At 39.2% G+C, this 72,089-nt stretch overlaps 1 protein-coding gene across 2 annotated transcripts; it reads right to left on the bottom strand.

The window, feature by feature from the left end:
• Nucleotides 1-13,741: 13,741 nt before the first annotated feature.
• Nucleotides 13,742-46,949, bottom strand: TXNRD3 (thioredoxin reductase 3). 2 transcript variants are annotated; one of them, XM_027863876.1, is made up of 16 exons: nt 46,793-46,949; nt 42,989-43,049; nt 42,075-42,184; nt 39,156-39,263; nt 38,789-38,861; nt 34,403-34,522; nt 28,695-28,837; nt 27,472-27,587; nt 27,121-27,346; nt 26,757-26,849; nt 24,683-24,759; nt 23,608-23,764; nt 22,700-22,807; nt 19,030-19,125; nt 15,098-15,232; nt 13,742-14,884 (listed from the first exon to the last, which is right to left on the bottom strand). In XM_027863876.1, exons 1-16 carry the CDS (start codon nt 46,919-46,921, stop codon nt 14,822-14,824), a joined length of 1,815 nt encoding a protein of 604 aa, XP_027719677.1. In that variant the 5' UTR covers nt 46,922-46,949; the 3' UTR covers nt 13,742-14,821. The 2 variants fall into 2 exon arrangements, with proteins under 2 accessions (XP_027719677.1, XP_027719678.1); XM_027863877.1 differs by lacking the exons at nt 42,075-42,184; nt 42,989-43,049; nt 46,793-46,949 and adding an exon at nt 41,413-41,487.
• Nucleotides 46,950-72,089: the final 25,140 nt, after the last annotated feature.

The raw sequence follows: 72,089 nt of genomic DNA on the forward strand, positions 1-72,089 counted from the left end.
AAGACTCCCTTTACAACACCCAAACTAGACCTTCAACCAAGGGGAACCCACTGCCTCCCAAGTTCATTACCGTTCTGATTAGCTCTAATTTTTAGGAAGCTTTTCCTTACATGAGCCTTAATCTGCATCTCTGCCAGATTCACCCACTGCTTCTAGTTCTGCCCTCTCAAACTGAACAGAACTCATCTAAACTCTCTTCCATGTGATAACCCTCAAAATAGTTGAGGCTTGCTGTGGAATCCCCCCATCCAAGTTTTTTCCTCTCTAGAATAAACACCTCTACCTCCCTCAGGCACTTATCATCATAAGACACGTTTAACAAAGTCAACAGACATCGGGTCAGACAAATCAACACATTGATCAGGCTTGAAAATCTGTCTCATTCTGCACCTCTAGTTAATCATCTCTCTACCAAAAGGTAGCTAGGTGGGGCAGTGGATAGAGTGTTGAGCCTTGAGTTAAGAAGACATTTCCCTGAGTTCAAATCTGGCCTTAGACGTTAGTTGTGTGACCACCTGGACAAGTCACTTAATGCTGTTTGCCTCAATTTCCTCATCTGTAAAATGAGCTGGAGAAGGAAATGGCAAACCATTCCAGTGTCTCTGCCAAGAAAACCTCAAATGGGGTCACAAAGAGTCAGAAAGGACTAAACAATAACAAAAACCAAAAGACAATCCCTTTCTGCCTATCTTTACGGGCTCCCTCTTCATGCACTCTGTACTTCAGCCAAACTAACCTAACTTGCTATTTCATGCACAGGATATTCCATCTCCTGCCTCCCTCCATACCTTTTGTACATACGGGCTTTTCCCCAGGTCTGGAATACTTTCCCACCTCACCCTCACCCTTTTGGAACCTGTAGTTCCCCTCCAAGAGCCACCTCCTTCAAAGTGCCTTTCCTGATTCCCCCAGTTATTAGCACCCTCTCTTTCCTTTATCACATTGTATTTTGCAAAATTCTGTATTTGTCTTTATGTTTGAATGCGTTATATAACCCCCTCTCTCCCCAGTGGACAGAGACTGTCGTTTTTCTTTTTGAATTCCCAATGGCTAGCACAATAGTGCCTGGCATACAGTAGATATATTATAAATGCTTATTGTTTAATAAATGCTGGCACACAGTAGGTATTTCAAAACTGCTTGTTGATCAATGGACAGAGTTAACTTTTTTTAGCTATAATATTACACTGTTGCCTTATGTAGAACTTTCAGTCCATAAAAACTCCTAGATCTTTTTTCCTTGGGACTTCGTTCTAGCTCCATTTTTCCCATTGTATGTTTGTGATGTTGATTTTTTTTGAACTCATGTATGGGACTTCATATTTAGCCCTTGTTAAATTTGGCTTGATGGGATCTTTTTGGATTCAGCTTCTGTCACCTGACATTTGCTTAGAACTCTCCCTCTTCAAATTTTCTCTCGTTCATAGATGTGATAAGCATGCTTTCTCTGCCTCCGCGGAGTCACTGAGAAAAACATCAAATAAGTTTGCTGGGGGGCATTTCATTAGAGATCTGTCTCAAGGTTGACAGTGATCTATTAATGACTGCTCTTTGAGTTTAGACATTCAACCAGGTGCAAAATCACTTAACTGTACACACCTAGCTCATTTCTCTCCATCTTCTCCTCAAGCATCGCACAAGAAACTATGTCAAATGCTTTGCTGATGTCTAAGTATACTATACCTATACTCTATCAACATTCCCCTTATCTATCAGTCTAGTTAACCCATCAAAAAGGAAATGAATTTATTCTAGCATGACCTGCTTTGGATGAAGCCACACTGAAGGCTTTCAGTGAACACTGCATCCGTAAGTGCTCATAACTGTATTGGGATATTGTAGATTTTAAGCCAGGAACAGAAGTCAACTTCACTAGTCTATAGTTTGTAGACTCCAGCCTCTTCCCTTTAGTGAAAAACAATACTTGCCCTTCTCTAATTCCGTGGAAGTAACACTCTCGTCATCTCAGATCTTTCAATACTTGCTATAATGTAGCTTCCCTGGGCCGGGTGAGTTGAATTTGTTGAAGGTAGGTACTGTGAAAACAACTTTTATTTATAAGATCAGAGATTCAAATAGAGCTGGAAGGGACCTCCAAGGCAGCTGGTCTAACTTCCTCATTTTCCAGATGAGCTCAGTGAGGCCCAGGGAAAGTGAGTAACTTTCCCAAGGCCCCGTAGGTAAATAAGCAGCAGAGACTGTATTCTTGCATCTCTGTTCCCCGCTAACTATTGTTCTAATCTTCACTCTTCTTGGAAGAAAAATTCAAGTCAAAACAAAAGATGAGTAATTTGGCTTTCTTTCTTTCTTTCTTTCTTTCTTTCTTTCTTTCTTTCTTTCTTTCTCTCTTTCTTCGATTTAATCAGGGTAGGAATCTCTAATTGGCAGCTAGATGGCACCATAGTGCACAGAGTGGGAGGGCTGCAGTCAGGAAGACTCATCTCCCTGATTTCAAATCTGGCCTCAGATACTTACTAGCTAGGTGACCCTGGGCAAATCACTTAACCCTGTTTGCCTCGTTTTCCTCATCTGTAAAATGAGCTTGGGAAGGAAATGGTAGACCACTCCAGTCTCTTTCCCAAGAAAACCCCAAATCGGGTCACAAAGAGCCAGACATGACTGAAAAAATAGCTGAACAACAGGAATTCCTTTGACCAAGGCAGATTAGCAACTCCTCTGAAATTTATAACCTTAGATACCTGACCCGGAGGGACTAAACAAGTAAGTGACTTGGCACTATGGTCCCATAGCTACAAGGTATCCTTACAAGCCTTTCCTTGACTATTCCCCAGTGGCTCGCTCTGCCTTCTGACTATTGTCTTTTATCCTCATTCCATCCACCCTTGACAGAAATCTTATTCCTTCTTTGACCATCCTGTTTACCCAAACATGGCCAAAAAAAAGCCCTCACCAAAGATCCTTATGTAAGGGCATAGGAGTAGGACCTTTCTGAACACTGAGTGCCTTAGGGATGAGCAATCTTGTTTGTCTGGAGAACAAATGAACCTGGACAATGGGAGTCAGGACCACGGGTGGGTCAAGAAGGAGGAAGGAGAGAAAGGGAGGGGAGGAAAAAAGTAGCAGAGATGGAAACAGGGAAAAAGGAGGGAAAGGGTCATGCAGTCAGATGTGGGGAAGTATCAACAAGACTCATCTTAATATTACCTGAATACCACAGAGTATCCTAGTGGCTGCTTCCAATCCAGGACACCAGGGAGGGCAAAGTCTCTTCTGAACCCTGAAAAAAATGTAACATTGGCTGTTCTCCCCTTCTTTTTCTGTGTGTTTGATGACACCCCCCCTTTTTCTGTGTCACTTCCTGGTTTGAGGCTACTACTGCCCATCCCTCTCTCTCTCTGTGTCTCTCTCTCTCTGTCTCTGTCTCTCTCACTCTCACACACACACACACACACACACACACACACTCTCAAACATCTTAATTCATGATTACCTCACTTAGGGTTTATGCATTTTAAGTATGATCTCCCATTATCAAAAGAAAGGCTAGATATCCTAAAAGGGGGGTTTCAGACTTTAAGAAGCAGGAATGGAAAGACTTTGGTTGGGGCAGAAAAGGAGGAAAGACACTTACTTCCCCACTGTCCATGAATGAAATCATATCACTGACAATGTCCCCTTTCTCTGCTGTGCATAAACCCGTGCCTATTTCTGTTACAGATCCTTCAGTTTGCAATGGTTTCTAGAGATCTTGTCCAAAACATCCTTGGAAAGTATGTACATGTATGTATGTATGAAGAATCCATAACTAATGCAAAAAATCACTTCAATTCACTTGTTTTGTAATTTCAGATTTGCATATACTATCCTGATTTTGATTCTGATAAAGTCAAGAATGCTCGAGTTAAAATCATTACCCATTAATTACAACTGTAATGAAAAAAGTGACTTTCAAATTGGAAAAGTAAGGTATCATATACATATACACACATATACGTATATACATATATTCTTTATTCTTGAATGTAATTTTCAGTTAGTTCTCAATTATATGTGATAATAGAAGGGGATGGTGTTTACTAATCATAATCATAATAGCTAATATTTATATAGCATTTTCTAAGGGCCAGGTTTTGCTAAGGGTTTTACAATTATTATCTCATTTAATCCTCACAACAACCCCAGGAGGTAAGTGCTACTATATTTTCTATTTTACAGATGAGGAAATTGAGGCAAACAGAGGTTAAGTGACTTGCCCAAGGTCAAGTATAGTAAGTAGTTTAGTAAGTGTCTGAAGCTAGATTTGAACTCTGGTCTTCCTGACTCCAGTCCCAATGCTCTATATCCCCTAGACCACCTAGCAGTCGTGATTGAGATCCATGAACTAACACCTTCTGGAGCCTTCTCATCCTTCCTCTCTCCATGTAAATCAAGTGTGTGGTCACTAATGTGGTAGGACATTGAAGTTATTAAAAGATTCTCCTTCCCAAAGAGACCTGCCAGGTGGTTTGGAGTAGTAACATAAAAGACCCTTGTTAAAAATGCAATTTTGACCAAGTCTCTCATGCTATTCTTGTGTGCATGATAGACAAGGGCTGCACAATAGTAGAATTAGGGAGACTAAAACTGATTTTGCATGGCCAGATCCAAGGTCATGAACAGTTTTTGATTACTGACTTCCAAGGAGGGGTCTCTAGTGAAAAGGTTCAGGGATCTGTGCTTGGCTTTGAGTTAATAGTTTGTTTTTTTTCTTTTAATCAATGACCTGGATAAAGGCATATATGATATGCTTATCAACTTTACAGAAGGTATATAAAGGTGAGAGGGGCTACTATATTAGATGATTCAGGATTCAAAGGCAGGAACAAGGAATGGAAACTAAGAAGACAAAATGTAATATGGATAAATATAAAGTTGTATACTAGGGTTCAAAAAACCAATTTCACAAGCACAAGATGGAAAAAGTGTGCCTGTGGACAGCAGTTCATCTAATGAGGATCTTGGGGTATTGGTGGACTTCAAGCTCCATAAGTCAACAAGGTGATGATATAGCCAAAAAAGACTAATGATTTTAAGGTAAATTGAGAGGCAGTATTCAAGCCCAGGGAGGCAATATAGTCCCTTATATGTCTCTGCACTGGCCAGACAACATCAGCAGTATTATGTTTGACTCTGAGCACCGCATTTTGGGAAAGATATTGATAAATTGGAGATCATCCAGAGGCAATCAGAATAAAGGGTCTAGGGTCATACAATATAAGAATCAGTTGAAGGAACAGGTTTAACCTGGGGAAGAAAAGACCTGGAGTGGGGAGAGGGGCAAGGGACAGGACATGATAGCTATCTTTAAGTATTTGAAGGACTGTCCTACTTTGTCTTGCTTAGTACCTGAGGAGCAATGGGTAATAGTTTACAAACAGACAGAATTTAGCCTTGATATAAAAACTTCCTAATGATTCAAATGACCCCAAAGTAGAGTGCGCTGCCTCAGGAGGAAGCAAAGGTTTGAAACCATTTGTGGGCATGTTTCAGAGCAGTCCTTTTTCCTAGGTGGGGTGCACTAGATGGCTTCTCAGGTCCCTTCCACATTAGAGGCTACAATTTTAATGCTGTGTGAAAATGCAAGTATGTTATCTCAGAGGGGGTAGCCCGTCATAACTGATGTGATGCCATAGAATGAGCACTGAGCCAAAGAATCAGGATGTCTGTATTCTAGAGCCAGTGGTACCATTTTAAGAGAGAGCTTCTCTTCTGTTTCCTCATCTAGAACACTGAGGGGGTTACTGATGCTAGTGCCCTGCCTCCCAAACTAACTTGTATTTAATTAAATATGTGTGTGTGTGTGTGTGTGTGTATAAATGCACATACATATAAATATATATACATATACCAACTTCCCTGGCTTCTTTTAAGCTCCAGCTAAAATCTCATCTATAGGCCATTCCCAACCCCTCCTAATTCTAGTGCCTTCCATCTATTTAATTATTTTTTATTTATCTTGTATATAGCTTGCTCTGTATATATTTGTTTGTATGTTGTTTTCCCCATTGGACTGTAAGCTCCTTGAGGGCAAAGACTGTCTTTTGCCACCTTTTGTATTCCCAGAACTTAGTACAGTGCCTGGCACATAGTAGGCATTTAACAAATGTTTATTGATTTACATATAGACATATGTGTGTGTATATACATAGTAACACTGTAGATTAACATATGCACATACATATGTATAGATACAATGCCTGTATTAACATATGCACATTTGCACGTATTCATAAACACATGCAGATTTAATATTCATATTTGCACTTATCCACATTCTATTTTTATACGTTCTCGTTGTGTCTATTAGAATATGCTTGCTTCATTCTGCATATTTATTTATATGCCCAGGCCCTACCTAGCACGAACCCTAGCACGTGAGAGACGCTTAATATTTGTTGATGGACTTCTAAAATCCCTCCTAGCTCTAACATTTTATGCTTTATCCCAAACCTGTTATCACAGACTTTTTCATCAGTGTAATTTAAGAGGTAAAGGGTAGAGTCCTGACAGAATAAGACACATGGAAGAGGAATGGGGGTAGGGGCTGCTTGGGGGCACAATTACCTGGGGTGTGTGACTAGTATCAAAAGAAAGACAACTATTGTCTACTTTGTCCTTTTAAAGGGGTCAGACTGGCCTAAGCTACTTGAGCATTTCATCAGTTCACTGAGGGTGCATTCATTTATCAGTACTTAGTGTTAGTACTTGCTGAGTTGGGACAATTGTTCTGGGTCCCACTCTTGGGGTGGAGGATGGGAAAGGTAGGAGTTGGGTCTCACTCACACCCGACGGGAACTTGGCCCCTGGAGGTTTGGATTGACTCAGAGAAGCAGTTAAGAGGGAGGAGATACACCAACTTATGCTAAGGAAGTACAGGGGAACCCCTCAAGTGCTTAGCACACAAAGACTACCTACCTCTGTCATCAAGGTAAAATGGGTGGGACTTGAGACTGGCTGCCTGGTAACAGCACCCCCTCCCTGCTTTTCCATAAGTACCCCTCAGTAGAGCATGGTGTACCTTTGTGACATCTCTTTTCCTCTTAAAGGCTGTTTGTCATACCCGATGTGAGTGAACGTTCCATAGCTAGATGGGGAAAGGGACCACACTTTGGATCCACACCTACATAACCTACACCCGCTTCTTAAACATTTTCTGCTGGTGACCCCTTCAGCAGGGCAGTGTTAGGTAGCATTGCGAGGCCTGAGGGAATGCACAGTGCAAAGTGCTTTGTGTTCAGAATCAAGGCTGCAGTGAATAACACCGGCAGGTGCTGCCAGAAACACCTCAGATTCATTACGTGTCTGATTTTTAATGAATTTTTGGTGGTTGCACATTCAGAAACCTTTTACTGTTGCCAAATTTTTCGAGAACCCATGCGACCCACAGTTTAAGAAGCGCTGCTCTAGAGAAAGTAACCTCCAATGGGCTAATGTTAAAACTATGTATGCTACCCTTTTATTCTCTACTATTAGTAGAGATTAGTTAAGGAGATCAGCTAGTTGAGCCCTTGGGAACTGAGAGAAAATACTTCTTTGAAGAGGTGTGTTCAAAGGCAGGGGCTGGGAAAGTTAACTTAGGAAGTGAGTCACTGAGTCTTCCATGACTATGCCTAATACATATTTCATTGAATGAACTGGAAGGAACCTCAGAAGCCGAAGCCTGCTCATTTTACAGATGAGAAAACAATGGCCCACAGAGATGAATGAGCTCCATAAGGCTACATTGCTAGTCTACGGCAGAGCAGGGACCCAGGTCTTCTGACTCTCAGCCTCACAGGATGTTCATGCTGGAAGGGGCCTTCGGAGACCATTTAGGTCAGGTTTTTCATTTTAGAGATGAAACAGATCGAGATCCAGGGAAGTGATTTGGCCTGGGTTCACACTGCTGCTAAGCAGCAGTTAGGACACAAACCCACGTCTTTTGATCCCAAGTTCTGTGCTCTGCTCACTACGGCATGGCCTCCAAAACCCAGCATCATCTAAAGAAAGGGCTTTGCTTGGCTGAGTGAGCTGGGAATATGGCTTGGTTCTTAACCCGCCTCAGAAAATGCAGGAGGGCAGGTACAAAGAGAGTATTTTCCTCCATATATTCAGGAGGGTCATTTTGCTAGTGCCTTCCCACTGAAGGAGAAAAACTGGTTTGTAGACAGGGAATGATCAAACTTAATATGTGCAGTGCCCTACATTAAATACCATGGAAGAGACAAAGAAATAGAAAAAGGTGATCCCTGTCTTCATGGAGAGAACAGTCTAGCCCCTAATCTAATTGGGGAGAAACGGGTCCATTTAAAAACGATATTTAAAAGCATATGTCAATTCTTACAATAGCTAGCAGTTATCCTATCTAATTTGATCCTAGCAAGCGTATGAGGTACTATCATTATCCTCACTCTATAGAGAGGTTATAGACTGAGAGATTAAGGCAGAATTTGAACCTCAGGTCTGACTCTTCACAACCTATCCTTCTGTGGCATATGGTCGCCATTGTAACAAACACAAAAATAAATATGAGCGTGTGCAGGGCTGCTTGATGTGGGCTGACTTAATTAGGAAACGCTCATGGAGAGGGTGGGGCTCAAGATTGAAAGGGTGGTGGGAACGGAAGAAAAAGGGTCAAAAGTCTGGAGGCAGAGAGAGCTATGAAAAGCCTGTTCAGTCCATGAGCCTGATTGAAACAGAAGCCTCAAGTAGAGTTGGTAGGAAACGAGATTGGAGAGATTACTTGGGGTCATTACCTAGGCTACAGGCTTTGAGCAGGAAGATTATTCTTACAGCCAGTCTTGTTCAGTGTATACACTGGAATGGGGAAGGGGAGAGGGAGGCCGCAGGCATGGAAAGCAGGTCATAGTAACTCTGGTTACAAGTTAATAGTAACCTGTGACTGGAGGGCAGCACTGGTACAATGGGGAGTGCTGAACTGGAGTCACAGGACCTGAGTTCAAATCCCATCTCTGACACTCCCTGCGTGGAAATAACAGAGTGACTTCTTCCCTGTGCCTGTCATCTGTAAAATGAGGGCAATGACCTAGGTGACCTCCATGGTCCCTCCCAGCTCTAAATCTATGATTCTATGAACCACTCCAGGTCTGAAGTAAGAAAGGGTTGGAGGTTGGTGATGAAAAGGAATGTGAGAACAAGCTTTCTATGGAATGGTCTTCAATCCATTTTGGCTTTTCTGCAGATCAAAATAGTCCTTTCAAAAGTAAACCTTTCTTGGGGGCAGTGTTGGACTAGCTGTGTGACCCTGGCCAAGTCACTTAACCTCTCTCACTCAGTTTCCTAGTCTGTAAAAATGAGGATAATAATACCTACCTCCCAGGGCTGCTGTGATGATTAAATGAGAGAGCACACATAAAGTGCTCGGCAAGTCTTAAAGCAGTAAATAAACACAAGCTATTATTACTCATGTCAGAAAGACTGAAAACCCCACTTGCCCACATTAAATTTTCAGTGTCTATGACTCCACCCTATATTTTCCTTCTATGGTGAAAGCAATATTCTAAGTCTTTGCCTTATGCAGGATAGATGTTTTTCCTCAAACAGTACTTAAATTGTCTTTGAGATCTAATTGGCTCAGGGGACTAAGGCTCATGCCATTGATAGTTTCCTGGCCACCTGAATGCAAAAAAATCACCTGGACAGCAGGGGCCAGCAGCATGACCAACACTGGCACAAGAAAACTATGCTCAGCTGAATCAAGCCTGTGTCCTCAACGAATGTCCTTCCCCCGCTGAGGCTAAATCACTATGCTTTGGTTAACTGTCTCATTCCATTGCAATCTCAAACCTGAGGTACTAGCCTGGAGCTCTGCAAGGAGCCCTTCCTTTTTACCCCCTAAAGCTGGCCTTCTTTTGGACATATCTTCAGTTGATCCTGCATGTACTGTTTGTTCACGGCTATTTGCCTGCTCTCTCTCCCATCAGACTGTGAGGTCCTTAAGGGATGGTTTTTGCCTTTGTATCCCTAGCACTTAACAGTGCCTGGCATTTGGAAGTCAATAAATAAATGCATGTTGACTTGGCTTGGCCTGCTATGCCCTCCGCTAGACCCTTGACTCAGTACTAGGTACTATCAAATATATCTCTGCAAGTCAATTTGAAGAGTATACTACTCATTTGGGCCATTTCTCATGGCAGTTTTTCCAAAGGTTTAGAGAATCTGCAGCCCAGACACGGGATGATGCAGTAACATAAAATGGCAGGTAAAGTTATTTTAAAAGAGACATCTATATTTCTTTTATGACAAAGGCACCTGAACCGCTACAGTGAAACAGTCCTAGGTTCTCTTCCGAGAAAACCAAAACCACTGCAAATTTTAGAGTACCAAGGGAGAATTTAAACTCAACCTATGAAAATGTTTTGATCAAAACCTGAATAAGAGCTATTGCTGATCATTTACATATCTAAGTTTCTATAGAAACCCATCTGTGTTTGGCATCCATCTGATCTGTTCTTTAGGTAGTGGTTGCCACAGCAACTGATACTCTACAGTCTCTTCCTGAGTGATAACTGTCTGAGATGAGTGTTTTGAGATGTCTGCAATACATATGGGGCAATGAGGACTTCTAAGACATTTTCAAGCCTTAACTCCCAGAGGGTTTTTAAAACCTACCTGGTTTTTCCTTAAGGGATTTGGCTTGGCAATTAATTAGGAGTCTGGGTCGGGGCCAGATGTGTCTAGGAATTATTCAACCAATTGGGCAAAGTGCACAGTAGAGTTTGTGGTTTGGGGTTAACTGTTACAACCACAGGCGTGTAAGAGAAATGTGAAGACTGTACATTGGAACACCTTTATTTTCTCTTTAGTTCCCCTTTTCCTGTTCAATATTCAATCATATTCAGGATACTGACCAACACTTTCCACTAAAAAGGTCAAGCCCCAAATTAGCTTCTTTCTGTAATTCAACCTACTCTCCTCCTCCCTTTGTGGATTGGTAAGGAACAATCCAACTCACAGAAATCTTAACCAGAGAAGACTGAGCAGGGAGTCTCTAGATTTAACACAGATGCTAGGGCACCTAAACATATATGTGCCCACAAAAGAGACACAAACACCCTTAGTGTGGCATTTTTACAATCTTATTCTCATAATCTTTTATGTATGTCAACCATTATCCCTATTTCACCACTGAAAATTAAGGCAAAGTTGGCTTGCCTGGCACAGAAGCCTTCCTTTTGCTCATCATGTAGGCTAGACAACCAGGTCTCAGCTAGCTGTAAGCTCACTGAAGGCGGGCAGGGGAGGGCCTTTCATTTTTGTTTTCATATTTTCAGTGCACGGCACCCAGTAGGTACTTAATAAATGCTTGTTGATTGATTTCTTAGCACAATCAGCCTAGGAGTCATAAGGACCATACTGGGAGCAAGGAGAGGAGGGAGGGGAGTGGCTTCAAGAGGAAAGTTCAATTAGTTCATGTTCAACACCTGGGAATCACTCAGGCTTATCCATATTCCCAACAAACTCAGCCACTCATTATTATTACTATTTGTAAATTACCTTTTGTGTACCTGGGTATGTAATCTAAACTTCAAAGAAGTAGTGGAATATGCTTATTTCAGGTAACAATTTGAACAGAGAATGGAACCAAAAAGGCAAAGTGGCCAGGATAATTTTCAGTCACATCTTCACTATACTGACAATGACTGCAAATATCAGGACATAACTGCTGAACATTGGTGATGCCCACCATCTACAAAGAGCACAAAATCTATTGTCACCCAATGGGCAACAGCTCTAATAATGTGCCCGATTTCCTTATGAGAACAAGTGACCAACGAAGACTGTAGCAGTTCAGTGTGGGCGGTTATCTCATGATGAGAACCTGGTCAGGTAATGAGGATGCTGAAAACTCCCCACCTATAGGCTTCAGCCCATAGAACCACCAACAGCTGATTAGAAGACCAAAAGGTCTATGGAGTGGACCACTGGCTTGGTTGATTGCAAAAATGGAAACACCAAAGACCGGATTAATTTTGGTATGTGGGGCATCTACCCTGCCAACATGTGGTACAGAATAAAGTTAGACCACAATATGTATGGCGAGGGGCCCACTATAGGGAACCGCAGTTAAAAATTCAGAGTCTTGGTCCTTCTCTATGCCTGGGCTATAAGTTTAAGTAAAATCCAATGCTCTGATTATTCCACCTGGTATCAATGATGCAGGAAGACAGAAGTCATCTGTGAAATGGGAAATTCAAACACATCATCTCTCCCATATGAGTAGTAATAGCTTTAATGAAAGAATAACTGATTTAAAAGTAAATTATCCTAGACTACTGGAGAGTAAATAGAGCTCTGTTTTATAAATTTGCCAGTTCTTCTCTGATGCCCCAAACCAAAAATAACCTGCTTTTTTACATTTTGTCTACATTCATTCTTATGACTAGATTATAAACTCATTGAGGGCAGAGACAGCATCTAAAAATTAAAATCCAGGTAAATACCGTAACCAAGCTGTAGCACCATGGCTCAGTGAATGTGTCCTGATCCTGAGCTCAATGAGTCAAGGTGATCTCACTCTGTTTCTTAGTGATTAGAGCCACCCCCACTTTCATCTAGTACATCCTCCTAAGCATTAATGCCACACATGCTTAGAGTCACAGTCTGATTCTGTTGCAAGTTAAACAGGTCATGTACACGCCACTTTTTTAAAGTCAACCCAGGTTTCCAGCTGTCTGCTTCCACTGAACATACTGCTTAGGGTCACACCACTTAAGGCAGGAATCATAAGCCAAGCAAGGCTGAGTGAGATCAGTACTGCTCTGAGACCTCCAAGGAAGATCTAATTTAATAGCCTGTGCTCATTAATACCATGCAGAGGAAATGTAGAGTTGAGAGATGTGTGTCTTCAGATGACAATTCAGGGTAAAGATGTCACAGCATGCTTGCAGTGAGCAGGTGCACTGACTGCAGCTCATGAGCTTTCCACCTAAATTGCAAAGCTTATCTCACGTTACTTCTATGCATGAAGATGAAGATTTACATCAGCCTTGCAAAGCATACATTTATATACACCCTACATTTCTTTCTCCTAGAGGCTTCTTTGCCAATAAAGTATTATTAATAAAAAAAAAACCACTGTCCTAACCTCACTTGACATAAAACATTTCAGAGGTGGGGGACCAGTCCTCCATCATATTCTATGCCATTGTGAGCTTTAGAGAGAAGGGAAAAAAAGGAGAAAAGTTGGAAGGTTACTCAACCACTTGTAAGTGGGGGTACAGGACTAAGGTTTCCAAAAGAGACTATAATTCAAAATATTTCTCCCTCTCTGCTCCTGCTCTTATTCACCTCCAAAGACAAAATAAAACCCACCAGGCCTTGGGAAAGTGAGGGGAAGCAATTCACAAATATGAATGTTATATGCTCTGGCTAAAGAACCAAATCTAAATATATATAATCTGTTTTCCAGCCTCTACAACATGGTTCTGATGTGCCAAAAGTTCAGAATTTATCAGTTAAACAAGCGTACTTACTTTTAGACGTAGAATTAAAGCATCAATGTGGACACAATCTACTAATTTGCTGACCACTAATGCACCTTTGCCACAGATCTAAATTCAGTTCCACATCCCATCCAACCTAATCATCCTACATCCCACCTCCAAAACAATAGAAGCAGACTAACTGGCTACTCCATTCATTAAAAGTGCAGTTGCATCAAGATCAATGGTAATACAATCGTTTAGGATCTGAAATACACATAATTGTTTGTGACAGTCCAAATGAAATTTCACACCACTTGTAGCTGTTCATTTATTGAACCTAGATTTCATAATACATTGTGGATTAAATAGTTTAAAACCATTTGAAATTACTTAAATTCACATAATATTGAAAACAGTCTTGCAATTTTATTCTTTGGACCAAAGTGAAAAAAAATTTAAGCATTTTCCCCCCTAAGGTGAGACATTTTCTCTGAGACATTTTCTCATACTACAGATAATATCAAGGGGAAAATGGCTTCAGGTGTGTTAATGATATGAAGAAATGCATGAGTAAGAGAAAATCACGAGTCAGGTCTCTAAAAGGGCAGGAGATAAAACTCACTCCTAGAGAAAATGGTTTACGGAGAACACTACCTAGACAATGTGTAGCACTGTCTGAGGCTACAGCCCACCTTGCTCTCCGCAGTGCCAAAGGGCAAACAAACAAGAATGGGGAGCATTCATACGCTACCTAACAATGTGATCACAAACTGTCAGGCAAAAAATCCTCTGCGTTGCACAGAATTTTTATGGCAACGCACCCACTCAAATAAACCTACTGAATATCTGAACACCTTATCAGAAATATTTCCACTTCCAAGTCCAATTCATAAGAGACCTGCTGTAAATTCCAGGTTGATCTGTTAAAATAGTGCGGTTTTTACAGTCTGGGTGAAGTTTTTATACAAATAACAAAGTTGAGAGACAAACACAGTGGCAAACAGGAAAGTTAATTGTGGCTAACTGAGCGACTCACAAGTTCCTTCAGGAAGACATTCAGTCATCTAAACTGGAAAGGGAGGGGTCCTGACTCGCAAGGGAATCATCAGACATAGCTCACCTCACAATAGGGTTCTGAGCTATGACGTCAAGTAAGCAGTGTCACTGCTTTTCCAAGGAAGTCAAGACTTCTTAGGCAAATACCCTGCTGCTATACCATTTTCTTTGTCGATGATCTTTCCTACAACAACCAAAGAAAAGTCCTCTATCTTTTCTGAGCTCTAACATATTTGTTCTGCTTCTGTTTTACCTGAGTCTATTTAGGTATTTTAAAAAATCTTCTAATGAGAAAAGTATACATGACAAGGAAAACTATAAAGCAGCAGGGTCTAAGCTCAGCAACCCTTCTGAGAGATAGTCAGTCCCGATGACTTTGTAATTTCCATAGTTGTGAAGATCTGTTTAAAAAAAAAAAAAGAAAGAAAACAAGGTATGGGTATTATTGGTATTTTAACTCAAAGAATATAAATTACATTTGTTTTGTCTCTCAAAAAATACCTGCTGGCAACAGTTAAAGCAATTATTATATTTTTAGTATTTATCAACTAGCTTTTTAGACCATTTTTAAAACATGCATGGAGGTCAGTACGATATTCTTTTGTTTCTCTTACCTCACCACAGGTAGGATGGATGCCAATAGTATCATCAAGCAACTGCTTGGTGAGGCCACATTTCATCGCAGCTGCAAAGCCCTGGGTAACCTCACCAGCATTAGGGCCAAGAACATGAAATCCTATCACCCGGTTCTTTATGAAAAACAAAATAAAAAAAGCCCCAGGTTAAAAGTCTGAACAGCAATGCCTTAACCATGATTTCAAAGCTGGAGTGTATCTAAAGCTTCTACTACAGAGCAATAATCCTATTTTGGAACTGTGTCTAGGACATTATCATGAAACGGAGCTGCTGTAAGAATCAGTTAAATGAGGCAGTAAATGCACATCTAGAGTTAATTTGCTCTCAAATTTACCAGAACAAGCAATTTAACAACTGCATGAAGGAGTTCATTAGTATGATGTAAATTTTAGAATTATGCTCAAGTGCTACTAAACATCAACATAACAAATCAGAATTAAAGTCCAACATCAGAATATTCCTAAGAGGCTGATATTACAGTAAATTCAGGGTGTTATTGGCCAAGGCTCCTGATATAAAATACACAGAGCTCAAAGCACAGGCTCCAGCAGAATTTTACCTAATTCTCCATCCAGGTGTTTGGAGGCCACAGGTGTAGTTGTATACAAAGACTCTACAACCTGCTCTCAGGAAATTTTCGAGTGAAAGTGTTGTTAACTTTCAGGCTACTTTTCTTTTGGTTATTCTCAGATTCCATTCATCCATTACTAAATTAGATGACTAAATACTCACTACTAAACTAGATTCCTAAACGCCAAATGTGTACAACAGACAGAGAAAGATATAAAGGTGGGCAAAGTAGGACAGCTCTTGCTGAAATCTAGGCTGGGCTGCATTGTGGTGATATGTTTAAATGATCCATCTTGTCATACAGAAGTCTATTTAACATATAGATAACATAGCATGCTGTTATAACATAAAATGTCAAGCATTCAACTGGACTGCAAACTCCTGAAAGATGGGGACTGTTCTTTTTTCCTTTTTAGAATTAGATACAATCTGTGAAAATCTTGGCAACTGGCTACAGAAACTCAAGAATTTTTGTGACTTTAAAAAAAAAAAGGGAAATGGCAGAAATCCTATGTTCCATTCCCAGCTCTGCTCCTGACTAGAGGCATCAGCTGAGTCAAGATCCTTTAACTCTCTGGCCCTCCTTGATAAAAAGACAGAATTAGATATCTCAAAGGGCCCTTTGGCCTTTCGCTCCTAAGCCAGAACAATTCACTTTAAAATGAAGGGTCATGAGACAAATTATGAAGTACCCACTGTGTGCCTTCAGTGCTTTCACAACAAAAGAAGGCCCTGAAGGAGTCTTTTTTCAGAGTGGTCAGAATCCACAAAGAGTGCCTTTTAAAGCATGGTGCCCCAGAGATAATGCCATTTGGACATGACTGTTTGGAAGGGATCATTTGCATCCCTTCATTAGAACTGTGCTCCTTAAAAAAGAAAAAAAAAAAAAAACTGAAATTATAGAAAACGAACATTTGTAATGCTTTAGTATGGCATTTACCCTATTTCTGGCATTCCACTGATTCCAGAGGAAACTGAGGCAGAGAGAAGGTTAAGTGACTTGCCTAAGCATCACAGAGCTACTAAGTTTCGAGATTCAGTGTTCTAAACACTGGGCCACTGAGGTCTTTGTTAAACAGAAATTAATTTCCTGATCTTGAAGCAGCGTTCTTTAGTGGATATGGAAAAAGGAGGATGTGGAGCATAAATGAAAATGCATGTCACATAAAAATGCAAGGTATTGCAATACACCTTATATTATAAAAGAATATAAAGATATAAAATGCAAACATAATAAAACTTTTTTTTACATGGAAAATGATAAATTGACTACACGTTTGGCAAAGCAAGTTCTCCCCAGCAATATAATGGTCATGCAATTATACTCAATTTTCATCACTTGTTACTACAAATACCTACTAAAGAGGAGTTTTTATACTGAAAATATAAAATGGAGCCAGTAAAGGCCAGTATTGACATTTATCTAGGACTTCCTTCTATCTTCTCCTTTACCTGACAATGAGTCTTATTACTGAAATTATAAGTAACCTTTAAATCAACTCTCAAAAAGCCTGAACTTCCTATTATGCCTTATTTACCATCTTTTAACTATCCAACAATCACAAAACAATGGCGAATCTGGTCATACAAGACTATCACAGCAAAAAGGCTCTAAGAAAATTGAGAAAGCTGTCAGACACTAGCTGGAGATGTCTAGTGTTTAATGACCCCTTTGTTTTACCTGTAAAGAGGAAGCAGGGTTTGGAGAGGAAATTGTTGAGGATGCATTGCTAATTAATGACTACCTTGTATTCTCTGGCAGTGTGGGCAAAGGGAAGGAATCCCAGAGATAAAGTGGTGGTGGCCAGGGTAAACCAGGAACACAAGCTCAAATTATACTCCCTTCCTAGTCCATCAATTAGGGACTCATTTCCTATTTTAACCTTCAAATGCCATCAAGGGAAGGCTAAACTTTATATATGCTTCAGTATAAATCATTTCGATCAGATAAGCAGATTTCCAAGCCCCAATATTCCACAAATCTATGAGCTCATTATTTATATAGGACAGCACGCCAAGAAGGAGAATTTTGATTGGCATAGAAAAGGAGGAAAGGAGGACAGGCCTAAGAAAGAAATTACGGCCAGAGGGCAATGTGAGGAAACTGCATAGGAATCAGGAGCTGTTCAGAGGAGTAAGGTGTTAAGACAAAAACCAATTTTGCAATTTTGCCTACATAGCATTTTTGCCTGGGGGCCTGGAAGCACCTGGTATGTACCAACGCCAGTTAAAATGTCAGGACGAGTTTGGAAATTGCAAGTCTCACCTTCTCCCAATTTATTCTGGACTTCCCAATCCAGACTAGTCTAGTCCTGCCTCTCTAGTCAAACAGGTATCTTTCCATCCAATACCCACCCATCCCTGAGAAACTCGACTAGCCTCCTTTCCCTTTACCATTAGAATGACATAGATCAAATGAGGGTCTGTTATCTTATGCGCTCTACGGGAACTAGCAAGTTTAAAAAAAAATTAAAGATCAGAACCCAATAAAATACACTACACCGGAAAATACGAACACAATTTCTATTTCACCTTCGTGATTCAGATGGCATTTCATAATGTTGCAGGGTCTCAGGACCATCATCAACAAAATTCTTTGTCATCATACTGAAGACACACACCAGTGTCAGGCAGAAGAGAACTCTGATTAATGAGTGCCATAGCACTTAGTGTCTAAACTGATCATTGAGCAGGTATCACATGCCATCTTGTAGTTGCAGTTATCTTGTACACAAGTCTCCACAAGACAGTGACTGGGGGCCCTTCTCTGTATCTCCAATGTCTGCAGAGTAGGTGGCTCCATAAATATTTGTTCATGAAAGTGTTAACAGTTTCCTGTGACTTTACTATTATGAATACAGGCAAAGAAGCAGGTAAAACTACTGCAAGAGAAGAACTTAATATGAAACAAATCTCTGTTCTTTTTAGATTCCAAATGTTCTCCTTCAGAAGATTAGGAATCTTCACTTTTGTACCTTGTGCAAATGAGACCCTTTTCAAAGTTCTTCTGTAAGAACAAAAATTTACTTAAAAACAAAATCCAAAGCCACAAGTGATATTAGCTGATGACTGAACTTCTAAAGATTATGTCTAATTTTAAAATGCAAGTTAGAACACCTTTAAAATTAAAACAATTACAAGCATATGATATTATTAAGCATCAATTATATAACTTGTCATTTTCTCAATCAGCCAGATAAACATTAATTGGATAATTATCTAAATAATAATGTGCTTTGCAATCAAATCTCTTTGCAGTTCATCACCAAAATTCAGATTTCATGAATGAAAGTTACTCTCTCAAGGTTTTTATTAATTCATTTCCACTTCTAATACATACATTGTCACGTTTATTGCAAATTATCTTTCCAAAACAAGTATTGTCTTCTCTGCCAGCTACTGTCCATTCAAGAGGCCAGAAAAAGGTATGATATACCTAGAAGAGAATTGGTAGAAAAATTTTACTGTGGCAGAAAATGATTTACTGAAATTCAATTTTCTTGTAAATCTCCAAGAAAAACAAGATTCTTTGGGGGAAAAAAAAAGTGTTATAAGTTTAAATCCCAGAATCTGAATCGCTTAACTTGTGATTTAGGCCCGCATCCCTCCTGAAATTACAGATTCACAATTTTGCAGACTTTTGTATTTTTGGTTTCTTACATTAGTATGAATACATTCAAAGAATATTAGATTTGAAAATAAGGTTAGGAAAAGTAGAGGAAAGTAATTGCATTTTTAATATATCCAGTGGCTCAGATATAATTAAAATTCTTCACATCATATTCCAACCCCTAACCTACAAATATTAAGGCACATATATGGTGGGCACAGTCAACGACCATTAGTTCTGTAGAGCCTTCAAAAAACCCAAATTTTCTCTCAGCAAAACTGTCAGTTGTTCACTAAGAGTTAACACTGATTGAAAGAAAGAAGTTGGGATATTAGGGAAGAGGGAAGACATCAGTCAGTTCACTTCCCATCTTTAGTTAGTCTTCCAAACAGCCATTTCAGAAACATAAACCCACTATGGGTTGGTGAGCAGATGCAGCCTGTACAGAAATAAACAAGAGGTGATGCGTTGATCTTATTCTGACCACTTGAGGGACATGCAATTAAACTGGTAAACCAAGAATGAGAGTTTCATTTTGATGGCAAAATCTTTTGGGGTAGAAATCTGAGATTAATACGAGCACTGAGTATCAGAGTTGAATGACTAGAAAACATACTTACATATACAATGTATTCATTTATATACTGCATTTAGTCATTGTTACAAAAGATTCTTAAAAATAACTATTAATAGGAGAATCCTTTCAGAAAAGTTATGTTTTACAGAGAAAAAAAATGAGAGGGGACTGACCTGTGTAGCAAACCTTACAAACTTCGAACCTTTCAGAACCCCAGACTTGAGGCACCCACTCTCTACAAAGGCAAACCTGCTCTTGGGGTATTGCTAGACAAACTCATCTTTCCCATGCCTACATTTTTACCTTCCTGTTCCTCTTTTAATTTCCAAAAGCTTAAAAGCTAAGTTAAGTATGGAATAGCTACTATCAAAATTTCTAAGACCCAGTTAAAATTCCATCACAATAAACTTAGTTCACTTAATGAATATAAATACAAATCATATCCTCTAAAAAAGGGGTCTCCAAATGGGGGTGCAGAAGACAATCTATTAGGAAGTGGAAAGAAGTAGGTAGATGCTAGAATAAGACCCTACTGGAAGAGCAATGAGAATCCTTTCTACAGGCCAGCAGTTAGAGAATGACCCTAGCTTTACACATCTTCCATGTGAGTCAGTAAGGAGAAGGGTTTACAGATTCAGGGGGCTCCTATACCCAAGGGCACCTGTGCCATTCCCCCATGTAGTAGGAGATGGAGTCTGTTGGAAATGAATAATTACTCAATTCTCAAATTCATGGCTGAGGCAGGGAGATGGTAATGACAGAGCATTCTCAGTGTCAAGGAAGAGAGAGCCAAAAGTTCCACCACATAGGGACGGAACTTGGGGAAGCAATAGTATCCAAATGTACCAGGTTTTCCTTGAACACACCAAGCCCACCACTACTCCCCACCTGGGTTCACGTGCACAGATGTGGCAAAAGCGGAGAATAGACTCAGCCCACACAACAAAGAAATAAGATCAGGCACATACTTATGTACTTTTGTACTGTTAACAAATAATAAAAAACTATGTTAAATATTTTATGTCAGTGTCTTAAAATGTCTTTTTTAGACAAGCTTTACAATGACAATATAGTAAACAGTGGTACACACATAGGAGCTATAAATTATGGTAACCTCTAGTAGGACTGTGAGTTCAAAAATGTTCACTGAGAGGGGCACACCATTTTGAAAACCACTGCTGTAAACCTAATTCCACATCAACACCTATCCCCCCACCTCTCCCCTTACATCAAGTAAGTTTTAGTCCTCTCCACTAGCATTATAAAAATGACACTGTACCTCAACAACACTGGAGTCCAAATAACATGTCCTAGGAAGTGGCTAAAAATAATATACTTCGGTGGCTAGGTCGCCAGTAGTTCTCTACACCAGAAATTATCTTGTTGGATTTTTAAAAAAAGGTTTTTTTTAAAGTTTTGTCAGTCATATTCAAATATGCCCTTCCCTCTTCCCTACCCAGTGACGTTTCCTCAAAGAGAAAACAATTAAGCAAAATCAACCAATATAAGGACCACACGTCAGTGTGTGCCATATTCTACACCCAGCGTTCCCCAGCCCTCTAACAAGCAGAGGGAAGTATATTTCCATATCTCATTTGTGGGATAAAATTTGGTCATTATAAATTACAAAATGCCAAAATCACTTTTATTTACTCTGTAAATGCTGTGTATTTGAGGGAAGGGAGAGAAAAGAAGGAAATAAGTATTTACACAGCACCTACTATGTGCCAGACACCATGCGCCTAAGCACTTTACAATTATTATCTCATTTGATTCTCACAACACCCTGTGAGGTAAGTGCTATTATTATCCCCACTTTAAAGATGAGGAAACTGAGGCAAATAGAGGTTAAATGACTTTCCCAGGATAACACAGTTATTAAGTGCCTGAAGCTGAATGTAGATGTGAACTCAACTCTAGGCCCAGCACTATACCCCCTGCACCACGTAGATATCTACTTACTTATCTGTTATAGTAGGAAAAAACTCTTTGAGGGCAGGAACTGTTTAGTTTTTGTGTTGTGTCCAGAGTACTTCTCACAATCTGCAACACAGTAGGTGCTTTATAAATGTTTGTTGAAGTAAACTGGAAATATTTCCTGAATAGGGAACTGAGAGATTTAACTGCTCTTCTGTTACAACATCAAGCATTAATTACTCTCCAAGACTCCTGACCCGACAGACCTTTAGGAGAGCCCAAGTTCCTTAAGAATAGGGTATATGAATGTATGCAACATTACTGTGCTGTAAGAAATGGTAAAAGGGATAGTGCTGAGAAAGCTGGGAAGACCTTAAAGTACTGATGCTGAGTGACATGAGCAGAACCAGGAGGATGTCACAGAGTAGTAATACTGTGAAAACAAACACATTTGAAAGACTAAAGAACCCTGATCAACACAGCGATCAATTATGATTCCAGAGGAATAATGATGAAGAACATTTTTGGACATGAGTAATATGGGAATTTGTTTTGCTTAACTAGGCATATTTATCAATGGTTTTATTTTTCATTCTTTTTCCCCCAAGGTGGGAGGGAGGGAGAGAGAGAGAGAGAGGTGGGAGGAAGAGGAAAAAAAATCCTGTTAATTAAAAAAAAGTAAAATTTAATTTTAAAAAAGTCCTTCTTTTCATTTACTAAACAAAGGATGCCTTATTTGTAGCTCTTTTAGAAGGGGAATGTGACTTGTAGCAAAGCATTAATTATAATAAAACATTACAAAACAACAAAACATTTGGAAACCATTATGAGTTAAAATACAATGAGGAAGGGTGCTGGCTAATTATAAATGAGATGTCCTTCAAAAGCTAATGTAATTAGTCTTACCTCTATATTATCTTTTTTATATAATTCCATGGCTTGCTCTTCAGATAATCCACAGCAACCATATTCCAAAGGAGTAAACACTGTAGTTGGGACATTAATGTAATCACACTAAAAGATAAAACATACATTCCTTTATTTCATAATCCTTTAAACAGCAACAGAATCTATGTATAAGCATTTATGTTTTAAGCAAAAATATGATTTTAATTCAATTTAACAAATATTTATCTCAGTGCCTGCTATATATCTAACAACTCTGATCCATACTGTGAGGGATACAAGAGAAGCATATGATATGATCTCTGTCCTTTTCAGGAATGACAGTCTTAAAAATGGGATGAAATTTTAAAACATATTAAGATATAATTTGAAATATAGAAAAAAATCATGAGGGCAGACTCCCCAAATCCAACTTAGGATGAGGTAGCCTGCAGTTTCCCTTTTCTTAAATAAACCTCCTTTTTCATGGAAAATACAAATTCATGGTTATTATAAAGAAGACTTCTGGGGAAATAAATTACTTGAGAGTAAATTATTTTCAAGCACTTCAATCCATTACACTGATTTGCATAAAAATTGACAGATTAATAGCAAATTACCAGTCATTTTGAAGGAGGTTCTCTTAGGCCTTCTACTTGCCTGTTGAGTGTGTTGTGTGTACACATACAGTACACACACACACAAAATTGGGTTGTCCCCCAATTTACTGTAGGATAATTTCTGGGTTCTCAGCACTTAATTTATAGTTTAAAGTATTTTCCCTATCAAAAAGTTCCTCTACATTTGCAACAATTGCCAATAGGATATAGATGCTAGTGAAATAATTTCAGTCTAAAATGTTAACCCAAACTCAAAGCATTTTGATGTAAAAATATTAACCCAACCTCAGAGACCATATATGCACTTACCTTTTCTAACCGTCCCCCAAAAAGTCTTTGTGCCAACAGCTTTCCTGCTCGTATAGCAACTGGGGTAAGCTCTGGCTTATCCTCCAACACATCCCCAATAGCATAAACATAGGGCACATTGGTTTGTTCCTCATCATTTACTGGTATTTTTCCTGTCCTAAGTTTAAATGGATAAAATAAAAAAAAAATTATGATTGAGCTCATGTTAATGGAATAAAAACATATATTGTACTTTATATATTAATTAGGCACTTCACACATCCCATCTTCTTGGCAATCTTCCCACAAAGAGTTTAATGCCCATTAGGCACTAACAAGAATGGAAATTACATTTCCTAAGCCACCTGCCTACCTCTGAGTATACCAACTCCCCAGCCAATAAACCCCAAATGGGAAGGGGGTTGGGGGGGGGCCAGAAGGAGAAAAAGATAATAGAAAATGAACTAAATTGGTCCCCTATCCACAGGAACAGGGTGTCTGAATCTGGCCCCACAAACAAAACCCCTGACTGGTTAGCTTTCTAGTCCCAAAAAGAAGAGACACCAGCATCATCCACAGTATCTCTTGTCAGATATTAGCCATACACAATAACTTCAAATGACTCAAGCTTTTCTATATACAGCCTCAACAAATGCTGATTCATTGATTATCCAACTAAATGGTACCTCAATCATACTTCCAATATTTCCAGGACTATCTTTAGACTCTCCCTACAGTCTGTACCCGAGAATCATCTTGACCATATAGGATCCCATCACATCACAACTGGATTACTGCTTGGGTATCTCCTATAAACCATTATTAGTAGGTAATTGTACTTCCATAACTGCTTTAATATGCAAGACTATAGAATAATAAACACCCGAAGCGCTCAGTAAAGGCTTAGTGCCTATAAAAGTATAATGATTATCAGTAATGATGTGATAACATCATGTTTTTTGAAAGACAAACTTAAAAGATTAACATTTCATGGCAATTTCACACCTTACTAGTTAAGTGCTAATTTCCAAGTAGCTATCTGTAATGAAAATGTGTTTTGTGCCAGTAAAATATCAATAAGGTCATATACACTTACTTCTCATTGATTTTGACACCAATCTTCTCCAAGCCAATTTTCCTTGTACAGGAGTCTCGACCAATGGCTAACAAAACCTATATATTAGATAGATATAATAACCACTATGTATAAAACAGATAGATTTTAAGTTATGTTCCATACCCTCTGTTACTCATTATCAATAGTTTCATTAGCTATTAAAGCTAATTTTCCCCTGAATAACTTGAGAACTCAGATTGTCAAGGCTGAGAATTCAAAGGTGCTGGCAAAGCAAAAATACGACATTGAGAATAAACTTTGCCTGGCCTGGATGTTTTGGTTATGATGTGTAAGCAACATCCAAATAGTTACTCAAAATAACATTTCATAAACACAGAAGGTAGGACAGAAAGAAACACAGACAAGTACAACAGTTAACAACAAGGTGAACTTAGGATATACTTCACAAGAAAAGTAGGCTGTCCATAACAGATATCTGCAATTTCACATATAATCCATTTGTGTTCTTCTGGGAGTAAGGAAATGATGATTTTATTTGGTGTTTAAGTTCGGAATAAAAATATGTTTAAGAAATATTTCATGCTAATAGCTGAGTTAGCAATATCTGCTTTACCTCTCTAATGAATTTAAACCTCTTTAGTTTACAAGACTATTACATTTTAAAATCATTCAAATAATTGTTTAACCAAAACACAAGACTGCATCTTATGGCCCAAAAAATAAATTCTTACTGTTAAATAAGGAAATAGGAAGAGAAAGAAAAGAAGGGGATGGGAAGAAGCAGGAGGAGGCATGGGGATAGAGATGTCGAATGGCACACATTAAACAGACCAAAATACAGAAACTTAAGTGATAGACTGTCCCTCTCTTTTCCTTGACTTTCAGCCTTTTTTCAATCCAAAATGTGGCTGCTAAAATTCTCTTCTTTTCTCTGACACTTTGAACAAATCACTTCCTTCCAAAAACGCTTCATTGTTATGTTAGGTTCTGTGTACCCACTGCCCTTCATAAGACTCAACCGATTCACAATTAATTTCAAGTCCTTCGACTAGTTGATTCCTACTATCTCTTCCTGTTCTTTTGTTCACTTTTTTAGCTTCAATCAAATAAACCTGCTCTCAAACCCACTTTATTTTCTTCACCGATTCTCTATGCCTTTGTCCATAGCAGCTCAATTTCCTTGAACAACCTTCTATTTCGTATCTGTCAGACCTACTATCTCTCCTCTAATTTGAAACTCTCGTCAGATCCTATTAACCCCAAGAATACTTCTTACGAAGTTCAGGAAACAGAAGAATGTTCATCCCAATCAAGTGGTCAAGCCACTGTTTTTCTCCACACCAAATGGGAATACCTGAAACTCCCAGAAGCAGGCTATTTATGTGATCACAACTGGGTACAAAGGGCCAAGAGGAGGTCTTCATCTCTATTATAATGTACACTTGTGATAAGGAAAGCCTTTTAAAAAATAATCTGTCATGTAAAACATATTCAAAGACATCTTCTAGGTCTTTAGGTGCAGCCTTTTGACTGAGTCCAAGTTTTACAGAACAAATGTTTTTACTAAGGGGATTTGTTTTGTGAAGTTTGGATTCAGGCACAGGGTGACACTTCAGGCCCTTGAGGGCCACGTGTGGCTTTGAAGCCGCAGGTTCCCCACCCATCATATCTGGCTTATAAATATTAACAGCACACAAGATTTTTCACTGGTTCTTTCCATGGTTCTTGATGCCACAGGGACAGCAACATCATTAACACTAAGACTGAGTGGCCTCAAGTCCTGATCTCAACACCAGACACATTTACCTATTTTAACAGAATTTGAGGGGGACCTCTCAGGGTGAAAATTCTTTCCACCAATGAGGATCAGCAACTTACCTATACATTATCACCTTGAGAGTTGCCTGGAACACTGAGAGGTTAAAGACCTTGCCTATAGTTACTGACTCCAAAGCCAACTTTCTAGCTACTAAGTCATTGCTGTCTCTCACAAATTATTACCCAGAATATATTCCTAGCCTGGATCTAACTTTTTTTTTTCAGACTCTTAACCCTGGAAAATGTACTGGGATATATTATATTGCAAACTTACTGTGTTATACTCTTCTTCAACAGTTTCTGACCCTTCTGTAGATCGGGCTACCACTTTCAGTCTTCCAGGCGTGCCTTCCTCTAACTGCTGAATCTAATAACAATAAATTGTATGTTTACACCAAAGAAAGCAGTAAATCCTCAATCAACATTATGTACAATTTTCAGCTTCCCAGAAGAATATCTGTGATGAAAAACTCTTTTCTTTGTTCTTATGAATTTAGATGGAAAATCTGCAGCTCCTATTCCCTATGAGATTTCCTCCCAGAAGGACTGGTTGATTTGAGGAGGGTAGGATAAGGAAAATGTTAAGGTACAGAAGGATTTTTTTTTTTTGAAAGGATGCCCAAACCCCACAAACTCACCTTCACAGGTATATATTTCCTGAGGAACTTTACACCATTCAGTTCCATGTAAGTCCCTATTTTCTCAGCTATTTCCTGATCAAAGCCACGAAGAAGGATGGACCGCACCATAACCGTGACATTTAACCCGATGCCAGCAAGGAATCCTGCACACTCCAGAGCAACATAAGAAGCCCCCACAACTAAAGTCTTTCCAGGGCAATAAGGCAGGGAAAAAAGATCATCACTAGATGGGGAAAAAACAAAACCATTTATACCTAAACAGAAACTAACTCATTCAAATTTTGATGAAATTTTCCCCTAATTATGAAGATAATACAATTTAAAGGTCCCCTTTCAGTTGTACCTTACCTAGTGATACAATATTCTTTATCTCCTGGGATTCCTAAATACCGGGGTCTTTCACCTGTTGCTATGACAAATTTCCCTGCAGTGTGAAAGGTTTCCTGTCCTTTCCTATTGGTTGCCTGGAAAAACAGAAGGTGAAACAACTGAAGGCAGTTATATTTTCCTGAAAGTATATATGTAATAAGACACCATCAGAAAGATTTATGTGCTTAATCACATGTAGTACCATACTACTACATGCACTACAAAGAGAATTTCAATGATATAGTCATACCCCCTACAAATTTACAACCTAAGCCAGCAAGCACGATATATGTATGTATATGCATATGTATACACACACACACATACACACACACACACACACTTCAAACAAATAGATAGCAGGATTATAGACTTAGAGATTTAAGAGTTGAAAGAGACCTTAGGGATATTGAAAATAATCTTGTATATAGCAGGCGCTCAATAAGGATTTGCTAAATGATTTTTGTATTAATTCAACACAAACATAAGAACATGCATATTAGAATGTGAACAAACAATTTAACTGGTTGGTATCAGGGCTTTGCTGGAACTAGCTCAAACCAAAAGTATTTACACCTTGGATATTAGCAAATGTTGCAAATCAGGACTTGATTTGTTTTGGCAATTATCTAGATTTAAAGTGATGGAGAAAATGTTAATAATACAAATTAAAATTAAAAGTGTGGCATGTGTACATTTTTCCTCCAGAGAGCTGGTTATTAAACATTTACCAGTACACCAGTATATAGTAAACTTGACAATATAGGTTAGCCAACGTAATGGTCTTAAAGGGGACCATTTAAATGGTCATCTCATAGGTGCTAATAACTAATGCCCACAAAACATTTTGAAGTCTTAAATCACAAGGTATCACTAATACAAACTATTTTCTCTTCAGCCCTTCTTTTAAATATCTTAACCCTTTGTAGTTTCCAAATAGAACATATACTGGTTATTTAAGACAGTAATCTAATTTAGAAGCAGAAACAAGACTAGGTTTTTTTAAAAATGAAATTCATTCAATTTACCAAAAGGACTCAAGACCCTAAGAGGCAAGGAGAAGAAAAATCTACATTCTGATTACAAAACAAGTCAAGCATGTGATAACAAATAACCAATTCATACTTAGAGCAATACATTTTAGTTAAAATAACCACACAGGCAAAAGCAAAGCAAAACAAGAGATAAAATGGAACCTGTACCTTTATTTTATGGTGTTCGATGAATTCGCCATAGGAATTGGCATATGTCACAGATTTCTCTCTCAAAGTCACCCTGTACCCCCAATTTAAAGAGCAAATATGGTTCTGAATCGCTTCTGTCATGGTCTCCCAGTTGTGCTTAACTACAAGCAAACAGCAAGACTGAGATTTAAAATCAAACTTAGTTTAATGATACCACTCATGACACACAAGGACAAACAAGTATAAGAAACTCCAAAGATGCTGAGGACAAAAGCCACCAGAAGAGCTCCAGTCTCTACCACTTCTGTACATCTGTACAACAACTTTCTACTCTAAAGAATTAAACATGCACAAAGGGCAGGGTTCCAAGGGCACAGCTGAAAGAAAGATAAGTGAAAAGGGATGGGCATCAGGGAAAATTGTCCATCCCTCTGGGGCCCTTCTGGAGTCCAAGCGTCTCAAAGAACTCAGAGCCAGAAGGAACCAACCGTAAAGACTTCTCATTTTACAGAGAAGGAGGTGAAGTGGTCTGCCCCAGATCACAAAGTGGGTAGGTAGGTTAACAACTGGAATTCTAACTAAGGGCCCTTGACACTTGAACTCGGATCTACCTATGATGCCAACAAACCTCCATCCCCAAGAATCAACTACTAGAGGGCAGTTCCCGCGGGAACACTGATTCAATTCTTATCTTCCAACCTTGGGATACCATATCTTCAAGCTCTCATGTAACAATACATGCAGGCTCATGAACACACCCATTTTAAAGGCCCAGACTGTACAAGCTCATGGAGTTGTTGGATGATGTTGCTATTTTCAACTAAGGTGAAAAAAAAATGGTGTCACTTGTAAGTAACAGGGTTAATACTTAAGTTAATTTTTTAAAAAACTGAAAGGACCTGGAGAAAAGAACCATGAAACAGAAACAATGGAGGGCTGGACTGGTGGGAAAAGGGCACCGAGCCATTTCCCTCATTAGCAGCCTGACCCCTACAGTCTACAAAAGGATGATTCCCTGTTGTTGGCATGAGTAACCTTAGCAGGCCCCTGCTAGCCTAAAGGAGAATTCAAGAGCAGGGCACTGAGCCCTGATACTAAATTGTTCCCCCTTGTCTACTGGCTGTCCTAATGGAGGCCACACATTTTAACTAACTGATGTCAAGATTTGCTAAGCAGGAGCCAAGATGGCAGAGCAAAAGCAGTGACTTACTTGAGCTCTCCCCTAAACGCCTCCAAATACCTGTAAAAAATGGCTCTAAACAATTTCTAGAGCAGCAGAACCCACAAAAAGACAGAGTGAAACAAATTTCCAGCCCAAGACAACCTGGATGGTTGATTGGAAAGGTCTGTTGTGCCAGGTGGGGAGAGGAGCGCAGTTTGGTGTGGGCGTGCAGGCAAAGATCAGGCCTCAGCAAACCTGGAACAGGCCTCAGGGGAGTGAATCAAGGGGAGCTGTGGCTGTTTCCAGACTTCTCAACCCACAAACCCCAAAGACAACTTAGAAGTCCGCTTTAAATGCCTTGAAACAGTTTTCAGAGCAAGGTCTTGATCCACTGGAAGGGGCAATGAAGATTGAAAATGGATCATTTGAACAACAAGCCAAGCATCTGGGAGAGAAAGCGGACGATAAACAGACTAACTCAGGCACTGCGGCTCATAACTGCAAGGATTCTAGAGCTCACCAGCACCCACAGCTGCCACTGCATCCTTATAAACCTATCAACATGCAATAGAGTGTATGTGTTCAAGGAAATGAATGACTAATACCATTATTTGAATGCTATGTGAAGACAACACTATTCTAACACAAGAGATAATATACATGGTACTGTTTATTCAACTGGGGAAAAATAAAACTTTGAGCATTTTCCTTGTAACTTGATATCAAACCATAACTCATTTCCCCAGAAGCAGCCGACATCGGATAGTGCTACTGGAGCTTAAAATAACAATTAGTGATTAAAGTTTAAAACCTATGAATAATGAAGAAAAGGATGGATTTGGTTCACTTAGGATGATTTTTTTCATAGTATAGTTTTAAGTTAAACTCTTTTTTTTAAAAAGAGTTTGAATATTTTAAAATTAACCAATGGCAGTGCTGTGAAAACTGTAGTTGTTGTCTTCATATATAGTCACACAGTTCATTTTTTTATGCAATCACATGCATTCTTCATGCGATAAGAATATGTATGACATTAAGATGCACTACTCAGAGTTGGATGCAAAAAAGTCTAAAATCATGACAAGTATTTGCTTCAAACATGAACTGATGTTAGTAAGAATCAGTAATAATATACTCCAGGTAAAAGCAGTTATGGTATTTGAGTTCCATGATTCCATTAGCAATTAACAAGGTGTCTTGCCTCTGACGGAATGTTTTCCCCTTGAGTCCACTCTGTTACGTGAAACACATCTCACACTCATTTTGTGGGTTGTATCAAACCACTGTTTGCATCAACTGAGTGTTTTTAATAACTGAATTCTGACCTGGGACTGTAGACAGAATTGAAACAAAACAATTAATGTTGTAGGAAAGACAAAAAAAAGTGTTGAAAGGAATGGAAAGATGATTTTGGCCCTGTGAGAACCTGGAGCTGCACCCTGATTCTGTATCCGCATGTTGGAATTCCACATGTGGTCAAACAGTAAAACCATGTCAGTCCAAAAAAAAAAAAAAAAAAAGATTTGCTAAGCAATGGGAAAAAAATAGAAAAGATGAGGCAATCTTTAATGGAGCTCAATTAAAATGGAAAACAGTGAAGAGCAACAACATAAGACGGCCCACAATTTATCTCCAATCAAATTTAGCACTGCCATTTATCTGGCCTCATCCCCACCTGACACCCCCAAGTTTTTCTTCACAGACAAACTGGAAGTACAGTTATTATTCCTCACTCAGAGAGAACTCCTCTCCAGTAGAACTTCTTTCAGGAATTCCAAGATGAATTCCTACATATCTGAGAATGGAATCCTACAGTAACAGTTACCCACATCCTAATTCAAATTCCAAGGAATGACAGCCATCATTTGTCAGTGATGAATCCCCACGTCAGACGCACACCTGTAATCCCAGCTATGGGGCAGGCTGAGGTTTGCAGAAGTCTTGAGCTCCAGAAACCTGAGCTGTAGTGGGCTATGCAGATGGGGTGTCCACACTAAGTTAAGCATCAGAACGGTAAGCCTCCAGAAGAGAAGGGCCACCAGGTCGCCTAAGAAGGAGAAAACTGGCCGAGGTTATAAACAGAGCAAATCAAAACTCCCATACTGATCAGGAGTGGCATTAGGCCCATTGGGAGCCTCTATGCTTCCAGTCTGGATGAGATGGGGAGGCTAAGTCTTCAAAACAAAACAAAAAGAATCCACAAATGCTCAAGCCAGTCCCCCTTCCCCTTCACCTAGCACTTCCTTAAAAAGTTCCCCAAAGGTCTAAGATATTTGATTTTGGACAACCTATAGCAGAGGTTTCAAGTTCTCAGACTTTGGAGGGGTCTTAGCAATAACGACGGGGAATGAAAGGGGGGAAAAGGTGGCATTTCAGCAAACAATAGCTAATGCCATTGATTTACAAAATAAGAGTCACTTTCCAATCACTACTTTTAAATTCTGTCCTCCCTGTTCTTAATAAATCATGTCACAGCCTCCACTTGCACAATAAGGTACTGAACTGATGGGCAATGAAGGGACAGACCCAGAAGATTCTGGCTATCGCCTAATCCTTAGCCAGCAGCAGATCCCAAACTTGTACCCAAGCCTCCTAACTCCTGTCCTGTGATATTTCCAAGACATTGTTCTGCTTCCTGATCCTATTTGGTTAATATGTCACTATTAACTCAAATTAAAAGGCTCACTTTTCCTCAGATCATAGAGTTGGAAGTAGAAGGGACCCTTTCTCCTAATTTACAAATGAGGAAGGGGGCTCTAAGTGTCTGAGGTCAGTCAGAAAAGTGACAGAAACAGGATCTGAGCTCAAGCTCTCAGACTGCACACCCAGCTCTCCTCCCCTGCACCATGTTGCCTCTCCAATGACTGTTCCTAGGTGTTTGCAGGGGCTGTCAATCCTGTTGCAAGGGTAATCTAGCTAGCCCCAGCCCATCTCCTAGGAAGGCCTAGCTTCCATCTCTTCACATGCTCTCATCAGTCAGCTCCTTGTGCTCTCCAAATCTTCCACATCCTCTAAGCTGTGAAGGTCAGAAAGAACTGACTCTACAAGTATAAGAACAGTGCCACACATAAAGAAAATGGAGTTTGGGGGGTTTCTGGTGTTTTGTTTTTGTTTTTGTTTCTTAATCCCTGAAACATAATTTTTTAAAAATATTTATTGTTCCCTGAGAACTTAGTAAATCCTTTACTGGTCAAAGAAGTAAAATACTGTCTTATTGCCATAAACATCACTATCCAACTTAACTATGCAGGAGCGTGGACATTTAGGTCACTTCAAGGGTTTCTCAGGGATCAGCTTATGTCCTATAGACAAAGTCCAGAGCAGCTTTGTATAGCTTTGGCCTAGACAAATGAAATTCCTATACCTCCTCCTCTCAAGTTCACGCCAAGAAGCTATCTGACTGTTCCTTAGTACAACCTCCATAAATGTATTTAACAGACACTAATTAAGTAACGCTAAATAAATGCTAAATATTTTGAATACAAAATAAGAATGCATTATACCTCTTTCTCAAGGAACTTAAGACTCAGAATCCAGGTATAGCTTGAGCTAGGCTATGCAGAGATAACAAAATTCGAGGCTATAAGCTGAATGAGTGAAAAGTGGCTGACCTCTGAGTGAGAATTAGCATGTCCAGTGGCTCATACGGAGAGAATCACAGAACTTAAGAGTTGGAAGAATAGCTTATGTTGATGAGTACTCCAAGGTTTATGAAGAACTTCACACACACAGCATCTCACCTGATCTTTACAACAAACAAACTTTACTGTTTAACAGTTGTTATCTGACCCCTATTACAGATGAGGACACAGAGGCTCGCAGAGTTCAAGTCAATGGCTCATAGCCACATAGCTAGTATGTATTAGAGGCAGAATTTGAACCCAGGTCTCTTCTGACTTCATGTGTACTACAGTCAATTGTTCCTGTCTCCTCCCCTACAAAGCAATCAGCTTGCTACTACTCTGGTGAGTTGTCATCTAAACTCTGCTCAAACACGTTCCTGCAAAAGGGACCCTTATACACTAGGCAGTCCATCTGGTTAGATGGGCTCAGCTCTAACTGCTAGAATCCATCCTCATTTGGCCTTGAAATCCCTCTCCTAGAACCATGCTCCATCGCTTCTCCTTCTGACCACTGGGCTACAATGAAAGGCAGTTCCCAGGGTCTTGCCTCAAGGGCCCTTGATGACTGAAGGAGAGTTCTCAGGCTCTTTTCTAAGTCTCTCTTCTCCAGGTGAAGAAGTCCCAGCTTTCTGGCCTTTCCATGTGACATGGTGTCTGGCTCCTTCCGTCCTGGGCGGGGGGGTCTTCTCTGGCCAGGTTCTATTTTGTCAGGGTACCTCTTCAAGTGGGGTTCCCAGCACTCCATCAGTAGTCTAATAGGATCCAGAACAAAAAGTCTGGGGCTGAAGCGCCTAATATAACCTACTTTCACTTTATATGGACACTTTATAATTCTCACCCACAAATCTCCTACATAATAAAAGCAATTTCACACCCAGATAAAAAAGGGTAAGTGATATACTCTTTTTCCTCTCTTAGTCTTTTCATACCTCATTACCTACCTTGTTCCTCATACTCCCAGCCGAACTTCCTGGAGTCTTTTAAGGCCTGCCCCAAAAGGGCGGCCTGATGCATCAATTTTTTAGGAATACATCCAACATTTACACAAGTGCCACCAAGACCTAAGAAAGAAAATCATAATTTAGATATTTCCATTGTATTATGTATTTTCTGTACAGTTGGTGTTATACTGCTGCCTGAGGTGAAATTCAAGGTGTCCCAAAAGTCTTAGTGCTGTTTTAAGCTATTATAAGTTGACAACTACACTAAGACTTTTGGAACACCCCATAAAGATCACTACCAAACCCTGGTATCAGTCTTGGGGAGGAAGCCCACAGCACTTCTTCAGCTTTTTTGAAATCAAAGGCCCTTTCAGCAGTCAAGTGAAGCCAATGGACACCTTCCTAAAGTCAAAGGCACTGCTACTCTTCCAGTCAGCCAGGCTCATAACTGAGACATCATCCTGGACTCCTCATTCTCTTTTATCCCTGTATCCCTTCTGTTGCCCAGTCTTGTCCATTTTACCTTCACGGCAACTCTTGTATGTGCCCCCTCCTCTCCTCATTTCACGCTGGTGGTTGTTCTGCCTGCCTCAAGTCTCCTCCAATTCCAGTCCATTCTCCACTCAGCTGCCTGACTGATCTCCCTAAAGGGCAGCTCTGACCATGTCTCTCTCTCTTTCTCTCTCTCTCTCTCTGTCTCTCACACACACACACACACACACACACACACACACACACACACACACACTCCTCCAGTGGTTCTCTATTACCTCTAAGATCAGATACAGAATCCTCTGCTTGGCATTCAAAGTGTTCTAGTCTTTTGACATTTTACTCCGCCCTCCAGAGAGTATATGAACCAGTGACAATGGCTTCCCTGCTGTTTTTCACACAAGCCTCTATGCATTTTCACCAACTTTCCTGATCTTTACCTGTACCTCCCAGCCTCCCTGGCTTCCTTCAGATCTCTGCTAAAATCCCACCTTCTATAAGAAAGGGTCTTTCCTTTGAGACAATCTCCAGTCTATCCTGCCTACACCTTGTTTGTACCTAGCTGTCTTTATGTTGTCTCTCCCATTAGGCCATGAGCTTCTTGAAAGCAAGGACTGTTTTGCCTTTCTCTGTATCCTCAGAACTTAGCAGAGTCAGAGGGCCTACAACATAATAGGCCCTTAATAAATGCTTGATAACTTGCCTTCTCGGAATCACATTTTTAAATACATAAAATAAACTACATAGGATTACAAAAGACACCAACTATCTTGAAATACAGTTATCAAAAAACAAACAAGCAAGTTCATGGATCACACAATCATGGCCTCATAGAAAGAGCTAATCAATCAATAAAAGATGAACCTTGAGTTTTTCAGTATGCAAAGGAGAACTAGACAGAACAAAACCAAATCTATACAAGAATAAAATTATGCTAACCCTTTTCAGGAAGGGAAGGTTATTGGAAGGGATATGGGCTGAGATATATGAACTTCAGAAAGATTACCCAATAGAAATTATCTACAAAAAGGATACTTGGTCAACATGTTACATCCAATTAGAAGATAAAAGAAGGGCAGAGTTATTATTGTCATACGTTCATACTAAAGGCATATGATGATCGTGTTGTCAGTATGGCTTTGGAATTTAAGAGGGAAATGCCAACCTTACACAAGGTTCAATCAAGTTCACTCCAAGACAAAGAATAAGGTATGCTAAAGCAATAAGGCATTATTATTTACACTCTAACTCTCCCTGAGGATTCTTAAATAATACCAATAGCAGAAACAGATTAAAGAAGGCAGGTTTCCTTCAGCTACATCAAGCTCAATAATAAAATAAACTAGATTTATTCATTCAGAACCATAGTACCACTATGATCACAAAATCAAGTAGAAGATAGTGCTCTATGACTGTGATTTTGTTACCAAGCTAAGAGTCCGAATTTTCTTTCTGTTTATGAGCCAGAAAATCAAGCAGTGTGGTAATATCTGAATCCTTAGAAAGGCATAAGGAACTATTAATGACCTAGATTCACTATTCTACTGAAAAAAATAAAAAAAATCACTGTTCTGGTGGCCTTCAGGTCAAAGGTGGAAAGCCTCCTTGGCCCTGCCTGTACCAAATCTAAGGGTAGATGCCCATGAAAGCTGGGCAAGTGTCTGAGATGTGAAGATGGGAAAGGGCAGATGGGCCTGGAATCTCACTGGTACAGCATGTTTTGATGGCATGTTAAGGCTGGCAAAGCCCTTGGCATGTGTTCTCATGTGACTTTCACAACATCATGGTAAAGTACTACAGATATTTAACAAATGAAGGAAATGAAGTGCAAAAGTGTCACTTGATTTGCTAAAGGTTAAGGGTCAGGATTTGAACCTATACCTTTCTAACTCCAAGTCCAGTGCCTTTATCCATTTGTGGATCTACTTATGGATCAGCAATTTTATCACTGTAGGCACCCCTTTAACCAACACAGATCATCACCTGCCAATGCCTTAACAGATGGTGTTCATGTGAGGCTGCACGTAATTCATCGTATCTCTCTAGAGGCTGGTCCTGACAAAAGGCACAGAGAGTGACTATCCAGGCCAAGACTCAAAGCCTTTCCAGTTTGGGAAGATCAGCCAGAGTTGCAACTCTGCTGTTATAGCTTTTGAGAGCCCAGGTTCACCACTACACCTCAATGAAATATCATAGCAGGATTTATTGGAGGCACTTATATTGACATTAGCATATTAATGGTGCAGTGTCAATGTTCCAGTCAGATCTGAGTCCCAAAAGTAGTAAGGTAGCTGGTCTGAGATATTTATTCTGTTTGTGGTGTGGATTTGATGTTATATATACAGAAGCTCGGGAAGAAGGAAGAAAATGAAAGAACAAGAGTTGAGGGAGCAATAGTGATTAACAAAAGGAAAAAACAGGAGAGCCACTGAAACATTTTAAAAAATACACAGATAAGAATAGAAGGAAAGAAAGCTCAGAAAGAAGGAGAAAAATGAGAGCAGTTTTGAAAGAAACAGGTTCAGTTTCTTACTCATTTAAAAGCAAGCAATACGGAAAAGAGGTTCATAGTTTCATATGGGATCCTCACTAAGTCAGTTGATAAGCATTTACAAGACCTGCTACATGCTAGGCACGTACTAAGCACTGGGGATACAAAGAAGGGCAAAACAGTTTCTGCTTTCAAGAAGCACACAGTCTGAGAGAGGAAACAAAGTACAAACAACTAAGTAAAAACGTGAAGTTACAGCCAGAAGTCTTTCCCCACCCCCCTAATTCTAGTGTTTGTCCTCTGCGATGAATTTTATATTTGGTCCTAGAAATGATTGAGAACCACTGGAGATGATTGAATGGGGGGGTGTGTGTGTGTGAAAAACAGAGAGAGACAGAGACACAAAGAGAGAGAGAGAGAGAGAGAGAGAAGAGAGAGAGAAACACGATCAAACCTGCCCTTCAGGAAGGTCAATTAGGCAGTAGAGTGGAGGATGGACTGGAGTAGGGGGAGACATGAGGCAAGGACATTAACCAGAAGGCTCCTATAATAGTCCAGGAGTGAAGTAATGGGGGCCTGTACCAGGATGGTGACAATGCGTCAGAAGAGAGAAGGGGGAGTACATGAGAGAGGCTGTGAAGGTAGCATCATCAAATCTTGGCTACAGAATGGATAGAGGGTGGTAAAAGAATAAGGAGTCAAGGATGACATCCAGGTTGTAAGCCAGGGTGACTGGGAGAACAGTGGTGCCTTCAGTAGTAATAGGAACAGTGGAAAGAGGAAACAGCTTGGAGGGTAAAGAAAATGAGTTCAGTTTTAGAGACGTTGAGTTTCAGATGTCTATGGGACATCCAGTTCAATATCCAATAGGCAGCTGGAGATTCAAGGTTAGGAGATACTTTAAGGTTCGGATAATTAGATCTGGGAATCATCAGCATTGAGATGATAATTGTGAATCCATGGGACCTGTTGAGATTACCAAGTGAAGCAGAATTCTACTTTGTATATAGAAATGTTCTTTTTTAGGATGTTTAAGTTCAAAAGAAATAAGTTTAAAAAGAAATGTACTATTCTGAATTTCTTTTTGCATATTGGGAAAGAAGTATAAGAGAAAAGTCAAATCAAAGGAAAATCTTAGACTAAAAATTTTGTGGGACAATTAAAAAATACTATTGTTTTCTTTGTAATTTTTGCCTAAAAAAAAAAAAGCTGTCTAATTAAGGACACACAGAACAATGGCAGAAACAAGACCAAAACCTAATTTATTTTATATTAAGATAGTCAGCAATAACAGAAAAATTACTCTTCAGGAGTGTTGACAATGACAATTCACGCAATTCAGACATCACTCTGGTAACACTGAGATTTTGAAACACAAACAAAAAGGAGTCAGAACAGCTTACCCCATGATGTGCCCAAAGGAGACGGTTTAACAAAATCTAGCACCATAACCTTCTTCCCCAAAACTGCAGCTTCCTACAAAAAAAAAGCTAAATATTAAAAAAATCTTATGATTTTTCCAAATGTTTTCTTCTGCTCAAATACACAAGACAAAACTAACTATGTATGTCATCCACATCACAAAAAAAAAAAAAAACCCAAGCTTCCATCTTATCAAGGTTGACTATTACAACAGAAATTTCACAGGAAATATCAAATTTAAAGCTACACATACTCTTGCTTACAAAGAAAGAGAAAAAGAAAGTTCCAAGAAACGGCTTCTAACAGTCAGCAAGAGAAGCAGCCATACATTCCCGTAGGTTCTCTTACCTTAGAACACGCCAGTCCACCAGAACCACCACCAATTACAATAAGATCATAATCATAAGTTGCTGAGTCATTCTGTAGAAGTCTCTGTAGTAAACCACTCTGGTGAGCCTAGAATAGAAGGTCTAATATGAGAGCAAGTCACACTGATTTTCTTAAAATCTAATTCAGTTTCACTGTCTTCAATCAATGTTGGTTTGCTAACCATTTTAGGAAACAACCAATCTGGAAGCTACACAAGCAGGAATCTCAAACCCTCAATAGCTCTTCAACAGGACCTAACTTGTCAGAAACCATACCAAAGGGCACTAGTGCTTCTTTGGAGCGAGCCCTACCACCTGACAGTAAATGCCACCTACCCAGAGACCACATTTTTGTTCCTACTTCAGCTACAGATCATTTTCCCTTGGACTGGTCACCAAAATTTTATATCTGTTGGTAATCAGCTGGAAAGTATCATTTTCCAAGACCTCCACATAGTTAAAAAAGTGCTATATTCTCCATTTATGAGGATAATAATGCCCAGTAGACCATGTGTTTTCACCTGTTTATTCAATAGCAGTTACAGAATATACTAGGCATTTTATCATTTGGCATACCCCCCTGTGATCGATGCTCTGTAGTTAGCTACGAGAGAGTTAGCCGAGATTAGGATCTGTGGCCTTGCAAAAGTTTTATTGATATAAAATCAAGTAATAGAACCCATGATTATGGCCTTGGAAGTACCATGTTCTAACCAACTCAGATTACTGACCTTTTCACAACAGCTCCCAACCCTGGTTTTCTTTGCATGCAGATAATAATCCACTGAATGAAAATTAATTCAATTATGGATATTACTATTATAATGTTTTTAAAACATTTTTACTTATTTAACAATCGCTAATTGCTAACATCTTCATGCATTTTTAAAGTACACAATAAAGAACAATATTTGAAGAACCACAAATACCTATGTAAAGGACCTCTCCAACTATAAACTTCAACTATTTTCTACTACTGCTTAATTTTGATTGAACTTCAATAATCTATTACTATTTAAACCAAATCTTGATTTTCTTTATTTGGATTTAAGGAGAGTCCTTTTCTTTTATTTATTTTTCTTTACATGTTAAAAAGCCCCCAACTTTGTAACGTGGCATGACTTGCCATTTGCAGCTTTCTCAGGCCGTCCCCTTTCCCACATTCCACATGCCAGTCAAACTGGCCTACTTGCTTCACCTTGTCCACAACACTCCCTCTCCCATTGCCATGCTTTGGCTCAGGCCATTCCCCATGCCGAGCATGCACTCTCCTGACCTCTTTCTTTTAGATTACCTAGTTCAAGTGCCATTTCCTACATATGCCTTTCCTGATGCCCTCAAAATTACTTTGTATTTGCCTTGCATACATTTTTTATCTACTTACAAGGGTATATGCATGTTCCAACAGGATATAAGCTCCTTGAGGGCAGGGATTGTTCCATGTTGGCTTTGTTTCCCCTCCCCACCCCCAGCACCTGGCACATAACAGATGCTTAATAAATGCTTGCTGACTGGTTCTGTTAATGACTTACTGATCACTTTTGTGGTAGCAAAGAACTTTGAACAAAATAGGTGCTCATCAATCGGGAAACAGCTAAACACACTGGGACACAGGAAGATAATAGGATATTACCATGCCATAAGAAATGATAAACATGAAAGAATTCAGAGGAACATGGGAAAGCCTATATAAACTGATGCAGAGCAAAAGAAGCAGAACTAAGAAAACATACACCATCAACTATAGCAATGCAAATGGAAAGAACAATAAAAGAAAAATGGAGGCTGTATAATCATAATGACCAAGCCTGATCCAGAGGAAAGTTGAGAAAATGCATATAACCCTTTCCCCTATTGCAGAAAGTGGGGAATTCTGATAGTGGAATGTTATACATTTTGTTAGGTACAGGTGATGTTTCGGTTGGTTCTGCTGACTTGCTTTTTCAATTTGTTCTTTTGTAACTTGTTACAAGGGATGACTGGGTAAGGGGCTAGGGAAAGAGATATATTTGGAAATCAATGTGATGTAGAAAACAAAAAACATCAATAAAGCCTTTTTTAAAATTAAATAAATGACTGCTTGGTAAGCCTAATTAATCTAACCAAAAATATCATCTGGGACTTCCTTTTGCTCTCTCAGAGAAGGTTCCTTCCTATGCCTTTCTCACAAGAGAGCAAACTGCTCTCGAGGTAATTCCTCAACTAGCACAAGTGAGACTATCACCTCAGGTACTCACACATAGGTAGGAGACTCTGTGACTTGCCCAAGTCTGTGTAAAATCCCAGGATGTTCTCTTTCCAATCAGGAGAATTTCCTTGAGAGTTGGTGTAAAAGCTAATTTGCATCAGATAATAAAGATTATCTATTAACTACCTAGCAGAATTTCTCATATATTACAACCTGTCAAAAACCACTGAACTGGTATAAACTCATTCTTAATAGGGTTATAACATCTCCCTCCACCTCCCTCTGAACATTTAAAAACATATCTAAATACACAAGACAAATTGTTTCCTCCTGAATAATCTTCAACCACCATTTATCACTACTTGATCTAATCTTATTTTATTTTTATTCTGCTTTTAAACAGAATTCTGATTTCCCTATTAAATTTTCAAATAGATCAAGGGCCTATTTAGTCAAAGTCATGAAGTTTTGCTTGGCATGCTGGAAATTCAACCAGTACCCCCCAGTACTTTCGTGGAGATGTCCAATTACCTCCCTAGATTACTGCCATCACTAGCGTTGCTTCTGCATTCTAAGTAGATGTCAGTTTTGTGAGGTTTTGTTTTGTTTTTGGACCTGGCATCCCCTTTTCTCCTGACAAGCAGTCTTAAATTAAGGACCTATAATCCCACACACTCGATTCACTTCAAGCCTCAAAGTAAATGACATTACCTGAAAAGTTTTATCACATCCACCCATGTGTACTTTATTCACAAATATATTAGGCACGGTCCTTTGACTAGTTATCTCCAATAATAGCTCTTGAACCCTGGGTCCATCATCTAAGGAATAAAAAGTTGAAAGATGCTGAGAAAATTTTCAAAGATTTTGTGAGATGAATTAATGAAGTCTTTTTATGCAAAAGTTTAAGTTCAGATGTATATACTTAAGATCAAGTACATACAGAATCAAGATTCTGAATGGAAATGAACCAGCCTTAAAAGGAAACTTAAGGTAAATGAAGAAGGAGGGTTAACAGACTTTGCTTTTCTTATAAAATCCACTAATTATACTAATATAAATAAATCTCTTTGGTAAAACCAATAACAAAAACTCAACCAAATTAGTATTAATTAGCAAAATGCTTCTTTGTAGGATTACATTTGGAAAAAACACTGCAAAGTCAAAACTAAAATTTTCTCCTCCTGCACCCTGCCTCCCCCACCCCCAACCTGGGACTCCAACAGCTCAAAATTATTTCACTTGTTAAGGTTACATGAACACTGTCTCAAACTTTATCTTTTATGGGAATTCTCAGTGGTAAAGGAAAGGAAATGAATGAGTCTTCATGAAGGACAGGCCCAACTGGTAACAAGGGTGATTTCTTTCTGTTTTCTTTGCCTTATCTTGACTTAAGAATGAAAGAATTTGCTTAAAATACATTAGTATCAAATTAGAAGCTTATGTCATCCTGAAAATGTAAATCTGAACCAAATATTCTGCATTTTAGCCCATACTAGTTCACTACCTTTAAAATGCATTGCTAAAGGCTGATCAGAATGATCCATTCCACTTGTAATAGTTGAAGAACTAATACATTTTACAAAAATTGCATATCAACACTACGTGCTAAATATTTTACTTACCAACTAGATCAAGTTCCAAGATATTACATTCTACTCCCAAATCAGTGAAGAGTTCTTTTACCTATAACAAAAACTTTCTAGAATAAATTTCAGTATTATAAATCATGACATTTATGATAGAATCTAATTATAATGTGAATTACTAAAATAAAACAATGAAAATAAACCAAGTTTTCTTTTAAAGAGCTTTTTCCTTTATATTCTCAGTGTCTTTTGAAATACAATTTTGAGCAAGATGAACTTGGGTGGAGGGGAAAATTGGGTAGAGGGGATGGATCAGTGTCTTACATATAAGAGGTATTTAATTAATATTTGTTGAATCTGAATGGCCTTGAAATTATTCTAAAAGAATTGAGAATCTGAGATACAATGTAATTTTACAGTAAGTCAACAAGTATTAAGTACCTTCTATGTGCCAGGTACCATGTTAGGCACTGGGGACACAAACACAAAAGTGAGACCCCATCTTCGAAATGATTACAGTGTACTGGAAGGTACTATATATTCACAGATAAACAAATACAGTATATGTACAAAATAAATACAGGATATGTTCAACATTACTATATAATGATTTGGCTGGGGAGGGGGGAGGCGACTGACAACGAAGAAATTAGAAAATTTTATTTGTCAATTTTATTTTTCTCCTTAAAAAATTTCAAACCAATTTAATTTTTTCTATAAACTGTTATACTTGAATGAACTGGTGATTTTGTTGGTTTGAGTACAACATAGGCACTTGGTTGGTATAGCAGATAGAGCCTCCCTTTGAACGGGACTTAGAATCAGGAAGATCTGTATTTGAATCCTGCCTCAGATACTATCTCTGTGACCCAAGAAAAATCAATTAACCTTTCTCAATCTCAATTTACTCATCTGTAAAATGAGGAAAATAGCACCTAGCTCACAAGGCCACTATGAAGGTCAAATGAGACAATAAATATAAAATACTTTGTAAACCTTAAAGCATTATATAAATGTTAGCTGTTTTATTTTCCGATTATTTTTATTACTTCCACCCACAAACATAGCAACTATATTGTATTTTAGAATATATGGCCTTCAAAAAACTAAATGTCACTTCCTTAACATGATGTTTTATCAGAGTAGAGTTTTAGTGGAATACATTTATTATTTAGTATATTGAATTTATAAACCTATTTATTCATTTATAAGTTATTTGTAACCCACAATTATTGTAATGACTATCTCTCAAGAAAAGAATTGGGGCTATCTCACTGAAAAGCAGAGATGTTGAGGCTAAGAAAAGGTCTGAGGCATCCTGCACTGGATGTGAACAGGAGTGTACTTCACTTCTCAGAACAAATACTGTTCATTATTCCTGAAAAGTTGGCTCTGAAAATTAATAACTACAAACTGAATGATTTTCCTGAATGACTTCCAAAGTAAACACAGAACCATGTTCCCAGAGAACACATTTCACTTATAGAACATAACAAAATATACTTCAGAATGCAGCAAATATTTTTTCGAAACTTGTAGATGACACATAATTGAGGACAGACAGCTAACACATTAGAAAAGGGTTCAAAAAAAGCTCTGAAAAATCTGAAAGAATGGGAAAAGTGCAGACTTGGGAGTTAAAAATCTGAGTTAAATCTAAGCTCTACCACTTATTAGGTTGTGTGCAAGTCACTTAACCTCTGGGTCTCAGCTTCCTCACCTCAGCTTCCTCAACAGTCTATACCTCACAGAGCTGTTGCAACATCAAGTGAAATAATGGAAGTATAATTGCTTTATAAGGTTAATACACTTATATAAATGTTAGCAATTGCTATGAACCACTTAAACATATCAAGTTCTCCTCAGAGCCTCCAATGCCTATTTTCAACAGCCTGTTGGATTATTTCCACTCGAATAGTCAGTCCTTTGGTCTTAAAATCAACTAAATAAAAATAGAATAAATAGAATCCCTTCTAAAATAGAATCCTTTGTCCTGTCCTCAAATCTCTTGCTCCCTTCTCCTTTCTAAGAATGATACACTATCTTCCAAGTCACCAAGGCTCAAAATCTTGGAATCATATTTTAACTCCTCCTCCCTCTCAGTTGCCCTACACATCTAGTGTAATATTCTGCAGGTTCTGGTCTTGGAACCAAAAGTCCTGGGTTCAAATCACACTCAGATACTAACTTTGTAACTCTGGACAAGTCACTTAACATCTCAGAGCCTTTTTTCTGACCTATAAACAGATACTAACATTAGCAACCTCATAAGGTTGTAAAGATCAAATGTGTTTTGTAAACCTTAAAGCTTTATAAAAGTGTGAGCTAATATTATTAAACTTCCGTATTAGGCAACCACTCTAGTTCAAGTCCTTATTTCTTCTCACCAAGGCTCATTAACTGCTGTTTCTTACTCCATTATTATCCCTTTTCCAACTCACCCTGACACCTTTGTCAGTCACCTTCCTAATGCACCACTCTGATCATTGTGCTCCTTTACTCAAACACCTCTACTAGCTCTCCATGGCCCGTAGAATAACATATAAACAAACATGCACTCTTGGTGTTCAGAACTCTTCTCTATCTAGCAGCTCCAAGCTATCTTTCCAGACTGACACGTTCTACAATGAAGTCTGACAGATGTTTATCTCCTGTTCTCCTCCCATCTCCCATGCTTTTTTCAGGCCATCCCCTATGCTTAGAACTGCTTCCTTCAAGATCCAACTTGGATGTCATCTCTTCCACTTAGCCCTGGCATCAGTCATTTTCTCCATTATCCAATTCCTCACTTTGCCTAGACCTCTCCTTGGTACCTGTCCTACCCTCTCTGGTATCACATTTATTTATGGACAAGATAATACCACTTATTAGACTGTAATCTCTTTGAGGGCAGGTTATAGTCCCAACGTCTAGTACTATTGTGATTTGCTGAATTGAGCTGAATGAAGAGTCTGAGGGAAAATCAGGAAGAGTCTTCCAGGACACTACACAGATCCAATTTAAGTAGATAAAGATGAGAGTGCAGACCCAATATAAGGCAGAAGAGTAAATATACTACACAATCATTATGAAATTCACAGTATGGAGCAAGAAAGCAAGAAATTAACATCTCTTAGTTAAGTTCTGAACCATCACAAATTTGGTTATGCTGTGAGCCAGATCCTGCCTCCAGAGAGTGATCTATGGTGCTTCTCCCTTGCTGTACCACTGAAAGTCACCTAACATCTCCGAGCCCTTTTTCTGACCTATAAAAGGCAGATACTAATATTACCAACCTCACAAAGTTGTAAAGATCAAATGTGTTTTGTAAACCTTAAAGCTTTATAAAAATGCGATACAGGCAGGGGTTACCTGGTCCCCCCAATAACAGCACTATCACAGGGCAGAGCACCCCAATCCAGACTACTGTCACTCCAGAAAAATCTCAGCAGATTCCCTCTTTAGTCCCAAGAACTTCTCCCCAGGAAGTCCCAGCAGGCACGCTGCATAAACCAGACCAGGGTCGCAGTCTGAATCTCAGCTGCCTATTTTCCTCTCTGGCTGCTTCAGGGGACCCCCTTCCCAGAGGATGAAGGATGGTCAAGGAGGCCTAGAGAGGCAGAGCTCATTTACATCCCAGAGCCGCATGCCTCTGGCCAGCCCAGGTCCGATCCCGTCTTCATGCCCCCTCCCTGCCCGTCCAGCCTGGGTCCCTCACTGGCCGGCGGCTCGACCGGCCCGGCCATGGTCCGCATCCCCGCCCCCACGCCGTGCAGCCTGAGGTCCCCGGTGTCCAGTCAGAGTCCTTCCCCGCCCCCGCGGGTCCCGCCCCCGGCCCGGCTCGGCCCGCGCGGCTGTCACCTTGTCGCTGTAGGGGCAGCAGCTCTTACTGAAGATCATCACGCGGTTGTTCTCGATGAGATGCCACAGCCGCCGTCGCAGGTCTTCGGGCGGCTCCAGGTTCAGCCGGCTGCTGCCGAGGGGCTGCATGGGGCCCGGAAACGACAGCCGGCTGCGGTCGTCGGTGTCCGCCCGCTTCTCGGGCGCCGGTGGCGAGGGCCGCGACTCCGCCTGTTCGCCGGAGGCGACGCGGAACAGGATCGCCCCCACCTTCCCGAACGGAGGCGGAGGCCCACAACCAGGCCTCCCTCTCACTTCTGGGGGCCCGGCCCGGGGGGACCCGACGTGCTCCCGCCGGAGAGCAGCACCCCCGACCCACGGAAGGAGGCACAGCGCCTAACAGACTCTCGAGCCTGGATGAGAAGACCGCGGCCAAGACGCTTGGGTGTGCGCGTGCGCGTGCGCGCGCTGCCAGCCTCCTCGCCCGTCAGGGCGGGAGGTCGGGGAAGCCGGCCGGCAACTCCCAATCCCAGCGCCTGCCTCTTGCCTCTTCTCCTGCGCGTGCGCCGGGCGCAGCGGCCCTCGAGCGCGCCTTCTCGTTCAGACCCAGTCGAGGAGACCAAACTATATAGCGGGGGTGTCAGGAGCCCAGGACAGGGAACCGGCTTTACAGCATCTCCACATGCGGCTATCAGAAAATGTTTATGCTCTGAGAATATTAAATGCATAATGTTTAGAAAGTAATCTAATGATATTGTTAAGGAGGGAGGAATTCATGATTCCGGCTTCTCTGATTTCTCCCCCTTCCAGTCGAGTTCACTTTTGGGATAACCCAATATGGAGCTTGCGCAGAAGCTGCCTGCCCACTGAGGCGCTGGTTGGCGAAGCTGAGGAGGGTGTGTGGGTGGCTTCTGGAGCTTGCTCCGCTGCAGGCGAGCGATTACCGGCCGGGTTGGTGAGGCGCCTTTAGTTCTTCCGAGGCTTCCACATTATCGTCCTCCTTGGCCCTACCCTACGATCCTGTGGGGGAGACGAGGCAGAAAGGTTCATTCCATTTTTGCACGTGAGGAAACTGGAGCATAGAGACGTCGAAGCGGTGGAGGCCACGCTGGGATTGTAGGGTTTAGAGCTGGAAGAAAGTTTCGGGGTTAGCCGAAGCCTTCATTAAACAACAACAACCAAAAAAAGGGCAGCGAGGTGGCACAGTGGATAGAGCTCTGGCCGTGGAGTCAGGAGGACCAGAGTTCAAATACGGCCTCAGACACTTGACACTTAGCTGTGTGCCCCTGGGCAAGTCACTTAACTCCATTGCCTAGCAAAAACAAACAAAAAAAACCTGATTTATTTGCTGAAGGGAGTTCCCGGTGAGGGAAACTCCGCCTTCCAATGCAGTTGCACTACTTCTCTGCAATTTATGAAGTCAGTCATCAAGTATATCATCTATTAAGCGCCCACTGTGTGTCTGCCGGTGTTCTAGGTGCTGGAGAGACACCTCGAGGTCCTACGATCTATCCCCAGAATAAGTACAAATATATACAAAGTAATAATAATAACGTTGATAATAGCATTCCTATTGTACCTGTGCCAGGCTTACAATTGTCCCATTCGATTCTCACAAAGACCCTGGGAAGTAAGTGCTATCATTACTCCCATTTTACATATGGAGAAAATGAGGCATACAGGGTGACTTGCCTAGGGTCACCAGCTAGTGCAAGTCTGAGACTAGATTTGAACTCAAGTCTTCCTGATTCCTGACCCAGCAATCTGTCTACTGTGTCACTTCTATTAACAGTATTCAAAGTAGTTGTATACAAGGTAGTTTGGGGGAGAGGGCATTAGAAGGTTGTGTGCGTTCTAGGCCTGGGTAAAGGTAGAGAGACTGGAGATGCAGTCTTCAAGGATTTACCCTGAGTCAGTATGTGATTCAGTGTGTGTCCTCGGTGGTACCTCATTTCATAAATGAAGAAACTGAGGCCCAGAGAGGGTATGTGCTTTGTCCAGTGTCACACAGATAGTAAGGGATGCAATCTGGTCAACCAACAGACATTTATTAATTATCTAGGTACAGAAGATACGGGATACAAAGACAAAATCAACAATCTCTGCCTCTCACGGTGCTTACCTTCTAATGTGTTTAGATGCATGTCATTACTTACAGGTACACAAAACTGATAAAGGTACTTTAAGGAGAGGCACTAGCAGGTGGGAGACCAGGAAGGTGTCATATTCAAACCTAGGTCCTCTAACTCTGTATTCATTATTCTTTCCACTATGTCATGCTGCTAGACTCCTTAAACGAAAAGGTAAGATAAAAATCTGAATTCATTATCCTAGTACTGGAAAATGTTCTGATTACATTCCCAAGTCTATTATGGCAGCTAAGTTACAAAAAGGATAGAGTGCTGGGCCTGAAGTCAGGAAGGGTCATCTTCCTGAATTCAAATGTGACCTCATACTTACTAGGGATATGACTCTGGGCAAGTCTCCTAAACCTGTTTGCCTCAGTTTCCTCATCTGTAAAATGAGTTGGGGAAGGAAATAGCACACTACTCAGTATCTGCCAAGAAAACTGCAAACAGGGTCATGTAAGAGTCAGACACTATTGGAATAATCAAACAACAACAACAGCAATTCATATCTCCAGCTTCTATCTTGGATTTGTAAAGGGAAACTAGGAGTGTGTGTGGATCTGGTCTGTTATCTGTTAGTTCTTTATGATTTTGGAAAATTTTTCTTAAACCAATCCCTTCTTGGTTAAGGGGTTTTCATTTCCCTTAAAACCATGAGAGTTGGGAAGATCTGGTTATCACAAGGAGAAGCCAGGGAACTGCCCTCCCCACCCAGAAAATCTGGGGAGTACCCATCTGTTAGATAAGAAGGAAATCCTTGAGAATAGTAGATCTACTGTCAGTCCGTCAATAAGTATTAAGCACCTACTATGTGCCAGGCGTTACTAAATGTTGAGTTTGCAAAGAAGGGTAAAAGACAGTTCCTGTTCTCAGAGAGTTCACAATCTAATGGAGGAGACAATATGCAAATAACTATGTACAAATGAGCTACAGATGGGAAAAAATGGAAATAAACAACAGAGGGAAGGCACTAAAATTAAATAGAATTGGGAAAGGCTTCCTTTGGAAGGTAAAATTTTAGCTGGGTCTTGAAAGAATCCAGGAGGCAGAAATGAAGAAGAATATTCTAGGTATGAAAATCTTTGAATAGGAAATGAGTGTTTGAGGAACAACAAGGAAGCCAGTGTCATTGGATCAAAAACTACTTGGGGGGGGGGGGGGGGGGGAATGTAAGGGATGAGAAGATTGGAAAAGTGGGGGGGGGAGGTTTTTAAAGTCTTTAAACAACAAAAAAGATTTTTATTTTGGTCCGGGGGGGGGAAGGGGGCCGGGGGGGGGGGGGGGGGGTGTTAATATGGTCACACCTACAATTTAGGAAAGTCTTTTGACAGCTTTTTTCTTTAAAGAATCAAAGAAAACAGCAAAAGGTGAAGGATGAAGTAGAAAAGGAATGTAGAAATGGTGGACTGCAGGGAGTAACAAGAAGGCTGTCAATAGTCAATCAGTCAATAGATAAACATTTATTAAGTGCCTCCTGTGTTCCATACACTGTGCTATGAGCTGGGGATACAAAAGAGGCAAAAAACAGTCTCTGCCCTCAGGGAGCTTACAATCTAATGGGGAAGACAACATGTAAACCAAAATATGCAAAGTAAGCTATAGACAGGATAAATAGGGAATAATTAATAGGGAAGGCACAGTACTTAAGAAGGGTGAGGGAAGGCTTCTTGGAGGAAGTGGGATTTTTAGATGGAACTTAAAGAAAACCAGAGAGGTCAGTAGGTAGAGTTGAGAAAAGAGCATTCCAGGCACAGGAGACTGCCAGAGAAAATGCCTGGAGCTGAGCAATGGGGTGTCTTGTTTGTAGAATAGCCATTGTCACTGGATCAGAGAGAACATGTTGGGTAAGAAGACTAGAAAGGTAGGAGGAGGTTGGTTATGCTCTGAAGCATTTTATATTTGTTTCTGGGGGAAATAGGGAGCCACTGGAGTTTAATGAGTAAGGACTTGACATGGTCAGACCTGCACTGTAGGAAAATCACTTTTGTAGCTGAATGGTGGTCAGCATTTCAGAGGAGTTGAGATGAAAATAAAACAGGCTTCAGGAATATGTTCTTGCTTTTCATTTTCTTTCACTGGACTTTAAGACCATCTCTCTACTTAGTTGTCAATTAGTAAATGTTGATCATAATGATCCCTCTAGGTCTTCAAGAAAAGGTTAAATTATTTTCTATATCCTGAGTTTACTAAGGCAGTAAAGCATCCCTTCAAAGGTTTGAGACCAAAGTTTTAGTATAGAAATTGTTAATGTGGTATCAAACTTACCTTATCTAGGATACCCTCCTTCCCAAACTGGCGGATAATACACAAGGTGTTTTACTTCTTTTAAATCTCCCCCAAGTGCCTACCACTAAGAGAGTCCATTGGACCCTGGGGAATGAGAAAGGGAAGGTCTTGTGTCAGTAGAAGGATGACAAAGTAGAATTTGCCAAAGGTAGAGGTGTGGGTATCCTTTGAATGGGATTTAGGACTTCTTTTGGTTTTGCCACTTACTACTTTATGACATTGGAAAAGTCATATACCTTCTTTGGCTTCAGTTTCCTCCTCAGTAAAATGAAGGAGTTGAACTAGATGATGTGTTTAGATCTCTTCTATCTCTAAATGCTATGAACCTAGACATCCAGTAAATGATTATATTTTGCTAAGTGAAGTTTGCAAAGAGCAGGTGGAATTTTAAGAGTTCTTAAAAAGAAATGAGAAGATGCTTGGCCGGCAAAGAATTTATACACTAGCTAGATATGTAGGCATGTTTGGTGGAAAGGCCCATCAGTCAGTAGGGTGTACTTATTGAGAGCATATTATCTCTACTTCCTGCACTTAACATAATGTTTTGTATTTTGTTTTGTATTTGACAAATATTTATGAAGCATCTGTTACATGCATAGCATAAAAAGCAGCAGGCAGTAGGTGTGTCACCATGGGCAAGTCATTTAACCTGTGTGAATTTCAGTTACCTCACCTATAACAGAGACATGCACTTCCTGCATCACAGAGGTTTTTTTTTTTTTTTGGTGGTGGTGGTTGTTGTTGTTTTGTTTGTGTTTTTGTTTTGTTTTTTAGGCAGTTGGGGTTAAGTGACTTGCCCAGGGTCACACAGCTAGTAAGTATCAAGTGTTTGGTCTGAGGGTGGATTTGAACTCAGGTCCTCCTGACTTCAGGGCCAGTACTCTATCCACTGCGCCACCTAGCTGCCCCCATCACAGAGTTTTAAGAAAGCTGTTCTGTAAATTGTAAGTAAAGCATTAGATAAATGTAGGTATTTAAAATAATTTAAGCTATCAACTGTTTAAATGCAGTGAATTAAAAGTTATTTTAAAAGGTGAAGAAATCTGAAATATGCCCAAGCAAGAAAGGTTAAATAATAGGAGCTATCACTGGGCAAGTTAAGTGACCAGTGTTCAGCCTAAAGTTCAAAGAAAGGAGAAATCGCTATAGATTAGAAAAAGCAGGAAAATCCTTGAAGTGAAAATTCAGGCAGAATTTATCCTTAAATTTACAGACTCATAGAAATTTAGCATTGAGAGGGAGGTTAATGATGAATTAGTCCAATCCTCCTCATTTGATAGTTAAGGAAACTGAGGCCCAAAGAGCTGAGATTTCTTGTTCACATAGCATGTTATTTATTGGTAGAACACAGAAAAGGGGGAAATTTTTTTTAAATGACTCAGCTAAACTTTCAGCCAGTCCCTCGGGATATCTCTGTGGGCAAAGGTACAAGTCATTTCATTTGATGAGCACACCTTATTCTCGTTCTGGTGCCCAGAGACATTAAGAGGTCCTGGCCTTCACATACTTCCTCACTGATCCTCTAGGCCTTATCACACACAACCATCTCTAAATAGTGCAAGTTTTTCTACTTTGGGGGGAGCCATTTTGTGTGTCCCAGAAAATGAGTGTGGTATTGGGAAGGATTGATAACTTAATTATAACCAGGAGAAGGACAATTAATCCTGACCATTCTAAAACTAGAAGACTGAATAAATAAGATAAAGCAAACAACCAGCTAACCTGTGTCATCCCAGGTCCAGAAAAAGTCCCAAGTTGGACATAATTGGGTGATCCCCGACAGTGACTCTATTCACAGGCTAGAGGAAAACAAAAAGACTTCAAATGATAGTTATTAGAGTTTTTCACCCAATGTGTTCATCTGACACCAATAAAAACCCAGGTGAAGTGAGGGAATAAGTCAGCAAGCTCTAAAGCATTTACTAGGTGCCACTCTGTGTTAAGGACTAGGAATACAAATATAAGCAGAAAGAAAATCCCTACCCTCAAGGAGCTTACATTCTAACGAGGGAAGACCACCCAGAAAAGGGGAGAGTAGGGGTGAAGGTACAGGGCTCAGGGGCATTGTAGAGAAAGTCTGTAGTCAGGAATTAGCATGGAAAGGAATCAAAGACAAATATGTCCTGGGTCTCTTTAAAATGGAGGTTCTCAGAGGAAGCTTAATCAGAAGGAGAGGCTGAAGGGAGCAGAGAATAATTCCAGTGTGTGAAGTCTAGGGGTGCAGTGAGCATCCAGAATGAAGAGGTTCCTAGAACATTATAAAGAAAGATTGGTAAAGTCAGGAGAGCTGCTTGGAAAGTAACAATTGTCACTCATCCAGTACTGTAATCCAGCTGTGCCCTCCCTCCTTCAATTCTTTTTTCTTCCCCTGGGGGTGAAGATTAAGTCAATTAAGTGACAAAATATATTCCAATGGCATTGTTATGATCAAAATGTTTGAGCCAGTTTTCATATGGAGCTTGGTGGTCATGGCAGGAATTAGTTTTGTTCTTTCTGGCACCGTCAGCAGCAAGTGTAGGTAGGAAGTAATTTCCACAAGTCTAGGAGAAATCCTCTTAAGGATCTCTTGAGTTTGGGGTGTGTAGTCAAGACTCCTTTAAGTATCAGATATGTAGAATTCCTCAGTCTGTATTTCCAAAGCCAGCCACCAGGTGGCACTCTAACTTCTTGGGAAAACATGACTATCCTCTACTACCTTTTTTTTTTTTTTTTAAATAGTATAGCCACCCCTCTCTTTAAATGCTGATTATTGGTTTTTTGGATTACTCAGGCATCACTTCTTCCATTTCATTGCTTGCAAACATCTCCACCGGGCCAAGGGAAGAGAAAGGGGGAGAGATCCAGTCAAATTTGATACTTGTTAACAGCTCTGGTAAAAGGTTTGATATAAGGAGAAAGCTGAAACATGACTAAAATTCGGTTTTAAAATCATCTGGCAATGTCAGGAGTGCTAAAGCCCAGAACAAGCTGAGGCTTGCAGTGAATACTAAGGATAACCAGTAGCTGGCTAGATAAGTCAGACAGCCAACATCATTCACTGATTGCTTACTTATGTGTACCCAGCCCTGTACAGTAAAGGAGATTTAAAAAAGAAGTCTCAGCTAATTGAGATATATTTGCTGAAGGTCTTTATTTTTTTGGTAGAGCAGCTGAAAATTTCTTAACTTGTTTTAATGAAAGTTTCATTCTTCAGAAGATGGCAGCAACCAGCAGAATTGTTATTCTGGATCCAATTGTGGTCATTAGAGACAAAAGGATCCTTAGGATGATTAAGTCCAACTCCCCACCTCCCCCATTTTACCAGTGAGGCCAAGAATTGAAGTGACTTGCCCAGATTCACACAGCAAATAAGTAATATCACACCAATCTGGGAACCCAGGTCCTTTGACTCCAAATTCCACTATGCCACGTTGCCTCCCAAAGGGTTCAAAGTAGAAATGATTGGAGTCTTGAGAGTAAGTGACCATGTCCTCTGCATGTATAAAAGGAGGAGACTTCAGTGAATAATGTAGCCACACCTTAAATCTGGGGAGAGTAAATTTCATGGAGTTGAGGAAGCATACATAAAATATGGCAGTCTAAGGTTCTACAGAAGCCGACTTAAGAAGGATCAGATGTTCTCAGGGACAAAACTGTGATGATATTAACATACATGACTCAGCTGAAGAAGAAAACAAAGAACTATCTAAAGAGTCCAATGTGGCAGTACCGATCAGCTCGGATTTTGAAGATGTAGAGAACTCAGAAGCAAGGGCAAGTAACTAAGCATGAATGAATACAAAAGAGTAGTAGTCTTATCAGAATAACACCAGAACTCTAAAGCCCAGGAGCAACAAAGATATGGTATAAATGCAAATGACAACAGAAATGCATTTTTAAAAACTATGTTGATTGTAATAGATCAAAAAAGGAATAGGGCAACTGCTTTTTGTTTGTTCGTTCATGTGTACCTCTGATTTCAGTGGTTTAGGAACTCTTAGGAATTTCCTTCCATCATTGCTGATTGTGAACTGACCTCAATTTATAGTGTTAAAGAGTTGCTCAGAACATTGAGAGGTTAAGTGATTTGCCCATTGTCACATAGTCAGTGTGTATCCCAGGCCAGACTTGAAACTTAGTCTTCCTGACAAGGATGGCTCTGTATCTCTCATATCTCATTGCCTCTCTACTGAAGGTATCAGTAATAATGGAGAAGGGAGAAATGGCAGACCTATTTAACTCCTACTTTTCCATACCAAAGAGAGTGATTCTTACGTGGAAGAATTATAACTAGTTCAGTTTGTGGTGGGGTATACAGACTGCTATCATAGATACCTAGTTTAAAATACTAGGGTTGAATTAAGATTATGGAGGGCCTTGAATGCTAAGGCAAGGACTTTGGAGTTTATTTGTAGGTCAGTAGGGATCCACTAAAGGTTTAGCAGTGGAGTCCTTGGACTTATCAATGGTTCTGTGAATTGAAGTGACAACCCAGCAAGTGGGGGGTAATCTGGATGTCTCTGACCTTTACACAGAATAGGATTTACTTTACTAAAGCAAAGTAGTGAAATGGGAGTTTAAGAGCCCAAACTGGTGACAAATCTCTGACAAGAGACATTGTATAAATTGGGGCTTCCGGAATTTATCACTCGCACTGCCTGCTGTGCATTCTTGTGCTACCGCAGGATAAAATAAATTGGTCTCGCTAAGGGAACGGCAGGAAGCATTTGAATATTCCCTACTCCGAAATGGTAACCTTTTTTAGCTCTGCAGACCTCCTCTCCCTGGAGTGGTGAGGGGCATATGCATGGATCTTAGAAATCAGAAGTGATATGCACAGGTGGGAGTCAAAGTTGGGGCTAAGGCCCCTGCACAAGGGTTCCGATGAGCTCTCTTGGTAGAACTGACTAGAATTTTTAAAAAACCTTCATTTAAATACTCTCTGAGAAAACTGTCTATCTCACTTCTTAAAGTGAATGGAAGATAACTTAGAAAAACCCCTGAGCTCCTCTATTCTGGGGAATTTAGCAGGTTGCTTTCTCCCCATGGGAAGTCACTAATACTATATAGAATAGCTTGGTAGTAGAATGGATTCACACACGCACATATATGTATGAAATTTGTTCCAGTTTTGCAGTAGACAATTTGAGGGATCCCAACCCCCCTGGGGAGCAGCTTAGGCCAGCTCAAGTAGGGAATATATTTGAAATTCTGAACATAATCTTTTGAGCTTTAAGATAAGAGTTAATGGTTTGAGGTTCTCAAAGTACTTAATTAGTTTTAAAAAAAAACCTCTTCTCTAAACTGGGTATTAATAAAGCCAATTTTCACTTATCTGTGGTAATGGGAGAAAGACAAGCATTAGAAATGAAATCCAAAGATAATCCTAAAATCGCATTTTGGACAATAATTTCAATCTTCTTCCCATTAAACCTTTTTTTTTTTTCCCAAGAGAGACTACAAGAAATTCAATTGAATGGTTTGAGTCTAAGCTCCTCCAGTGTCCCTTGTCCTTCTTAGTGAAGGTTCAAGTGGTTACTAGAATAGTCAAAAAAGCAGGCAGAGGGAGGGAGTGTTATTCTTGGTATTCATTCTTATGTCTTTTTAATGTTTGATTGTTTTATCTCCTCAATCAGATTGTAGGTTCCTCAAGAGCACAAGTTACATTTTCTGTTTTATAGAATATCAGAGTTGGAAGGTACTACAGAGGTCATCTAGTCCAACCTAAAATGTAGAGGGTGCCTCTCTATAACATCCCTGACAAATGGTCCTCTAATCAACTACCTCTTAAAGACTGTCAGTGATAAGAAACACATTATATCCTGAGTTAGCCCATTCCACTTTTAGATAGTTCTAATTGTTGGCAAATTTTTCCTCATGTTGAGTAGAAATCTATCATCATCTTCCACTTGTTGCTCCTAGTTTTCCCCTCCAAAGCCAAAAAACAAATGTAATCTCTATGCCACAGGACAAGTGTAATTCCTTTCAGATGCTCAGGAAAGATTGTTATGTCTCCCCCATGTCTTCTATTTTCCAGGTTAAATACATCTAGTTCCTTCAACTGATTCTTATATAGTATGATTTCTAGTCTCTCCAACCATCTCAGTTAGACTTGCTTTAGACATGTTTCCCCATTGTAAACATTAGACATTCTTCCATTGTAAACTATGTACTCATAACTTTTTTTTAACAAAAGAAACCAATTATATTGAAACACAGTTATCAAAATTTTTTTTAAAGTTCACAGACCACAAGTTAAGAACGTCTGCCCTACTGCACCTCCCACTATTGCTGCTTAGTATTTAGATCAATCAAGCAGCTATGTATCATGTTTGGTATCTATAAATGAACTCAGTATACCAGATAGAAAAATCTAAGTCACAGTATAATGGAACTATCACATCGCTCACTCTGGAACCTATTATATACTGCCATTTTTGTAGCCTAATGGCACCTTAGTTTTTGTTGTTGTTGTGTTGTGCTTTTAACTCATACATGGGTTTCAGTTGTATGACCATGGTTGATTTTTTGAACCCAGGTATAGGATTTTATATTTATCTGCAATAAATGTTATATTCCACCCATTGTTCTAATCTTTTAAGTCTTTTTGGAACCCGGTTGTGTAAACCAAAGTAATTCTGTTATCCAATGTGTTAGTTTATCCCTCCCAGCTTTATATTCATGTGTATATTTTATAGTTATACCTTTAATACTTTCATCTAAGACACTGAATAAAAGTGAACAGATCAGGGCCAAAGACAGATCCCTGGGGCACTTGACTAGAGATTTACCTCTGTTGATCATCAGTTACTGTAATTTCAGTCTAGTTAATCAACCCGTACCAAATCTGCTTGATTAGATTATTATTTAGCCCACATTTCTCAATCATGTCCATATGGATATTTTGAGAGACTTTTCAAATCCTTCTTAAAATCCATGTATACAAATATCAAATGTCTTTCATAGTTCCCTGATTGCTAGTCTAATAGTCCACTTTTAAAAGAGGAAATTTAGGTTAGTCTAGCATAAGTTTTTTTTTTTTTTTTTACAGCAGAACACATTTATAAGGGGTACAACTAACTCAGAAGTGTAGAGAAGAGATAGTCATATATATAATATTTATGAATGAATATTTATTGCAAGTAAATATAGTCCTATACTTGAATTAAAAAAATCAATTGCCTAAGTATAAAATAAAGGAGGCATATATGAAACTCATATATGTATATGTATGTATACACATACATATATGCATATATGTGTATGTATATATGTATGTGTGTGTGTGTGTGTGTGTGTATATACACATATATATATATGCATACCTACACACCCTTCTCCCAATGAACCCTTACTAGTAACAAAGATAAACAGTTAAGCAAAGTCAATCACAAAGCTATCAGACGTGATAGTATATGCAACCTTTTGTAGCCATGGTCTCTCAACTCTCTACAGAACAGTATTTGTTCCCCTGGACTAATATTGGTCATTACAATTAATGAGAATTTACTTTTCAGTGTTGTTTTCATTCACCTTGTTGTCATCGTTGTGGATATGGTTCTCTTAGTTTTACCTTATTCTATATTGGTTATACAAGTCTTCATATTTATCTTCTCTTATTGTATGAAATGTGGTTATTCATTTATATTTATATAAGTTTTTCAGCCTTTTCCCAATCAATGGTTACTCATTTTATTTCTAGTATTTTTTAATTACTAGAAAAATTGCTACTCTGAATATTTTGGTAAATGTAAGGTCTTTCTGTCTTTTCCTCCTTGGGACGTCCTCTTTGGATTAGGATCATGGGGATCAAAAGGGTATGAACAGTTTAGAGACTTTTTTTGGATAATTAGACATTGTTTTCCAAAATAGTTGGATCAATTCACATCAACAGAGTATTAATTCATATTACTAAAGCCCAGGAATGACCATGTCATTCCCTTGCTCAGTGACTCCCTGTTGTTAATAGGATAATATATAAACCCCTTCATTTATATTCCTTCCAGGCTAGGCTACTTGCTCTTCCCCATATACAGCATTCCATCTCCCACCTTTATATTTTGCATGTACTTTTTCTCATGCCTGTAACACACCCCTCCCCACATCCACCTCTTAGAATTTCTAGCTTCCTTCAAAAACCAGCAAGTGACCTCCCCAAATTAATTTGTATTTACTTTGTATATATTTTGCATATGTTTACATGCATATTTCCTCTCAATAGAAAGGACAGAAACCATTTCATTTTTGTCTTTGTATCCCCAGTGCCTAGTGATAGGCAGGCATTTTATAAAAATTTGCCAAATTTAATTGAATTGACTGATTTATTCATTCCTAACTAACCCATGCAGTTACGTAAGTAATTACTACTTTCCCTTTCTTAGTTCCCATAAACTATCTCTTTAATGATAATCCTGGGAATATTATAAAGCAGTAATCATCAAAACTATTTGGTATTGGTTATAAAAAGAGAGTACATGAGTGGAAAATGTTAAAGAAGAATGAAAAACAATCAGACTCAACAACCAGCATTTGTTAAACCTGGAAACATAAGTTACTTGAATCAAAACTCCTTATTTGATGAGAAATTTCTGGGGAAAACTTTAAAGCAGCTTGGCAGAAATTAAGTTTAAACCAGTATCTGACACCTTGGAAAACAGTAAGCTCAGAATAGATACATTACTTGAATATAAAAAGTCATTCCATTAAAAAAAAAAAGAGAGAGAACAGTATCAGGTTCCTTGTGTTAAGCAAATAAGAGATAGAGGAGATCACGAAAGATAAATAGTTTTGGTTATATGAAATTAAAAAGCTTTTGACTAGCAAAATCAATGCAGCTAGGATGAGAAGGCAAACTTGATCAGGAAAAATGTCTTTGTATCAAAAATCTCTGCTGGGTATCTGATTGCTAAGAAATTGACGCAGATGTATAAAACCAAGAACCATTCACCAGTGGTTAATGGTCAAAAGATATGAATAAACAGTTCTCAAAGAATAATTGCAAACTGCAATCCTGAAAACTTGCTCCAGATCACTAATAGTAAGAGAAATGCAAATTAAAACTGTTCTGAGGTTTCTCCTCACAACCAACAAATTGGCAAAGGTGACAGAAGATGAGAATGGTCAATGTTGGAATTGATGTGGAAAGACAGACACTTTAATACTCTAGAAGGAACTATTCTTTGGTCCAACAACAACAAACTCTTAATTTTATATCATTATAATGACCAAGAAGTTTGGCCCTAGAGAAGAGTTGAGAAAATGCACCGATTTCCCCTGCAGAGGTGGAGAACTATGTGAAATACTGCATAAATTGTTAGACACGGCTGACATGTTGATTAGTTTTGTGTAACTACTTTTCTTCTGTTTCTTTAAAAATCTTTGTTACAAGGCATACAGATCAGAGGAGGGTTATATTAAGAAATGAATGTGATGTAAAAGCAAGAGGTATCAATATTAATCAATACAATCCATCCGGAAAAGATAGGTCGGAGCCAGATTGTGAAGGGCGTTAAAGGCAAGAGGACTTTGTGTTTTACCCTATAGGGAATAGTAAGCCACTGAAACTTCTTGAGCAGGGAAGAAGCATGTTGAGACCTGTGTTTTGGGAGCATCCACCTGGCAGCTGTGTAGAATATGGCTTGGAAGGGAGAGGCTAGAAGCTGGAGAACCAGCGAAGCTGTTTCAGAAGTCTAAGGAAGGCGACTGTGTGAGTGGAGAGAAGGGGGTAGGTGGGAGTGATGGTGTAGAAGGGGATATTGGTGGTGAAAGAGAGTGAAAAGTTGGGGATAACTCCAAGTTTGCAAACCTGAGTGACTGGAACAATGGTAGAAATAGCAGAATTCGACATGTTAGGACAAAGGATAGGTTTAAGGAGAAATATAATGAGTTCTCTTTTGGCAAATGGCTACTGGACATCCACATGGAAACAGCCAGCAGTTGGCAATGTAATATACCGATGGCTATTTGGAAGTCAACTGCAGAGAGATAATTACTGAGTACATGGGAGCTGATGAGATCATCTAAAAAGAGTCAGAGAAGAGGACCTAGGGTGGAGCTGTGGTTGGCAATGAAGGAAAGAGGGGAGAGCAGTGTCATGGAAACCAAAGGATAAGATAATATTCAGGAGGAGAAGAACGTCAAAAAGCTGCAGAGAGGAAAAGAGGATCGAGAAAAGGACATTGGATTTAGCAGTTTAAAGATCATTGGTAAATTTGGAAAGAACAGTTTTAGTCAAATTATGGATTGGAAAGCCAGATTGCAAGAGGTTGAGAAGGGAGTGGAAGGTGAGAAAGGGATAACAAAGATGACATTTTTTAGCAATTTGTCTGTGAAATGGAGAAGAAATATAGAACAGTATGTTGAAGAGATGTTAAGTTCAAGTGAAAGTTTTTGGGCTTTTTGTTTAAAGAATAGAGAGTACCTGGGCGTTTGTTGACCACAGAGAAGAAGCCAGTAGGTGAGAGATTCATGATTAGCAAGAAGGAGAGATAGACAAAGGGGCAAACTACAGAAGATACAAGAAGATATGAGATGCAAGGAAACAAGTAGAATGATGGGCCTTAGCAAAAAAAAAAAAAAAACAAAAAGCCACCTTTTTGCTCAGAGACTAGAGGAGAGAATGTAACATAGTAATATTCCATTGCATTCGTATACCATAATTAGTTCAATCATTCTCCAGTTGATGGTTACTCCCTTAGTTTCCAGTTCTCTGCCCCAACAGAGAGTTGCAATAAATATTTTTGTGTTTACACAGGCTCTTTACCTCTGCTGCATTTATAGAAAGTCTTCTGTTGTGTCTGACTAAATTATGGTATGCAAATGAAATGGAATGCTATTACACTATAAGAAATGACAGAAGGGACAGTTTCAAAAAAACCTGGTAAGAGTTGTGTGAACCAATGCAATTAAGTGAAGAAAACCAGGGAAACAATTTGAACAGTGACAGCAATATTGCAAAAATAAAGAACGTTGAAAGACATAAGAACTCAGATCAATGCAGTGACTAGCCACTACTACAGAAGACCATTGATCAAAAATGCTATGGACAGGGGGCAGCTAGGTGGTGCAGTGGGTAGAGCACCAGCCCTGGATTCAGAAGGACCTGAGTTCAAATGTGGCCTCAGACACATAACACTTAGTAGCTGTGTGACCCTGGGCAAGTCACTTAATCCCATTGCCTAGCCAAAAAAAAAAAAAAAAAAGAATGCTATAGACAGAGAGGTGATAAACTCAAGATGTAGAATGAGACATACATTTCTGGATATGGCCAACATGAGAATTTTTGACCATGCATATTAACTGGAAGGTTTTGTTTTTCTTTCTAATGGTGGGGGAAGGTGGGAAGGAAAGAAAATACATGCTTATTAATTGAAAAAAATTTTAAATAAGTCAGTCAGTCAACAAGCATTTATTAAGCATTTGCTCTATGCTAGGCTCTTGGGATACAAATACAAACAGAAAGAAAGCCAGTCCCTGCCCTCAAGAAGTTTGTATTCTAATGGAAAGCTGAAAAGAGTGAGAGAAAGGGGAAGAAGGCCTATTGAGAAAGGCCTTTGGAGATTAGTCAGCAAGTGCCATTTGGAAAAGAATGAAGGCAGAGCTGATCAGGGTTTCCTCCTTAAATTAGAGGTTCTGGGAGGAGCTAGCCAATCAGAAGATGAGGCCTCAGGAGCAGAGGGTATTTCCCTTTTGAGAAATAGTCCAGGGGAGGAATGAACTTCCAGAGTGAAGAGGTTTCTGTAGCATGGTAGACAAAGAAAGTCTGTTAGAGATGAATGAACTGAGAAGTGAGAGAACTGATGCAGAATGAAGTAAGCAGTACTAGGCAAACAATTTCTACAATGACTGCAATATTGTAAAGGAAAACAACTATGAAAGTCCTAATATTGATGATCAATCCATTGTCCAACTGTGACTCCAAAAAATTTGTGATAAATCGTGCTTCTCACCTCTTGGAAGAGAGATGATGCACTAGATGTGCAAAATGAGAAATTTTCAGACATTCAGTATGTTAATTTGTTTTGTATGGTTATACTTATTTGTTAAAAGAGAGGACTTTTATTTTGGAGTGGGTAGTGAGGAATTATGATAGTAATACTAAAATAGGAAAGAAAAGTATTGATCATTTTTTTAAAAAACCTGAAAATACATGGAAATTCAAGTAGTGTCATAAATAAGCAGGGTAGTATTGGAACTACTATGTTAAATTTCAAACATACAAAAATAAAAAGGGAAACTTCCTTTAAAAAAGAAGAGATTGAGAGGAAGGAAAATGGAGGCACAAAGTAGCTTTTTTTTTCTTTAAAGGAGCTTGGTTGAGAAAGAGAAGAAAGATATAGGATGACCTCTGAAAGGATGACAAGATCTAGTGAGGACATTTTTTTTAGCGGTGTGAGAGATTTGGTCATGTTTGGGTGGCTACACCATGGTCTTATTCTTGCAGAGTAAGATTGGCTGTTATCTCCCCTTTCCAGGTCATATGTCTGAGGGACTAGGGAAGTCTTTCAGTAACAATATCTCTTCTGGACCTCATTCCAGTATGTCCCTCTCATTCTTACCTACCAGTAATTGGTTTTGTTTGACCAATTAACATCAATTAGCTTTTCAAAGGGATATTTACTTTGAAGATATATAAAGAACAAAAATGTATTCTCTCCCAATATATGGGGGCATACTCTTCCCTATACCACCCTGGCTCCTGGGGAAGGTGGGCTTAGACTTAAAAGGCTTTCTACACAGAATTTTCCCCACCAAATTTACTTCCACTTTTGGCGTAATCATTGGATGTCTGAGGCCAGATTTGAATTCAGAAAGATGAATCTTCCTGGATCCTGGCCCAGCACACTATCTGCTGCACCACCTAACTGCCTCCTCTAGTTAAGGTTAGATAATCTTAATTTGTAGTGTACTTATGAGCATGGTTGCATGACCTCCTCTACCTCCATTCAGCAACACCTGAGTAGGAACAGAGAAGGCACTTACTGGGATTAATCCAGTTATAATCTCCCTGGACCTCAGATTTCTCATCTATAAAATGAGAAGCTAAGACCAGATGGCCCTGAAGATTCCTTCTGATTCTCTGTCTGTGATCCTAACATCTGTTGTTATTCTTAAGCCCATAAAATATTCATGTTGGAAAGGATCTTGAAGAAAGTCAAGTGCAACACCCTTATTTTACAGTTGTAGAAACTGAGTTAAGAAAATGAGTTGGCCAAGGACACAGCTAACTAGTGGTAGAAAACCTGGATCTTCTGACTTCTAGAGCTCTTTCCACTATATCATGCTTTGTCACTTTCACATTTTCACATCCACCAAGGGATACTCTTTAATCCATAATCATTTTAGAAGGAGAAGGCATTTTAATGATACTCCCATCTCTCTATCACCACCCTTCTCTCTCACTCTTTTCTTCCCTTTCTATCTCTGTTTTTATTTCTCACCCTCTGTCTCTGTCTCATTGATAAAAATTCAACTACAGGTGATCCCTTGTGCTAACATCCTTGGGGCTTTCTTGGTTTTGTACACCTGAAAGCATCTGTGCCATTTCCTAAACATGCTTTCCAAAGCTAGACAGTGCAGTGGCTGAATTGGATACAGTAATATCAGTTGAGTTTATTTAAAATCTGAATGCTGCTTTCTTGAAATGAAAATTTATTGCTATGTATTTTGGACCCTCTGTTATGTTCTGCTGTGCACATCACATGCTTTTTTGCTTTTCTTACTTTGTATTTGTATCAATATTTAAGTTTATGACAAGTTTCTTTTTCCTTTTTCTATTCTGTATTTGAGTTCTGGTGTTTGAGTCTAAAATAAAAAAAAGAAAATAACTAATGAGACCTCATCCCCTATATCAGATACCAACACATAAAATCTCAATTTTACATGAATGTACTGAAGTATTGTTCAAATAATATTTAAATAGTATTGCAAGATAATTGTTAATAATATGATAATATGATTAGGAGGTATCTGGATGGCACAGTGCACTTGGAGTCAGAAAGACTTGAGTTCAAATGTGCCCAAAGACATTACTCAGGTGACCCTGGGCAAGTCACAACCAGTCTGCCTCAGTTTCATCATCAGTAAAGTGGGGGATAATAATAGCACTTACCTCCTAGGGTTGTTGTGAGGATAAAATGAGAAAATATGTGTAAAGTGCCTAGTACATAGCAGTCACTTAAATTAAAATTTAAAATGTAATATAGATATACTATCATATGATAAAATAAGTATATTATTATAATAATTGTCATATGCCAATATAAGAGAAATATACTCACAGAATTGTTGTATAAATATATGTTAATCATGTTGTAATATATATTAATAAATGACAACTGCTAAAAAAATAGAATCAGTGTGCCATTTATTAAATTCACAGCTATATTTCCAGTTTTACTTTTTTCTCAAAAATTGTTTAATGGTCTCATAAAATTGAGTTTTAGTGCTTTAACCTCTCAGATTTAGTTCTGCCTGTTTCAGCTTGCTCAGGGGAGCCATTTTATCCACTGCCATCACACACACACACACACACACACACACACACATGCCTTGTTCATAATCATTCAGTACTCTTTTCTGTCTTCTTTAGAGATACTGAGTGAGATTTATTGGGCACTGCTGATAGGCTTTCAAGGGTTCAGATCTCTAACGTATAACACTGGTGATTACTGATTATTATGCCTTTCATTTGTTGTTGTTTGGTCCTTTCAATCGTGTCTGACTCTTCATGACCCAATTTGTGTTTTTCTTGGCAAAACTACTGGCATGGTTTAACATTTTCTTCTCCAGCTCATTTTACGGGTGAGGAAATTGAGGGTTAAGTGACTTGCCCAGGGTCACATAGCTAATAAGTGTCTGAGGCCAGATTTGAACTCGGGAACATGAGTCTTTCTGACTTCAGGCCTGGAGCTCTATCCACTGTACCACCTAGCTGCCCCATGGCTTTTGTAGTGTTATTTACTTTTATATAAAGAAGAAACATGGCTGTCATAAACTATCGTTCATGAAGCTGCTGGAAATATGTTAAGAAAGATGGTAGAACTGGTTTCTTTTTCTTAGAATCAAAAAAATAACAGAATGTTGGAGCCAGAAGAGACCTTAGAAATCATCTGAGACAACCCAATGAGGGAGTGGGCCCCAAATGGGGAAATGATTCACCCAAGTTCACCAGAGTACTTAGTGACTGGGGAAAGAAAGGTTTCTTGATTCCCAGTCTGATTCACTTTGTACTATGCTATGCTGTCTTTTCCCTCTCTTTTAAAACAACTTCAAAAATTAGTGTATAAATAACACTTACAAACAAAAAGGCTTGTACACTACTTCCTTGTAGGTTTGACGTATGGTGGTAATGTGCTAGAAACCCGCGAAACATAAAAACGATAAAGTAGGCTCCATCGCTCCCTTCATTTATCAGGTTAAAATGAATGATGGATACAAGATGCTGAGGGAAGAAAACCCACACAGTCTGGGGTATGAATTTTTTAGCTTCCAGAAAGAGATACTTTCATAGCACACACGATTTGAATTCTGGATTATGAGAATGCACGAGAGAAAAAACTCAAAGTTTTGTTCATATTTTTAAAAACCCAAAATTTGGGTGCTTCCATGTTATTACTGCAAGAAAAGAGACTCTTTCCCCAGCAGAGATGAAAATAGGATTGTTGTCTAAAGCCGCAGAGAGGGTGGCTTCCCTTACAAAGGGAATGTCAAGTGTGGATTATAGGTCACCTTCGATAATAATACCTCACACTCATAAAACACTATATGCAGAACACTTTCATATTCATTATCTATTTGATCCTCACAATAACCCTTTGAGCTAAGTAGTACAAGTGTTATGATTGTATTTTACAATGAGGAAATAGTTCAGAAAGGTTAAGTGACTTGCTCTAGATCACAGACTAGTTAGTGTCAGAGCTAGAACTCAAGCCCACATCTCCTGATATTTCTGTTCAGTGCCCTTTATACCATTCTGTGTTAACTCTATGACACCCCCTGAAGGGCTAGATTTGGCTGTTTTTAGTACTATTTTAAATTGCATTTGGGACAATGAGAGACGAGAGGCAAGGTGGACTAGGGGGATGAAGAATGTCAAGAATGTCATTCTGCCATGGGTTTGGGGATATTGAAGCACAACTGAAGGGACCAGATATTCCCATATTTCTTTTGCACCTCTTGGCTTCACTGTACTCATGCTTGCTCTTCTTATACTTCATCAGAAGAGAAAATGAATGGGGCTTGTGGTGGTTGGGTAATGTTCTCTCTACTATGTCCTATGTCTGGCTTATGGTTTACATAGACTTCCCTCATTCAGTCAGCAAGTATTCATTATGGACCTACTATGGGCCATTTAGGGAAACCAAAGAAGCATACAGAAATGAATAGTAAACAATAGAAAACTCTGCATAACTAAATGCTACATTATGTGCTCCAGACTCAGTGCTGTAAGAGTTAGAAGGAGATCAATGAAGGCTGGGGGAAACAGGAAATGCTTCATGAAAGAAGACTTAACTTTAGCCTTACTGCATAGATAGGAATTGATATGAAAAAAATATATGTGGAAGGAAAAAAACAGGATAAGTAGTGAGCGTGGCATGTTCACAGATCCCCAGTGGGACCAATGTAATTCTGGACATGAGTCATATTGGAGAGTCAATGATTTGGGAAAAGATTGGGCTGTAATATTGGTCTTATAGGTACCCTCTATTCAGGGGGTCTCTCAATTTTCTAAGTGGCCTAAGTGGTTTCAAGGGAAAGCATCTCTTCCTAACTCTTCCATGAGTTACTGTCATTATGTCTATTTTCGTTCCTATGAGAGTCCTTGATGTTGTCAAAAATCCAATTGGGCAGCTGCTATTGCTGCTGAAACTCCTCTTTTCATTCCTAGCCACATGATATAGTAGACAGATTGCAAGATTTGGACCTGGATTCAAGCCCTGGGTCTACCTCTTACCACCTGTGTGACCTTGGAAAAGTCCTTTAACTTCTCCATGCCTTAGTTTATTTGTAAAATGAGGGAATTGTACTCGATGATTTCTAAGATTCCTTCTAGCTCTAAATCCTAAAATCCTATACATTTTCCAGTGGACACAATGAACTGGTGAGGAACAAAGCCAGCATAAATTGCTCTGTGGGATGCTGTATTTCTACTTCTCTTCACTGTGAATACATGTAAAGATCACGACTCATTCATGTCTTCAAATCCTATGTAATTCTTGTTGTTCCATTGATCCTTCGGTCTTCCCAATGCACTAGAAGCCTTCCTAGAGGACTCTTAATATTTCATATATAACACATGCTTTGAGGCGACTCTCAACTCATAATCAAAGAGTCAGGTCACCAGAGCGGAATGGTTGGTACAAAATATTCTACCAAAAGTGTATGACATACTCTCCCACAAGGACATAGAGAATCCAAGAGAAAGTGGGCTTAACCTTAGACAGTGCATGCATGAATGAATAAGCATTTATTAAGCGCTTAGTACCTGCAAAGAACTGTGCCAAGTGCTGGATATGCCAACAGAAAAGTAAGACAGTCCCTGCTCTCAAGGATGTCACATTCTAATGACAATACATATAGAAGGTTCCAGCTGAATGTCAGATGGAAAGGTTCCATAACCTTAGGTTGTAAAAGCAAAACAAGTCGCAATGCATTATATTTCATATCATTTCCACTGATAAAATCAGATCAGTTTCTGATGCTGAACTATTGACAGTACTAATTACTTTGATGGGAAGAACTTTCTTTTCTGCACCTTTAGTTAACAGTGACCTCAGTACCTACAGCTGCAATTGCAGGGACATATATTCACAGAGATTACTACCCAGGAAGATGGCTGCAAAAGCTAGGCTGGCAGCAGAACCGGTGATCTGGGGGTGGGGAGGTGGGAAGGGGATGGAGGTGCTGCCCTTCCAAGGGCTCTTGAGTTTCCCTGCCTGTCAGTGGGAGTTGGTGAGTAATTAGTATTGGTGGTAGTGAATAAGGTACTCCTTTTCTCTACAATGATTTCTCCCCTCAATGATGGCTGCAGGGCTCAGAATAGAAGCAGGACAGATGATGTTGTGGGCACCACTATTCCCAAGAATCTTGGGTTCAAAGTCTTGTGCTGTCTCCATTGCTGGAAATAGTGGTAGGGAGAACATGATCAGAGTGGCAGTGGGGATTTGACTTGCTTGGCAAAGGCCATCTCCTGTCTCCCTCAGAGTGCTTTGCTATTTTATTTAGGCTGATTTGCCATCACCATAGGCAGGAGTTATATCAGTTATAATACCCTCAAACACAACTACCTACAAAGAGACACAAGCCCATGAAAGTAAGGTGACTTATCCAACATCACACGGCTAGTAAGTAGCAGAGCTGGGGTTTGATCCCAGGTCCTTCGAATCTAAATCTGGTACTCTATTCAGTGCACCACACTGACATCCATTTGGTTTTTTTTAATCTATGGATTGTCAGGCTGATGTCTTCTTAGCGTACAAGGATATCATTTAGGAGGTCCTGTAGTCTTCCAGGGTTCAATTCAATTAACACAATGTTATGCACAAACAATATTTGGAGAGTTCCTCTCTATTAAGAATCCTTCTTCCATTTGAATTTCCACAGAGTATCCTCCATAACATGAGTGAACACCTTTGGTGAGTATGTGTCTCAATTTTATTACTCACTCAATATTGTTATCCAGACATTGAGGAAAAGTTATCTTGATGGTCATACATAGTAAGGGATCTTACATAATCTTAATATATACATAAAAGCCTCTTCCAAGAGATCCGTATTAATTTATTGGAGGTTAGCCTAACTATCCACAATGGACTCCTTTTTAAAGAAGAGCCTTTAAGGTTACGTTTTGCTCAAATAAGGAAAATGTTTTATGGCAAACAGTGAATAATAACTACCATGGGATATTGTAACCTCTAAACTTTTCTGTCAATTTGTGACTTAAGGTGTGGTTTTTGTAGAAAATTTCAGTGAAAACTGGTTCATTTACTTCCATATTTTCAATCAAAACTCCTTCATATGTATGTGCATCATTTTCATAAAGATTTTATAGACATGAGGAAGGAATATGGGTCAATAATTGCTCGTGTCTTGTTGGTCATCTCTTTTTGGTAATAATAACATTCACGATTTCTTCCCATTTGTTTGGTATCTTGCTCTCTTAGAGATTGAGAAACTGATCCCTGAGTGCTTCCAATGTTGACAACTTCAGCAGGATTTCTTCTGAATACCTGTTCCCGACTTCATCCTCCTAAATACCATTTACACTTTTTCACATGGTACTGAAACATTAAAACCCTAAATGTGGTCATTCTGATGCCAGTAATGATAGGAACAGATCACCCTAGAAATGTTGGCACATCTGGCCCATTTTGCATCCACTTGTTGTCCTTCCAGTTTCGTTGTTCTCAAGATGACGTGACTTTGTTGGGTCTCATTCCCAGTTTTCTGCAGGCACATTTTCTCCTCAGTTACTTTCCATTGTTTGGCAAGGTGATCCTCCTCCTAATCATTCTTCCATCATTCTCAATCATATTTTTGTTTATTCAGTTGTACTTTTCATTGCCCCAGACTGAAAGCATTTGTAATTTCCATGACTCAACTTATTTAAAATGGTGTAAATAGCCTATTAACACCATAATGTTTTGGAAATGACTTTGTACTTAAAACTAGTGTTGCTCTTGGCTGTCATGTCTTTCAGCTTAACAGAGTCAAATGTTTGCTGGCTGTGGCATTTATGGCCTCCTTTTGGCTTCCTCATTGTGGTGAATCTTTTATAAATGTATGTATACATAATGCAAGATTTACAAAGGGCAGCTAGATGGCGCAGTAGATAGAGCCTAGAGTCAGAAGGACCCGAGTTCAAATGTGGCCTCAGATACTTACAAGCTGGGTGACTCTGAGCAAGTCACTTAACCCTGTTTGCCCCAGTTTCCTCATCTGTAAAATGATTTGGAGAAGAAAATGGCAAACCACTCTAGTATCTGCCAAGAAAACCCCAAATAGGTCACAAAAAGTAGACATAACTGTAATGATTGAACAGTAACAAATTCTTGCCAATAAAACTCAAAAAAAAAGGGTCAGGAAGAGTTGGACACAACTGAACTGAAAAGTTTTTCTAAAACTTGGTGACAATCAGCATCAATGACTTTACTTTGAATAATTTGTTGGAGATAATGGCTCATTATAAGTATGTTGGTTTGGAACTATTGTGATTTTTTTAAAATAAATTGATATCTTTTGTTTTTAGATCATCTTCATTTCCCAGTACATTCTCCTTATACCCCTGATCCAGAGAGTTCATGTCTTTTCATGCTTCTCTTCATCCTTCACGTTCACAGTTTCTTATCATGTAGTAACATTTCATTGCATTCATATATACACATTTTGTTTGGCCATTCCCTAATTGATGAGCATCTACTTTGTTTCTAATTCTTTGCTACCAGAGGAAGTTCTGCTGTATTCATATATATATATGTATGTATATATATATATATATATATATATCTACACACACACACACATACATATATATATGCCTTTTCTTTCTATTTTTGACCTGTGTAAACAAAATTATTTTCATTGCATGTTGTGTCTTCTTATTTTTATCATCTAAATTTAGTATTGATTTTCCTAATCCCTATAGCTGGTAGTGCCTACTCATCCACCCCAAAATTATCTCATGTTTATTTTGTATATATTTTGTATATATTTATATGTATACATTTTGTTTCCACCAATAGATAATAAAATTCTTGAGGACAAGCATTGTGTATGGGCAGGGGGAAGGGGGGTGTCCCCACCACCTACCACAATGCCTGGCATATAGTAAATGTTTAATGAATACTTGTTGGTTAATTCATTGATTTGGACTTTTTCCTTAAACCAGTAAAGGATCTAACAACTACACTGAGACAGCTGCTTCT

The sequence above is a fragment of the Vombatus ursinus genome, unplaced genomic scaffold, assembly GCF_900497805.2.
Source record: "Vombatus ursinus unplaced genomic scaffold, bare-nosed wombat genome assembly UNPS02014773.1, whole genome shotgun sequence".
In the NCBI taxonomy this organism is placed as follows: domain Eukaryota; kingdom Metazoa; phylum Chordata; class Mammalia; order Diprotodontia; family Vombatidae; genus Vombatus; species Vombatus ursinus.

What these genes read in the sequence shown, in the direction of transcription:
- TXNRD3 (XM_027863876.1), bottom strand. Translation starts at nt 46,921, where the DNA reads ATGCAGCCCCTCGGCAGCAGCCGGCTGAACCTGGAGCCGCCCGAAGAC. An exon ending in GGAAATATATACCTGTGAAG is followed by an intron (nt 26,850 to 27,120) that starts GTGAGTTTGTGG and finishes TATTGTTATTAG; the next exon opens with ATTCAGCAGTTAGAGGAAGG. An exon ending in TCCATCCTACCTGTGGTGAG is followed by an intron (nt 14,885 to 15,097) that starts GTAAGAGAAACA and finishes TTTTTTAAACAG; the next exon opens with ATCTTCACAACTATGGAAAT.